The sequence below is a fragment of the Quercus robur genome, chromosome 10 (assembly GCF_932294415.1).
Source record: "Quercus robur chromosome 10, dhQueRobu3.1, whole genome shotgun sequence".
Taxonomy (NCBI): domain Eukaryota; kingdom Viridiplantae; phylum Streptophyta; class Magnoliopsida; order Fagales; family Fagaceae; genus Quercus; species Quercus robur.
The window spans coordinates 9,225,104-9,297,192 of NC_065543.1; the positions used below are offsets into that span (position 1 = coordinate 9,225,104).

General features: G+C 35.2%; 3 protein-coding genes across 6 annotated transcripts in view; 2 read left to right on the forward strand and 1 right to left on the reverse strand.

Annotated features, from left to right (window-relative positions):
* The first annotated feature begins 1,919 nt into the window (after nucleotides 1–1,919).
* Nucleotides 1,920–9,477, forward strand: LOC126702887 (zinc finger BED domain-containing protein RICESLEEPER 2-like). The gene is made up of 5 exons (XM_050401750.1): nucleotides 1,920–2,133; nucleotides 4,501–6,410; nucleotides 6,515–6,605; nucleotides 6,695–6,776; nucleotides 8,622–9,477. Exons 2-5 carry the CDS (start codon nucleotides 4,513–4,515, stop codon nucleotides 9,233–9,235), a joined length of 2,685 nt encoding a protein of 894 aa, XP_050257707.1. The 5' UTR covers nucleotides 1,920–2,133; nucleotides 4,501–4,512; the 3' UTR covers nucleotides 9,236–9,477.
* An 18,835-nt stretch (nucleotides 9,478–28,312) lies between these two features.
* On the reverse strand, nucleotides 28,313–28,792 carry LOC126703806 (uncharacterized). Its single transcript, XM_050402878.1, has one exon. It carries the CDS (start codon nucleotides 28,790–28,792, stop codon nucleotides 28,313–28,315), a length of 480 nt encoding a protein of 159 aa, XP_050258835.1.
* A 36,692-nt stretch (nucleotides 28,793–65,484) lies between these two features.
* Nucleotides 65,485–72,089, forward strand: part of LOC126701507 (uncharacterized) — a 12,281-nt gene continuing 5,676 nt past the window's right edge. For 3 of the 4 annotated variants that reach the window (XM_050399641.1, XM_050399642.1, XM_050399643.1), the window contains exons 1-7: nucleotides 65,485–66,117; nucleotides 67,601–67,699; nucleotides 68,065–68,168; nucleotides 68,953–69,758; nucleotides 69,898–70,020; nucleotides 70,148–70,236; nucleotides 70,317–70,517. In XM_050399641.1, coding sequence (XP_050255598.1) covers nucleotides 65,989–66,117; nucleotides 67,601–67,699; nucleotides 68,065–68,168; nucleotides 68,953–69,758; nucleotides 69,898–70,020; nucleotides 70,148–70,236; nucleotides 70,317–70,517 — 1,551 coding nt within the window. In that variant the 5' untranslated portion in view covers nucleotides 65,485–65,988. The remainder of the gene's footprint in view (nucleotides 66,118–67,600; nucleotides 67,700–68,064; nucleotides 68,169–68,952; nucleotides 69,759–69,897; nucleotides 70,021–70,147; nucleotides 70,237–70,316; nucleotides 70,518–72,089) is intronic. The other variant, XM_050399644.1, reaches the window with a different exon arrangement.

Consider the following 72,089-nt stretch of genomic DNA (forward strand, 5'->3'; position numbering starts at 1 on the left):
ACCCTACAATTTTAAGTAGCTTCTTTGCATAATATTTATCAAAATATATTTTGCTAATTTTATGTTTAATTTGTGATAAAACACTAAAAAACTAATTTATTTTCAAAAGAGTTAAAAATTAGTTTATTTGCCTAAAGGGTGAGACAAAAGCAAAAGAGTGAATACTTTTTGTCCTTTCCCGCAAACTCTGTTAATTGTGTTTATTATTGAATGAATATCTTTGAGTTTTCAGATTGGTTGTAGTCTTGACATTTCACGAGTATTTACTTCACAATGTTTAGATTATCTTTGTAAAAAAAAAAAAAAAAAAGTAAACTATACCCCTAAATCTGGGAGTGTTTGACTTTTTATACTTTAAATTTTAGAATTTTGATTTTACTCCTTTAAAATATATTTCGTTTGCATTAACATCCCATATATTCATATTTTCCATTAAACGCCATATAAATTTAGCTATTTAGCTCCACCAAAAGTTACTTTATCTATTTTACCTACACACATGCTACAGCAGTGGATCTATTTTAGCTTTCAACACAATAAAATAATATAAACATCACAATAAAATAATATAATTACTACAATAAAATAATCCATCTCACTATAATAAAATAATATATTCACTACACACAATTATTATAGCCACACACTCCACCAGCAACAACCTTCATGTGACAACCACAGCCCACGGCAACAACCTTCATGTGACCACCACCAACACAGCCACAACCATAACCCAACACAGCCCACGGCAAGGAAAAAAAAAAAAAAAAAATCAAACCACCACCAACACAGCCACAACCACCAACACAACCCACGGCAACCACAACCACAGCTACCAAACCACCACCAACATAGCCACCAAACCGCCATTTCAACCACAATCCACAATCACAACCAAACCCAACAAAAAAAATAAATAAAAAATTAAAAAAATCAAACACCCAAAAACCCACAAACCCAGCAATCCAAAACCCATGAACCCAAAATTCCCGCCGTCGCCGATCATGGCGTCGTTTTTCTGCCGCCTTGATCGAGCATAGAGCTTCGATGGGTCCATGGCGCGCTTGAGTTTGATGAAGGTGAGATGGGTCAGTGGCGTGGGACGGCAATTGGGCGACGATGATGAAGATCAATGATGAAGATTGGCGACGATGAAGATCCAAAATGATGAAGATCGGCGATGGCGAAGCAAAGAGTAGACGAGGGAGAGAAAAAAAAATGAGAGAGAGAGAGAGAGAGAGAGAGAAAAGAAAGAAAAAGGAAAAAAAATATTTTTTTAATAGAAGAGGAGAGAGAAATTTAATAAAATAATTTTTTTTTTTCTTTTAGATGTTATGAACAGTGCACATCTATTTATAGATGTGCACAGTAACAATGGAGCTAAATTTTTTAGATTTAGCTCCACTGCTGTAGCAAGGTTTTTGTGTTTGTGAAGCTAAATTTTAGCATTATAACATTATAACTACACTGCTGCAAATGCTCTTATACATATTTAGTTTGTTTAATAAAGTTACGTGCCACTTAATAGATGGGTTGTTGATACAACTAAAATATATAAAATCAAAATTCTAAAAAATTCAAAGTATAAAATTGGAACACCCTAAACTTTAAGGTGTAGTTTGCACTTTAGTAGAAATAAAATAAAACAAAAGTTTATATTATCTTAAGAGGAGAACTATATTTTTTATTTATTTATAGAAAATGTTAGAAAAAGGAGAACTAGTATGAGACCACAGACCACAGAGCTTTTGTGAAAGAGAGCCTTGTGAAAGAGAGACCCAGAGATTGAAGAAAAACGCTTATCCTTTTTTCTTTTTTGAAAAACACTTGGTTGGCTTAAAAGAAACCGCGTACACCGACTGGACCCACCACTCTTTCTTTTTGAAAATGAGGAAGAAGTGCAACCACCAAAAAAGAAATTTGGATTGATCATTGACGACTAGTTTAATTGTCTTATGTATGACTTATTATGTCTGCAATTATTAAAGTAAAAACTCAAACGCCCGTCTTCTGTAGAGCGGAGCGGTGGTGTTGGTGGCAGATTGGCCCGTGACTGGTGGCGGAAACGAAGTGGGAGTCCTATGGCTATGGAGATAGCTCAAACAAGTTCTTGCATTGCGTAACCAAACAAATGTATGTTTTTTTTTTTAGTTGTACCTTTATACACATTTTTACTCATTTTGCAGAGCACAAAGAGCCAAATTTTAGAGCATAAATTTTTAAAATTTTTTTTGTTGAATGTGTTGCAGTAAGTTTTGGAGTTTGAACTTCAGAGCTTTGGTTAGGTGCATATATAACAATTTTAATTTGTTTTATTTTTTAATCAGGTAACTGAATATTGAATTAGTGTGTTCTTGTACATGTATGAGACAAGCATAGGATAATAATTTTCAATTTTGTTCTTTTTGACCTTTGTTGGTTGTAGTCAAATATCAGATTGCATATATATGTTTAGTAACATAATGGGTGCTTATATTGGTGCCGTTGTGGATGCTTTGGATTTTTGTCTGGAGCTTAGCATTTATGATGTTGTGCTCCCTCCATTTTGAGAGTGAGTTTTTAGACATTTGAGGTTGATTGCCTTTCTTTCTTTTCAAGTGCATCTTGTTTGTTTGTTTGTTTGCAAACATTAACTAGAAGATTGTAGTTTTTTGTTTGTTCAGATTTTTTCTTTCCTTCCTATTTTCGGTTATGTATTTGGTTGATTTCACCAATATTACAAATTTTACTATACATTATATCTTACAAACTTGTTAACTTTTAAACAGCTAACAAAAAGAAATGAAATAATTTATTTATTATATTATCGCTGTACATGGTACCAATAAATGTATTTATTAGTATGTCAGTTTGTAACCTTTTAATAATAAAAATGATAGTAACTTTAGCATTTATTATTATTATTATTATTATTTTTTTTTTTTTTGAGGCCGGGTTGAAGACTGAGAGCTTTGCACTGTTGTTTGTTTTCTGCGCTCTTTACATCTAGCAGGCAGGTGTGGATATTTATGTCTTCTTTTTACCATTTGTAGAGTGTATGTTAAATTCTTGTCATCAATACTCTATGAGCACTTGTACTTGGAGAGAAACTATCATACTAAGAGTATATGGTAGTATACTTTTGCACTTTTAACATTGCAATTCTTTGTTGTGTTTTAATTAACCTTGATACAAGTTTAAATTTATAATTAGTTAATTATTCAACTCGGCTATAATCGGTTAATTAATTAACTCAGCTCAACGGATCTAAATTTCACACAACAATAATAATATTGCCTAGAACTCAAGGAACTAAAATACTTAGCCTACTAAACTTTTGTCTTGACTTAAATACTAAATTATTATTTTTATTAGGTTGGTAAAAAAGTGGCAATGAATTTTTTATTTTTTATTTTTCTAGAAAGTTAGTGTGTGCTAAGTTTTTTTTTTTTTTTTTTTTTAAAAAAAAACACACATACACACACACAAGTGAGTGCGTGCCAAGTTGGGCTCGTTTGGTAAGAGATTTCTAGTAATGTTGTTTGTATTTTTTGAAAATATGTGTGGGTAAAAAATGTGTGAAAATACGTGTAATGTTGTTTAAACACTGAAAATTGTTGTTTAAATATCAATAACAAACGGGCATAAGTTACCAAACTTGAACTAATAAGATCCGTGCAATAATAAAAAATTCTCTATGCTTTATTTACCCATCTGCTTCTGCCTCTGGCCTTTTAGCTTGTCCTCAATTGTTTTGGCAGGCAAATATCTATTAGTAATTTATTTTTTGGTCATTTAAAGTTTCCATCTTTTAAGCTTAGATAGTTTAATTAGTTTAAATATGACTCACCAATAAGGCTGTAAATGAAATAAGTTGTTTATGAATAGTTCAAGCTCAACTTGAGAAAAAACTTGTTTATATTCATTTGTATAGAAAACAAGCTAAACTCAAGCCATAAGTTTAGGCTCGATTATCAAACGAGCCAAGCTCAAACAAAATAATGTGTTTGTGAACAAACTCTTGAATATAAGGGCTCAATTTAACTATATATAATAATATATTTATATATATATATGCTTGTCTAAAAATGTATTTATATATATAGGCTTGAATCGGATTGTATAAATTTGTCAATAGGTTCATATGATATTAAATTATTATTTGTAGCTTATTAATGATATTTTTTTTTAGAAAAAAGCTTATAATGATATAAATAGTCTATTCATAGTCAAAATTCATAAAATTATGAAAAGGTAAAACATTTTAGTCATGATTTCACACTATATAAGAAAATAATAAATTAATCAAATAGCCCGTGAACAAGCTCGAACTTGCTTAACAAGAAAATGAGCTAAATTTGAACATATAATCTTATTTAATAATAAGCTCAAACTCAGCTCATATTTAGAAAAAAAATTAAATAAACAAACTTGAACATTTAATACTTTGCTCGGCTTTGCTTGGTTAGAGCCCTACTCAGCAAGTCACCATTGTTCTATTACTTTTGTATGTTTTGACAGGAAGTAAACAAAATGCAACGTCCAGATATCTCAGCAACCTCACCTTCAAAGATACAATATGAGGTAACTTCGGCACTCCCGACTTCTTCTAAACGAAGAAGGTTAACATCTAAGATTTGGAACGACTTCGATAGGGTTGAAGTTGATGGGGAGCACCACGCCATATGTAAACATTGTCAGAAAAACTTTTCTGGGTCAAGCAAAAGTGGGACAACACACTTGAAAAATCACTTGTCAAGATGTTCGGCTATAAAAAGAGGAGAATCGTGTAAAGAAATTATATCTCCTAGCGAAACAGGTGATTCTAAAAATCCAACTGTCATTGATGAGAATTCTGTGTTTGATGAAGAAAGGACTGGCTTGGATGTGGTAAGAATGATTATCAAGCATGGCTATCCATTGAATATGGTTGAGCATGAGTACTTCAAAGTTTTTGTGAAGAATTTGCAACCAATGTTCAAACTTCATTCACAAGATACTTTAAAGGCTGGCATTCTTCATGTCTATAGAGAAGAAAAGGAGAAACTGTGCAAACACCTTGGTATGCTCTCTTGTTGCTTCAGTTTGATACTTAATTTTTGGACATGTCATGGGAAAAAGAATAAGTATTGTTGTTTTACTTTGCAATTTATTGAAGATGGTCTGAAACTGAAGAAGAAGATTCTTGCCGTAAAAAATGTAGGATACAATTATACAGGAGAAACTCTTTTTGGGATGGTAAAAAGTCTGCTTCTGGAGTGGAACATTGACAAGAAATTGTGCTCTATAACTGTAGAAAGTTCTTCCTCAAATGATCAAATGGTTAGGACCTTAGAAAGTTGGCTTGGTAATCAAGGTTACCATCCTTTCAGAGGGAAATTATTTCACATCCGTTGCATTACACATATTATAAATCTCCTTGTTCAGGATGGATTGGATGAGATAGATGATATTCTTCATAAGATAAGGAAAGCTATCAAATACATCAGTGAAACAACAATTGGGAAAGAAAAGTTTCAAGAGGTTGTAAAGAAACTGAATTTACAAAGCAAGGACATTACTTCTCAAGGTGTTCCTATAAGGTGGGATTCCACCTTTTTCATGCTTGAGAGTGCATTGGAGTTCAGGGAAGCATTTTCTTACCTACAGAGTAGTCATTGTGACTTCCCTGTAAATTTATCTATGGAGGAATGGGATAAGGCAAAAGTCATGCACAAATGTTTGATTGTTTTCTATGATGGCATATGCAGTTTTTTAGGAAGCAAATGTCTTACTACAAATGTGTATTTTCGTAAAATTTGTGATATTCATCACAATTTAATTCAATGGCAAAAAAGTGAACATACATTTATTCGCTTGGTTGCAAAGAAAATGAGTGAGACATTTGACAAGCACTTTGACTATTGTACTTCTGTTTCGGCAATTGCAGCAGTTTTTGACCCACGGACAAAATTGGACTTTGTGCATTACTCGTTCACAGAGTTATATGGTGGGCATACTAAGAAATACTTATTGATTGATGATGCTCTTGGTCATATTTTTGATGAATATGCAAAAGGCCGTAGTAGTGAAGCATCTACTTCATATGATGATAATTATTCTGATATACTGGATAGGTGGTACAAGTCTAAAATAGATATGAATAAGGCTCATTCACAAAGGGCCGAGCTCCATCGATACTTGGAAGAGCCTATACCTGATTTTGAGGGAGAGTTTGACATATTGGGTTGGTGGCATACAAATAGTACAAAATTTCCAACTCTTTGGAGGATAGCTCGAGATATCTTGGCAATTCCAATGTCAACTTCTATATCAAATTCTGCTTTCAGTATTGAAACTATGACAATCAATCCAACCTTTAATGGTTTGGATCCTGACATCATAGAAGCCTTGGTATGTGGAGAGGACTGGTTGGACAATCCTGCAAGGATGTAAGTACGATTTTCATTCATTAAGAATTTAAGATCCTTATATATATATATATATATGCTCTCTATGCATTCCCTCACTCCCTTTTCATTCCATTTAACTTCAGCACAGCGAACAAGGACAATGACCACTCTTTTGAACCCACTCATACTTCATTTGGTTTGGCGGGGACTTTTTTAAGCTTGGAATCTCAAGAGGCACAATCTCAGTCTATCAATTTTTTGTTTTTACAATTTTGATTTCTTTTATGAAATGATGTTTGTGTTGACAATGCTTAAACCTGCAGAAACATGTTCCCTCTACTACCAATACAAAACTCATGCTTGCAAATCTTAGCTCAACGTGGAGCCCTCGGCCATTTCCGACAGGTGAATACCATTCTTAAAGTTTAAATAAAGCTATAAGGTTTAAAAATTTAAATCAAAATATTTGAAATTATAAGTTTAAAATGAATTTTAAAACGTTAAAAAAAAAGTATGATGATTTTTAAATGAATATTACCTAAAACTTTCCTAATAAAAAATAATTGGATTGTGATATTAAAACCTAATATCAATTATGAGCATTTTATTTTTCTTTCTCAATTTCTTCCATACCATCAATTTTCTTTTTAATTATAAAATAAAATTAATTAGGAAGAAAAGAGAGAGGAAAATCTCATTTATATTAATTGAAAAACAAGAAAATATTATAAAAGTATAAGTTATTCTCCATATAGGAAACCATAAAGCATATGGAATTTTCCCTCTCTCTTGTGTGCGTGCGCATCTATTTCTCTATAAAATAAATAAATTAAAAATTAAAAATTAAAAAGACAAAAATTTCAAGTTATTTTCATTTAAATGGTTAAACCTCATAGTTTGAATAATTTCACATAAACCTTATAATTCCAAATAGTTTCATTTATATCTTATAAGTTCAAATAGTTTTTATTACTCATAGTTTCATAGAGTTTTATGGATAAAGTTTAATCACAAAATTGGTTGTAACCTAAAACTATAACTTCTTTTACAAAAAGAACATTAATATATATTTTGAAAATCTAGTCTTTAGATTGTATTTTCTTTACACTCTTAATATATATGTCAAATTTTGTGCCAATCAGAAATTATTTACTATATGATCTATAAGCTTATATTTTATGATAATTTTATACTACAAAAACTTGGAATTTTAACTAATTTATAGGTGACATAGTTATTGATCTTTAATTTTTTAGAAAGTTCACAAGAATGGAGGATATAAGAAGAAAATGTAATCCAATGGTGGATTTGTTAAATTCTCCTCCAATAAAAAGATATTGAGTAAAATTGCTACCTTAGACTACGCCAATTTTATAAGTAAAATTTTGGGTATGTTTCATTTAAATCTTATACTTTCAAATGTGTCATTTAAACCTCAAAGATTGAAATAAATGTCATTTGAACCAAATAGTCACATGATTCTTAACAAGGGTTGATAGAATTTGTGATAGAAGATTAAATGAAATATTTTTTAAAACTATGATTTAGACTAAACATTTTGAAAGTTTAAAATTAAAATGAAACATACACAAAACTCTAAGGTTGAAAAAGTAATTATATCCCTTATTTATTTTTTCTTTTTTGGTCATATTGAGGTGTTTGTTCCCAAACATCAAAATGCAAGCATGTGAAACATCAAAATGCATGCATATTATAATTTTACAAATAATTGTCATGAGTTTTGTAACTTAGTAGCATTATTAATTTATTATGTATCCTCTGGTGAGTGGGGCCATCTTGCCATTTGTAAGCACCATGTGGTCTTCAATCAAACTGGACATCAACAGATTACAAATGGTGTGTTTTTGGGGAAAAAAAAAAGTAATATTAATTGTTAAAAACAGTGTTATAAGGAAAATATTTTGGCAAATAGTCATTTCTTGAAAATTGTGTTTTGAAAACACGATTTAAACATTGAAATTTTAAATAGACTAGTCTTCAAAATAATTTCCTCAAACCCTATTTGTGATGATTATATAAAAAAAATATATTAATTTTCCAAAAAATACCCTCAACAGATCTATTTGTAGCTAATTAAGGAAGTGGTGCTCAAAAGTTCTATGAGTTTGCTCACTAGGAATTTATGATTTCATCTTAGTTGTGTGAATGATGATATTAATGACTGCATCCACTCAGTAATGATTACAACTGGTTATCAATGTGCTGAGATTTCCTGTGTTTCTATTGCAGGTGTCATCACCAAGTCATCTGATCATGGTTCTAGTGGCAATGATGCTGAGGCAGTGAAGAGCTGTATTAGAACAATGGAGTTTAAGTACCATGATAAGGTTGCCAGAGAAATGGACAGGGCAGAGTATGAGGCCCAGTTGGCAGCAAAGGAGGCTCAAAATCGTCAGGATAGGGAGCAATATGCTCAGGAGAAGTTTGAGCTAGAGCAGCGAATCAAGCATTTGGAGGTTGAGTGGCAGAAGCTACTTTTTGAGGCCAACAGAGATAGACTTAGGAACGTTCTTGTTCCACCCAATTATGGGTATCCTGCGCCATCATCAGCACCATCAAGTTCTTCTCAGTTGGGAGTTTCCAATCCTCAAGGATCATGGCATGAGGGTGAGGGTTCATACCACCATTTAGACACCACTTCAGATATTTCACATTGTCCTGGCCTGTTGTATAATTCTCAAAATCAAGGTACCTCAAGTTTAGTCACGATGAACTTGGTTCGTGCGAGTGAATTCCCGAAATCTCCTTTGACTCCACCTCCTACGTCTACACCTCCGACCACTCCACCCGGACCACCCGAAATGGATCAGGATTTCTACCAGCAGTTGTTTAGCAGCCTATGATTCTCGGCTGAGCATGTTTTAACTTTTTTTTTTTTTTTTTTTTTGAATCTCTTCTGGCATGTAAATGACACTACACGTAGACGGTAATTTGTGCCTATGCATACAACTACTTTGAGATAAAATGTAAACCAAACAATCTGAGACAGAGCCAGGACTTAGAATTGGGGGGCGGTTTTGCTGCTGACTATATTCTGTAATTCCAGCCTCTAAATTTATTGTTTAGCCACAAAGGTTTTTTTTTTTTTTTTTTTTTTTTTTTTTTTTTTTTTTTAATTTAAAATATTTTAAAGGGTCGAGTTGTTTGTTTTGAGTAAAATTGGTTGATTGAGTTTAATTTTAAATTTTTTTTTTGCTATTGGTAATTTTTATTACTAGGCTAATATTAGCCCAAAAAAATTAATTTTTCTAGAATTGTATATTTTGTTTAAAATTTTAGATCTATAAGTTTTGTATAGCCTTTAAAATGAGGAAAATACAAGAGTTACAAACTTTTTTTATAAATTATTGATGTTATTAGTGATTATTGTTATGTAAAAAGGTGATATAAGTGGTAGACCAAAATGCAAACCAATAAGAATTTACTACCTTAAGGTTTGTAAAAATATTGTAAAAACATTTGTGACTATAGCATGACTCTCAAAAGAATTAATGATATTGTTAAGGGTGCAAAATCAGCCATGACTGGTGCATTACTCAGTGGTTCTTACCAAAAAACTAAGGTAATACAGAGTCAGCTATGATCTTTCATTGTTGGTCAATGGACAATAATCTTCTTGAATTTAGAATTGTTTTAGCTGATGTAACAATCTTATGTGCATTGAATTCGGGTAGAATGAGGCAAATTTTCGAAGTGCATTTTGGCAATAATGCTTTGCGTGAGCTGCTGCAGAACTGATGCAGAGTGTTGGATTGGTGTTGTTGGATACGTGATTGGTGCTTTGACTGCTTTGCACTATAAGTTATAGTGCAAAGCAATCAAAGCACTTCCAAATTCACCGAAACCAACCATGGCCACTACCACCATCACCAGCAATGCCAATCCAGTCATCTTTTGGTCATGATAACAAATTATAATTATAACAAATTATATATATTTATTTTGTTTTTTTGGTTTATATATATATATATATATGAAAAGCCAAAACTCAGAGAAAATTCAATTAAATTTCAGTTGAATTCTCAATTTTGCATCACATATCTCATAAAAAATTTTAATTTTTGTGATAAGTGAATTATTGAATGTAAAAATCAAAGAGTTCAAATCCAATTAAATTCTAAATTGGATTTCAATTAGAGTCCAATTTTGCGTTGTAGGGAATTAACACAAAATTCCCAAACCTATGAGAAACAAAATAGAAAAAACATATGCCAAAGAAAAATAATCATATGCACAAGACAGTATTTATGTGGTTCGGCAATTTGCCTATATCTACGGAGTTGCAGGGATTTCACTATTATCAGGAAAAAAATACAAAGTGCGGTCGTACAGTTATCGGGCCAAAACTCCGCTCATGGACTAAGCCTCAGAAAATCTCCCATTAAAAACCATGCAACATTATTTCGGGTAGGGTCGTCATCCGGATCAAACATAACTAGACTCCACAAAGCCCAACATGCGCCATGTGTCCATTTATTTTTTTAATTTTTGTTGGAAGTGAATTATTAAGTGCAAAAACTAAAGAGTCCAAATCTAATTAAATTATAAATCATATATACATACATACATACATATATATAGATATATATATATATATATACATGTTTGTATGTATGTATGTATGTATGTATGTATGTATAAATAATGAGAAATCATTACATATTTTAAAAATGTATGATTTAAAAAATGTACAAACTAATACCATGTATAATTTAAACTTCTTCTAAAAAATGTACAATTTGAACCATGTAATTGTGATTGTTTTTTTTAATTATACATGTGAATACACACAAAATTATACACTAGTTAATCTTATAAAAGGAGACAATACAACCTCAATTAAACCGTACAAATATATATATAATAAGCGACTTCCTTCCTAACTTATTCTATAAAAAAAAAAAAAAAAAAAAAAAAAAAAAAAAAAAAAAAGAACGATTTTTTATCAAACATAAAAACACGAGCATTTTATAAGAAAATGTTTACCTTCAAACTGGTTTGTAGAAAATTTCCTCTAATCTACTACATTACGATTGATAAAACAATCCATGTGTATATATAATCAAAAGTCAAAACTCAGAGAAAATTCAATTGGATTCTCAATTTTGTGCCACATATCTCATCAAATTTTTAATTTTTGTGATAAGTGAATTATTGAATGTAAAAATCAAAGAGTTCAAATCCAATTAGATTCTAAATCGGATTTCAATTGGAGTCCAATTTTACACAATGTGTCCATTTAAATTTTTAATTTTTGTGACAAGTGAATTTTGGGTGCAAAAACTAAAGAGTCTAAATCCAATTAAATTATAAAAATCTAAATAAATTCTAAATTATATATATAATGAGAAACCATTACATATTTTATAAATGTATGGTTTAAAAAATGTGTAAGCTAATACCGTATATAATTTGAATATCTTCTCAAAAAATGTATAATTTGAACTATGTAATTGTGATTGCTTTTAATTGTACCTATACATATGCACAAGATTACACTAATTCTTTTTATAAAAGGAAACAATACAACGTCAATTAAACCATACAAATATATATGAAATAAACAACTTCCTTTCTATCTTATTTTAAAAGGTCATGCTAACGAGTGCCCTTAGAGCACTCATTAATAATCCATTTTAGGAAAGTTTTGATACTACTTTTATGGAAAATGAAAAAAACTATCAAAATATTAATTACTTTTTTTCATTTCCTATAAAAACTTTCTTTAAATGGATTATTAATTAGTTCCCTAAGGGCACTCATTAGCATTTTCCTATTTTAAAAAGATGACTAGCACAAACATACAAGAATTTTACGCTCCGTTTATTTTGAAGTAAAATATTTTACATGTAAACATTTTCAACAAAAAAATTTCTAAGTGTTTGGATTAAGCCCAATACTAGAAAATGCAAATACAGACCAACAACCACCAACCACCACAAACCCAATCACTACAGTCATCACCAACCACCTAAATCACAACCGGAGAGAAAAAATCAACAAAAGCCAGCCACCCATCACAGCCCACTCGGCCACCACTACCCACAAACCCATCCAGCCCCCAATGCAACCCCCAAGCCATCCCAAAAACCCAGATCGTGAAGGAACAAAAAACCCACTCACTCTCAGCGATTCCAAATCAGAGATCTTAGCAACAGCGTTTTTAGATTTGAAACTAGATCCAAGCAATGAGCAATGGAGTGGCAGTGATAGTGACCTTGGGCTTCTCGCGACGACTTCTCTGACGACAAAACAAGTCAAGATTTGATGTGGTGCCACCTGAATGGAGGCAAAGAGCAGCAAAGGGTGCTGGCTGAGTGGAGCAAAGAATGGCATGCTGGTGGGTGCTGTCGCTGGTTTGGGCAAATGTGAGAGTGGATGAGTAAAGTATGAGAAAGAGGGAGAAAGAGTCGGGTGTGAGGTTGTGAGATTTAGGCTACGTTTGTTTTAGTGTAAAACACTTTCAAGAAATTATTTTACACCCTTGTGCGTGTTTGGCAGCTACGGAAAATACAGTCAACGGAAAATCATTTACGCTTTGACCGGAAAATAAGCCACTTTAAGCGTAAAATCATTTACGCTTTGATTTTACTTTCAAACCATTTTCAAAAATCACACCTGAAGAGAGAGAGCTTGAGCACACTCCTCACACGGTCCAAAACCCATCTCCAAGCTCACCTCAGCCAAGCTCCAACCGTCCCAGATCGTGCCACCCCACAATCCAAAACCCATTCCAAGCTTACCTTTAAACCTTTTTCCAGAGAAGGAAAAAAAAAAAAAAAAAAAAAAAAAAAAACCGAACCCAAAGAGAGAGAGAAAAGGGCCGATCACTATCAGAGAGAGAGAGAGAGAGAGAGCCACCCACCGTCAAAGAGAGAGATAGGCCGGTCACCTGAACTTAAGATCATCTCCATCGCTATCAAGGTCGTGCCTCTCACCGCCAATCAAGCAAAGATCGACTCAAATGCCGCACAATCTCGCCTCCACCGCGCGATCTCGCATTCGCCTTGTGATCACGCCTTCGCCTCCGCTGTGCGATCTCGCCTCTAGATCGAACCCAGTTGCCTCTCTCTCTTCCTTCTCTCAATTTGACTGGATTTGATGAGTTTTTTTTTTTTGGGGTTTTGTTTCTTCTGTGTTTCTGGACTGAGAAATGATATTATATATTTGTTTGGAAACTGAGAAAATGTGAGAAAATGTGAGCAACAAGTAGAAAATGTGTTTTCTATAGTATTTTCAAGAACACAACCAAACACTAAAAAATATTTTTCGAAGTATTTTTTAAAATACCACCAAACACCTGAAAATATTTTCTTTTTTGAAAAATATTTTCACCTGAAAATATTTTACACTTGGAAAACATTTTACATAGAATCAAACACAGCCTTATATAAAATGTTTTACACTTGTTTTTACAAGTTTTTACGCACAAAGTTTTAGTCAAAGAAAAATATTTTACAACTTTGACTATATTTTACATGCAATCAAACACTTGAAAATGAGAAAATATTTTATGGAAAATATTTTACATTGAAACCAACGGAGCGTTATAGGAAAATATTTACCTTTAAACCAGTTTGTAGGAAATTTCCTCTAACCTACTACATTATGATTGATACAACAATCCACGTGTATCTATAATCACATGATATTAGTCATATGATTTGATAGTTTTTAGACCTCTTAAAAACAATTGATTTAATCTAGGTAATTAGCCAAGTTGTTACTTAGTCCAATTTAACAAGTCTAGGTTATCACAATAACAAAGATCAAATCATGCAAAGCAGCGGAAAATAAAAAAAAAAAGATATGATCACCCAAGAAACCAAACCGGTAAAAACCTGGGGAGGATTTGACCTAGCTATCCTCAAGGTAAACTTGAATCTAAAATCTTAAAAGAATCGAAATTCATACAATAAGACTTATAAGCCCCCACACTCGACTTCTTATTGCTACCCACCAGTAGAACTTACTGACACGACCACGTACAAGCTCCGAATCCACGGACTCCTTCTTTCTTGGATTCACCACCAGATACAAGCACACCCGCTTGTGTTTTCTTTAAGTTTCAATGGTAGCAACTGAGTTGATCATCAAGGTGTAGATAAATCTTCTCCTTGAAAACCCTAAGTTTGTTTAAAGGAAAGCTCCTCTACTTAGGACAAATAAGAAACCCTAAAAACGTTTTAAAACAACTAAGGCTGAGTTGGAAAATTCTGCCGAAAAACATTCTACCCGAGCTTCGATCGATCGAGCCTAAGCTTTGATCGATCGAACCAGGCCAAAATGCATTAATCTTTTCTGCATTAAGCTCGATTTCAACTTTACATAAATGCACAACTTTGAGTAAGACTAAAACACTTCTAAACAAATTGTTTTGATCATGGTTTGCCAACAATACAAATTAGAGTTCTAAATACATAAAATCCTAAGTCTTTAGAACCTAACAAACTCCCCCTTTGGCAATCCATGACAAAACACAACTAGAAACTCAAAGTTTACAAAATAAAAAGCCCTTTACAAAAATAATGCTCATAAAACAAATTCAATCCTAACTACTATCCATCAGTTGCAAGTGTAGATAGCAGTTCAATTGAATCAACCTGTATATTTCCTGAAACACTAAACAAAATGCATAACCGCATGTGTGGAAACAATACAAGTAAACAAATTAAATTCTTGATTTCAAACAACACACAATAAAGACATATATCAATGAATAACTCATAAATATAAATCAATAAACAATTTGAAACAAGAAACATATAAAGTACCAACAAAAAAATACTCCCCCTAACATGAATATCTCATCAAAAACATGGCAAGAGCTAAAAAGGTAAAATACAATGTGAAGCACCGAGATACAATCTAAACTCCACAAGCTCCAACCAAAGAAAAAAAACTCTCCCCCTGGAAACAAAAACTCTACAAAGTACTCCCCCTTTTTGTGATGGAATGCCAAAGGGCAAACAAAATCCATCATTAAAAGGGAGGTGGTCTAAACTGCGCCAACTCCGCACGCAAGGCACAGATCTCATTGAGCACGTCTACCAAAATCTGTCCATGAGCCGCCTGATCGGTCAAGACATGACCCAACGTACGTCAAATGTCTGAATCATCCGAAGTAATCGGTGGAGGAACATCAGCATCAGCAGCAGCACCTGATGTCTCAGCAGCATCAGCACCTGTAGAAGAGGGAGGAGGGGGAACAACACTAGATGACGCACCTCTAGGACGTGAAGGAGCAACTCTCAAGTGAGCAGCCCTCTGTCTAAGAAAAGTGGCACCTATGGGAGCAACAACATGCACAGGCTCACCAGACGGGAAACCATCTAAACCTAAAAAGAGCAAAATCCTATGAATGAAAATAGGATGAATAAGCGCATGCCCTACGACAGAACTCCTATGAACCTCATTCAAAGAGCGAAGGAACAAATGAGGAAAATTGATAGACGTTCCAGAAACGAACGCATACAAAAACACACATCGCTCTAGAGGGATGGTGTGGAAATGAGAAATAGGCCACAACGAATGACACTCTATCCTAAAGAAAAGACAGGCAGTCTTGGTAAGCTCAGCGGACGTGATCCGAGGATCAGAACCCCATTGGATAGATGACCCAGTGATGTAAGACATGACAACATCTAAAGAGGGTGACTCATCATAGGGATAGTTAGGCTCCCGAACAACCGAAACCCCAAGAGCCTCAGCCACTACCCGAGGGGTAATGGTGAACTCATCACCTCGTATCTAACTCCTAACAAGGGTGTTGGGATCATAGATGTGACAAGAGAGGTTCAAGAAGAACTCTCTAATCAAGGCGGTCGGGGGTGGATGATTTATCTTTAAGAGAGGCAACTAACCTCTAGACTCAAAGTTAGCCCTAATGGCCAGATCAATCTCATCTAACACTACAGCTCGCTCAGCCCATATCTTATGCTTACTGTTCAAAGTATCAAAGGCCTCTCTGCACTTATCATTCCTAAACACCTCACTCCTAGAGGGAGACTCAGAGGAAGTGGAAAGGGTCCTATGGGCTCTAGTTTTCCTAAGCATGGTGCTAGGATAAGGACCAAAACATAGAGCAAAGGAACAAAAACACAAAAGATAAAACCAAGGACAAACTACAAGTTAGCACAAAAAAAATATAGAACAAAAATCTATATGATGCATGAACAATTTAAATGGTATGATGCATGTCCTAATGCAGTGCAATTAAGTCCAAAAGAGTTCAAATTCACAAAATTGGCTTGAACATAGAGGTATTAACACAAAAACCCCAAAATTTGGAAAACCACTTGATCAATTTGAAAGATATTGACGAATTGATCATCATACATGACAGAGTTCAAAAATTAATGACCAAATACATTGATTGAACAAGCCACTTTCATCAATTTAACCCAATTTGACAAAATCCCCAATTCAGATCAATTTCAAACCCTAGAATTTCCAATTTTTCAAAAACCATAAAATTGATCAAATTAACCAACAAGGATCATTAATATAACAATATAGAGACAAAACCCAATGATCAATTTCAGAAAATATGGCTTGAAACATCAAAAACCCCAATCATGAATAGTTCCGAAAATACCCAATGCAATGCATGAAAAATGTATGAAAACATGAAATAAAATGCAAAAGGAAGGGCAAAAAGGACTTACCAGTCTTGGAAGACAAAAACCTTGCAAAAATTTCGGAAGAAAATGACAAAAAATCCTTGGTGGAGCCTTAGCTAAGTCGAAGAGAGAGGAAAGTTTGAAAAACTTTTGAAAAAGTCCAATCTGACATTAAAAAAAAACATGATTCACGAGTTTCGATCGATCGAAAAACAACCTCGATCGATCGAAACAGACAGAGACTTTAACAAACCAATTTTAAAAGAGTTCGATCGATCGAAAAACAGTTTCGATCGATCGAAACAGACAGAGGCTCTCTCTAACAAATTTAAAAAATTTTGATTGATCGAAAAATAGAATGGATCGATTGAAATGGGCAGAGGCTCACTAAATTTAAGAAAAAAAAACACAGTTTTTTGAAGAAAATTCAAAACCAACTCAAAGCATTGAAATTTAAGAACAAAATGCATGAGTATGGGATGATGTGATTTTCAAAACAAGAATTTTAAGCCCAAATTTCCCAAAAATAAAATTTCTTGCATTCTCCATAAATTTTCAAGCAACAAATTAATTTTGCACAAAATTCAAAGTATTTGCAAAACATAGTTGGTTAGACCATAAACACACACAATAACATGTACAAAGTTTAGCAAAGAGTAACTCGTGTAGTGTGTGCAACTAACAAAAACTTGAGATACATGTGAAGTGATATATGAATAGCAATCAATCACAAAGTCTACAAAACTATCACAAAGAATTTAAAAGAGACTATCACCTAAAGAGTTACATCATATAACTCCCACATCTCCTAGATTATAAGCTTGCAATCATGTAAGTTTCTTGAATTTATGCCCCATAATATATATACCAATTTTAAGTCATGTGAGTACACATCAATTTTAAGTATTAAGTAATTTAAACCAAGGCTTCACCTTATGTTCTTTTTGTGCATGTGCTACACTTTTTCGAGCACAAAATCTTATGATATGCACTAAAGTGTTCATGATTGGCTAGTGAACAGTGGTGAGATGATTATTTATGTCTTTCTCTAAAAGTTCAAGTCCAACATTCAAAATCATGTAACTTTAAGATTAAGACAAAGTAATCAAAAACCATAAACATTTTTCCCGCACAACATGCACTACAAAACTTCAACTAGTAAAGTGCAATAAGTAAGCTCATCAAAGCTAAACAAGGTACAAACGACATATTATGTGAAAATAAATTAACCAACCTTGTTTTTCAAAAACCAAGAAGAATAGTACAAAACACAATTTGCTTCCTTTTTCTTTCCTTTTTTTTTTTTAATTAAAAAAAACACCTAGAATGAAATGCATGAATGTTATGCAATGCAAATCCTAGAAAACAAAAAACAAAACAAAACCAAAGAACAATGGTCACAAAGGGTAGAGCAATGAAGCACAAGGACCAAAAAGACCAAGACAGATCAGAGACACAGAATCACACCAATTACTTGACGAAGAGTCTCAAACTTACTTCTATCAAGAGGTTTGGTGAAAATGTCGGCATTCTGACATTCAGTAGGAATATACTCAAGACACACAATCTTTCTTTCAACAAGATCTCTAATGAAGTGATACCTAATCTCTATGTACTTAGTTTTAGAATGTTAAATAGGGTTCTTAAATACGTCAATAGCACTAGAGTTATCACAGTAAACCACCATGGTATCTTGGGATATCCCATAATTAGTTAAAACCTTTTTCATCCAAAGAAGTTGTGAGCAACAACTTCCAGCAGTAATATATTCTGCATTGGCAGTAGACAAGGACACAGAATTTTGCTTTTTACTCATCCAAGCAACAAGATTAGCTCCAACATAAAAACACCCACCAGTGGTACTTTTTCTATCATCAGCATTACCAGCCCAATCAGAATCAGAGAAACCAGTAAGAGACAGATTAGACTCTTTACTATAAAATAATCCATAATCATAAGTTTCAGCAACATATTTAATTATTCTTTTGACAGCATTTAAGTGTGAAACTTTAGGATTAGATTGAAATCTAGAACAGACACCAACACTAAATGCAATATCAAGCTGACTAGCAGTCAAATATAAAAGACATCCAATCATACTTCTATATAATGTAACATCAATAGACTCACTTGACGAATCATTTGTTAATTTTGCATTGGCGGCCATTGGTGTTTTGGCATAAGCAGCATTGTCCAGTCCAAATCTCTTGAATAGATTCTTTGCATATTTTACTTGGTTGATGTAGATCCCTGAGTCCATTTGCTTCACCTGTAATCCTAAGAAATAAGTTAGTTCACCAATCATACTCATTTCAAACATCGTCTTCATTTCATCTGCAAAAGAATGAGCCAGAAAGTCATTAGTAGCACCAAAAACAATATCATCAACATAAATTTGAGCTACAACAAAACTATTCTTATCCTTTATTATGAAAAGAGTAGTGTCTGCAAATCCCCTTTTGAAGCCATGCTAAGTGAGATATGCAGTCAATCTATCATACCAAGCCCGTGGAGCTTGTTTCAAACCATACATAGCTCTCTTCAATTTATACACATCATCCGGTCTGTGAGGGTCAACAAAGCCTTTAGGTTGTTCAACATATACTTCTTCTTGCAGCATTCCATTGAAGAAAGCACTTTTGACATCCATTTGATATAGCTTGAAGTTCAGATGACTAGCTATAGCCAACAGTATCCTAATGGATTCCAATCTTGCTACCGGAGTAAATGTCTCATCAAAGTCAATCCCTTCCACTTGTGTGTAGCCTTGAGCAACAAATCTTGATTTATTTTTGATAACAATGCTATGTTCATCTGACTTGTTCTTAAAGATCCATTTAGTTCCAATTATATATACACCCTTTGGTCTAGGAACTAATTCCCACACATCATTCCGAACAAATTGATGAAGTTCTTCATGCATAAAGTTTACCCAATCAGTATCTTGAAGTGCTTCATCTACCTTTTTCGGTTCAAATTGGGACAGATAGCATGAGTGTTTAATTACACTTAAGGCTTTTGACCTTAATCTCATGTTATCATTCAGACTTCCTAATATATTTGAGGAGGGATGATTAAGCCTTACTCTAGAGGAAGGACCTTTAACTAGAGATGTGGATGTACCTTTCTGTTCTGATGAAGGACTAAACTCATGTCGAACCTGTTGAATCTCATGAATCGGAGTGGATGGTTCAGGACTTGATGGCACAGAAATTGCATCATTCAACACCATTAGCTCCTCATCACTATGTTTCCCAACATAATCAACAGGAAGTGAGTCATTAACCTCCATAGGCTTATCTTAAACTGAAGTAGTACTTTTTGAATGTGGTTCTGGACAAACTTCATCATTGATCACAACATTTGATGATTCCATGACAGTTTGGTTTCTCAGATTATACACTCTATATGCTCTACTAGTAGAGGAGTACCCTAGAAAATATCCCTTGTCACTCTTTGCATCAAATTTCTCTAGGTTCTCTCTATCACGTAAAATGTAACAATCACTACCAAATATCCTGAAATACTTAACGATCGGCTTCTTTCCTCTCCAGAGTTCATAAGGAGTCTTCTTGGAATCAGGTTCGGTTGAGTGTATGGCAAACAGTGTTAACTGCTTTTCCCCAGAAGGATTTTGGCAATTTTTTATTGTGTAGCATGACACATGTCATCTCCTAAACAACCCTATTTTTCCGTTCAACTATTCCATTTTGTTGTGGTGTCTTGGGTGAAGAGAACTCTTGATGTGTGCCTTGTTCATTGCAGAAGGTAGCCAGCTTGGTATTCTCAAATTCTCTTCCATGGTCACTTCTGATCCTGGCTATCACAGTATCTTTTTCAACCTGCAATTTCTTACACAGATGTATCATCTTCTTAGGAGCCTCAGCTTTATCTTTTAAAAGCACAACCCAAGTATATCTGGTAAAGTTATCCACAATCACTAGAATATACTTCTTTCCTCCTAAACTCTGAACTCAAGCAGGACCCATAAGATCAATGTGCAGTAACTCCAGAAGTCTTGAAGTTTGAACACTAGCCACAGACAGATGTTTAGACTTTATCTGTTTACCTATCTGACATGGTCCACATATGCACTTATCTATCTTCTCAAACTTAGGTAAACCAACAACAGCATTACATTTGGAAATCTTTTCTAATTACTTATGACTTGCATGCCCCAACCGTTGATACCACAAATCAACTTGATTAATCTTTGCACTAAAACACTTGTTGCTTATGCTTGGCGTCAATCCATAACAGTTGTCTGTTGTCCTTACACCAACACACATACAGTCACCTCCTCTATCAAGTATCTCACATTCATACTTAGTGAAGAGAACATTCAGTCTATTGTCGCAAATCTGACTGATGCTGAGTAAATTTGCCTTCAGTCCATCAACATACCAAACATCTTCAAAGACTGGTAACCCTGGAATGTCCACAGTTCCAATGCCTCTGATGACAGATTTGCTTCCATCTCCAAAAGTAACTGTCCCAATCTTTCCTTCAAAGAGGGTCTTAAATAATCCTTTGTTTCCTATCATATGCCTGGAACAACCACTATCCAAATACCAAAAATAAGAATCACGTGCCTTTAAGGCGGTTAAGGCAGTATAATACAAATAATTATTACCACATATGATAAGACCAAGGCGTCCAAGGAAAGATTTAACAAACTCAACAAGTGACAAATACACAGAGTAAGCAAGTTGATGAATAAGCAAAAATAATTTCCAAGAATCCATAACAAAGAGGTCAAAGATCAGCTTAGTGATCAAAAGATCAACAACAAAAGAGCAACCCGTTTTGATACCACTTGATAGTTTTTAAACCCCTTAAAAACAATTGATTTAACCTAGGTAATTAGCCAAGTTATTACTTAGTCCAATTTAACAAGTCTAGGTTATCACAATAATAAAGATCAAATCATGCAAAGCAGCAGAAAATAAATAACACAAGATATGATCACCCAGGAAACCAAACAGGTAAAAACCTGGGGAGCATTTAACTTAGCTATCCTTAAGGTAAACTTGAATCCACTATCTTAAAAGAATCGAAATTCATACAATAAGACTTACAAGCCCCCACGCTCGACTTTTTATTGCTACCCACCAATAGAACTTACTGACATGACCACGTGCAAACTCCGAATCCACGGACTCCTTCTTTCTTGAATTCACCACCAAATACAAGCACATCCGCTTGTGTTTTCTTTAAGCTTCAATGGCACCAACTGAGTTGATCATCAAGGTGTAGATAAATCTTCTCCTTAAAAACCCTAAGTTTGTGTAAAGGAAAGCTCCTCTAGATCTCACAAGAGATTTACACAAACCGCAATATGAGCAACATTAAAACGTGGCTAAGGTTTTCCTTTTATACTTAAGACAAATAAGAAACCCTAAAAACGTTTTAAAACAACTAGGGCTGAGTTGGAAAATTCTGCAGAAAAACATTCTGCCCGAGCTTCGATCGATCGAGCCTAAGCTTCGACTGATCGAGCCAGGCCGAAATGCATTAATCTTTTCTGCATTAAGCTCGATTCCAACTTTACATAAATACACAACTTTGAGCAAGACTAAAACACTTTTAAACACATTGTTTTGATCATGATTTGCTAACAATACAAATTAGAGTTCTAAATACATAAAAACCTAAGTCTTTAGAACCTAACATGATTTATTTAAATAATACACATAGATGGTTTTAATAAGTTTACAAGTAATGAATTGGAGAAGATTTCTCCAAATTAAATTGAAGGAAATATTCGTCTTACTAGATAATAATAGTGTTACTATAAATGCTTTGGAATCTCCCAACAACAACATATAACTGTATCAGATCTTAACTAAAAGAAGCTAAATACAAACAAAACAAAATGGTAAACAATGAGACATCAAAAATAGTTTAAGTGAAAAACGCAATTGTTATTGCAAGGAAGAACACAGTGGTCACAAAGAAAATGCAACTTTCTCTATTACTCGAGATGGGACAGTAAACTTGGATCTGATAAATTTGGCCACAAATAGAGCAGAGAAAGTGAGTACCACATCAAGAGAAAGCAAATGGAAAAATGCAGTTGGGACGATGTTTTCACAGACTAGAGTCTAATTCCTAGGGCTAATGTGAAGCAAAACCCCATGAATATGTCTTGTCATTTTAGGTTTCGCTGTTTTATGTTTTGCTGAGCAACATCTGAAGTCACGGGTGCTGATTCCGAGTTTGTGATTTGTGAAGGTTGTGGCTGTGTTGGTGGTGACTGTGATGATCTAGGTAGAAGTTGGGACATAGACATAACCAGCTTAACACATTTTGGGGCATAAGGCAGTGTGTTTTTTTTTTTTTTTTTTAATTTATTTTATGTGAAGAATTGTTAGTTTCTCCCAATATTCCAATGGTGGTTCTTATGAACACTTCTTTGCAAAACCATCAATTTGATATTTGTGTTTTTAATAATTTTAGTCTCAATTGAATTGATTTCTTTATACTAATACTATGATGATCATGCCAAAATCATGAAACAAGTTAAATGCATTTCATGCAAAATACTATCATATTGCTATGAGGCTTTTTCATATGTGTAGAGTATTTTAAGTGTCCATTTGGGATGCATTTATAAGTCATTATTGCTTATTTTTCCTATTATTTACAGGTCTTACGTGAGTCACCTACTTATTTTATTTAACTCTTATTTTTTATCTACAAGACTTTGAGCAAAAGGTTTTCAGCATAAAGCTAATTAAAACAAAAAACAAAAAACAACTTGTCAACTATAAATGATGTCATTTCTATCAAATATACCTCAATTCAATTTCAAGTAGATTGATTTTTATAAACCTTGCTCAAATTCGTAGTCCACAATAATAGAGTTCAATTTTGGACCTACTCAACACATTTTGGAGTCCAAGGCCACAATTTTTAGTGGAACTTCTCTTATTTTAAATATTAATGAATAATACCTATGTTTTGATTTTTTTTTATTTCATTTAAAAACCTACTTCTAGCTTTTTGAGATGCAAGATTACTACTAATTATGTTTTTGTTTAATTTCCAATAAAATTTCCTTTTTTATTGGTAAAATCACTTAATTCACTTAATCTTTCTTGTAACATATTCTATCTTAAATAGGATTTTATGAATTCTAATTTTGGATAACTTCTTTTTGCATACGAAAAAGTAAGATGTATTACATTCATTAGAAAAATAATCTAGTATTTTAACATAACTTAATATGTTAATTGGACTGTTTTCATCTATTATAAAATTTATTTTAAATTCTAAAAATAAGTCTAAATAATCAGTATCATAATAAATATATGATCATTGTCTCTATTGGACTTCAGGTATTGAACAATGGATTTCAATAATAAATTTGTTTGGAAAGCTATTAATTCTAATAAAAAGAGAAAGGAAGAGTAGAATTTAAAAAAAAATTGAACATAGACTACCGTAAACATGGTAAAAGGTATTACTAGAATACACAGCATTTAAAAAGAATATAACATTGAAGGTAGAAGTCTACCAGCTGAAGAGTGTGTAGGTAAGCTTTCATGGCGTCTTGATCGGTCATTCCATCGTCAAAAAAAATTGCAAATATAGAGAAGACTTTTGGAACGGTCAAGTCTAATATTGCTTCAAGCAAATTTAAAGGACTTGCAGGGTCAAACAAAGTTGGTGGGCATATTTATAGCGTTTGGATTGTTTTGATGTCACTAATGAATTCTTCTTACAACGAATTAGAGTGTTGTTGAATGAAGCTTGACACAGATCTTATCAAATTAGGAAAAGTGATCTATTGTAAAGAACTTGAGGGTATGATCATTTGCATGTAGGTGAAGTGGCAATTTTTTAGCACTTTCATGTGCATGTGACCAATCTGGATGCAAAAATTCTTAGGAATCTGATTTGCTTTTTTCTATATTATTCATATATGGCAAGGAGACACTTGGCGTAGACAGACATTCCTGTAAATGACGCGGAGAGCATGAATTTCTAGCTGTTTTTTTTTTTTTTTTTTTTTTTTTTTTTTGGATAAAAGACAAAAATTCTACTCTAACTTAAATATACATGTATGTGAAACTCGTTTCTAGAGACTTAAACCCCAGCGCTTGTCCTCCACACCCCACAAGCAGAGGCGGAGTTGGGGGGGGGGGGGGGTCAAGGACTTTCTGAATTTTTCATCAGAGGTAGGACAAATTCACAATTCAAACAAAGAATATACTGACTACCTTCCCTGAAATTTTAGAATTTGAACTTTGCAAAATTTAAAATTTAGTTTTATCACAAAAGGGAAAAAATAAAAAATATAAAAAATAAACCTTAAATTTTTTATAATTGATCCCTAAAACTTTTGAACCAGTCCATAATTAGTATAAAAACAACATACCCAAAAAAGAATGCAAAATAACAAGGCCCTAATAACCCAAAAAAAAAAGTATATACAAGTCCCTAATAGTAATACCTAGTATAAAAGAAAAAATGAAAAAGAAAAGGAAAAGGAAAAGTAAAAATCCAAATGTCTCTCATGGTTGCTATGCACACCAGCCCCAATCGCGCCACCAGTAGCCACGTTGCCTCCGTGCCTCGAGTAGCAGTAGCCACAGCCATAGCCACAGCCACAAACAATGGAACAAGGTCGTTCACAAATGTATGTCTCTCTATTTGCTGTACTCTACAACTTTACCAGTTTAAGTTTGCAATAGTAGTGTTAATGGTTTTTCATTTGCGTGCATTGTGATTTGTGTTGCATTGTGATATGTGCTAAACGAAAGGATTGGATTTGTGCTACAGTGTGAATGGCTTGAGGATTTGTGTCATGTGATATTTTAAGTTTAAATCTATGGTATACGTTTGGATTTGTGCTGATAGTGCTATGTGAGTTATAGATTTAATTGTGTTGATTTTTATTTTTATTTTTCTTAGGCTAAATTAATAGTGTGGAACTGTAGATATAAAATTGGTACTTCTTTCCTCACTCAAAAAAATAATAATAATAATAATGTTTCTTTCCTAAATGTATATACTTGTTAATAATAGACTATTTGAAAAATTAACCTCAAAATCAATTATAAAAAATTGCAATACCATAAAAGAATGTATGAAACAGCTTTGTTAGGTCAAATTTAATTTATCAGTCAATATACTTTCTTTCGAATAAATTATTTGTTTGTATTTAAGAATTTTTTTTTATATATTTAGTTTGGTCCCTCTTGAAAAAAGTTTCTAGCTCCACCACTACCCACAAGTACTTATACTTTAGGAGTGACTATCATGCCAAAGGTATGCGATAGTAGTTTCTAGATATTGAGTATTGAAGCTAAGAGCAGCCAAGAACTTTGGAATAACACTATTTATATATCCATGAAAATTGAAGAAACTACGAGTATAAAGGCATGCAAACACCTAAAAGTATAATTCACAACAATTTTTTTGTGAAGTATAGGAGTATATATTAAGAGGGAAAATGAGGGGAAGGGTTCAGTCCATTTCCATTCTTGGGAGAAAAGATCAAGAATAAATAGGGATGAAAATAGACTCATTCCAAGACCAAAAAGAGGGTCAACAGGCTATATCATGAATGAGAGTTTGACTCTGACCACCTTTAAGTGAAAAAATAATAATAATTAAAAAAAAAAAAAAATCCCAACAAGAGAATGAACAAAGATAAGGCTTGGTCTTGGAAAAACATTTAATCGCCGAAGACGAGAAATCATGGATCACATCAAGAAAGGTTTATGAGTTACTTTAATAAATACAAATTTAGAAGCTATTATCAATAGTCAGGTTGATTGCTAAAAGTTAAACCTGAGTTTCACCCCTCAAGGAATTCGAAGGGGGCAAGAAATTCTAGAATGAGCAAGTAACAAATTTCCAAGATCATTTCTATAAAACGGTTGTCAGAACATCCTTATTCACCTTGTGCTACTTTTTCAAACACAACGGTAATCAAGTTAGTTATGTTTTATGCAAGCATGATATATGGGATTCATAGACATGTACATATACTCAGCCATCAAACTGCATTGAGTAACATTGGTTTGTTTCTTGGCAACCTAAGAAATCAAATTGGAACCAAAGAAGACTACATAACTAGTCATGGATCTATGAGTAGTGAATGGGCAACTAGCTCAACCAGCATCGGAGGAAGCATAGGGGTCAAGATGAGTATTATCTTCGAGTAGATGAAGCCTGAAGTCTTGAGTGCCTTGAACACATCAAAGAATGGGTTTAAATTGTTGCATGTGTTGGACCGAAGGAGCATGCATATATATGTTGGTATCCAGTATTGACAAATTAAGCCAAGTCTGCTCTTGTGATGGTTAGGTATTGAAGAACGCCAACTTTGCTTCATTAAACAAAGACAAGAATTAATGTTAAGTTGATTAAAATGAGACTCGGCTATCATAGGTGTTGAGATTAGATTATTGGTGGAAAATATATGTGCACGGTGGCTGAGGATGTCACAAGCATATTTAGCATGACTATGATGCTTGCCTGTGGAAGATTAACTAATTCCAATGCGAAGAAAAAAATGTAGGTTTTCCAGGCCTTTAATGGCAAATCCAATGTTAATGTGATTGATGAAGGAGCTCAACAATGAGAGTTACTTCTCCGCAAATGGATCTACGCATTCAACACCACTATTCAACTATTCGACCATTGTCATAAAAGGAGTTCATAGATTAGATCCCATGAATGAGAGATAGAACTTAGTGCTAGAATGTCACGAGTCTTATAGCTCAACTAATACTAATACATTCTAGTATTTTCAATGAAAATGTCAAAAGTTCAAATCTCCTTTCCCACTTTGAATTAAAAATTAAAAATTTAAAACAAAAATTATAAAAAAAAAAAAAAAAAAAAAAAAACTTGGTGTTGGAACAAATTAGGTATTTATAAAAAAATTTTCCTTATTTTAGGAGAGAGATCATTAGGTTAGTTAACTATTTTCAGCTTTGACAAGAGTTTTATAACTCAATTAGCATCTTATGCTATTTCCAATAGAGATATCCAGAATTTAAATCATCATTTCCCATTGTTGTAACTAATTATCAATAATTATTAAAAAAAAGTCAATTTAATTCTTGAGAGGGGAATTAAATATAAATTTTGTAAATTTACGCTGCAAATTATATGTACACAAAAGATAAAATAAAACTATCAAAGGTTAGAAGGGCCATGCCGCCTTTGTCTCGTGTTTTTATTAATTCTCTCATTGCATAGATAAACTATTCTAGCATCACAGAAAACATAATAGCCTTTCAATTCTCCTTTTCTAGAATGGAAAATTGCCATCATGTTTCAGTTCTCATATGTTACATGAAATCTCTTGTATCTCCTGTTGATCTCTCGCTTACTAGTTGATCCAATTCTTGTGAAATGCATTCCTTCTCCTATAGGAAGAGTAACAGATTTAACTCCAAAATTCTTTCCCTCAACAACTTCAGCAAATGATATCCCATCTTTCCTATGGTGAAAATTATTCACAACCATTGTAGACCCAATTGGGTTAAGGTTTATGGTCTTGAATATTTTCAAGTAATCTTGAAATTTGCAATCAATAACTGCAAAATCAATATTTTTGTACTGCTTGATCACTTCGCAAGGATTTCCATAGATAAATTTGATCACGTTTTCGAGGCTATTTTTCATAAACAACCCTTTGCTTTTTTCTATAAGATCTTCATGACCAATACAAATAAGTAGTCCACCAGTTTGCTTTGCAACAACAGCTAGAGATATTGTTAATGGAGTTACGCCATCTGAGGTGATTTGCACCATTAATCCAGCTCACTTTCCAGCTGCCAAAGCTGATACAAACTCGATATATTTGGGTTCAATCAGTCTTGAGCCTCCAAGATTACAATCTTGAATGTTGGGGATCTTACACTGGAGAATCAAAATCATATACAATTTAATCAGCTATAGTTGAAACCAAATTACTCAATAGGGTTCATAAATACAGGAAGCAAAATTAATGCAATGCTTTTCACCAAAATAAAATATAAGAGAAGCTTCCCCGGCCCTCCTCCCCCCCTAAATTAATTAGCTTGATATAACAACTTTTTTGGGCTTAATGCTACAAGTGTCAAATTTTGTTATTAAAAAAAAATATATATATATATATATATCAATTAATAGTGTCAAATTTCTAAATTGGTTACTTTATTCCCAAATGCACTAAATATATTTCTCTTTCAAAAATTTTCACAACTATTTACATAATCTTATGGTACATAATAAAATTAATATCAATGATAGAGCTAATAAAAGTGAAAGTAATTGTTGAAAAATATAAATATCTCTAACATTATTCTTTGGAAATAAGCCTAAAATTTTGAAATAGATATGTATTCAGAAAAGATAATTGAAGGTAGAAATTTACCAGCTGAATAGTGTGTAGGTTATAAGCTTTCATGGCGTCTTGAGGAAACCATTCCATTGTCAAAGAAAATTGCAAATATAGAGAAGACTTTTGGAATGGTCAAGTCTAAGATTACTTCAAGCAAATTTAAAGGACTTGGAGGGTCAAATAAAGCTGGTGGGAATATTTATAGCATTCGGATTGTTTTGATGCCATTATTGAATTCTTCTTACAACCAATTAGAGTGTTGTTGAAGCCTGACACAGATCTCATCACATTAGGACAAGTGGTCTATTGTAAAGAACTTTGAGAGTATGATCATTTGCATGTAGGTGAAGTCGTGGCAGCGTTTTGAGCACTTTCATGTGATCAATATTCTGACTGCTATAACTCTAAGGAATGTGATTTGCTTGTTTCATGCACGTTAATTATTCAGATATGGGAGGAGAGAGACACTTGGCGTTGCCAGACATTCCTGTAAATGACACGTGGAGAGCATGAGTATAAAGACATGCATGCAAGAACTTGAGAATAAGATTAACATATATATCCAAGAAAAATTGCAGAAATTGCACGTGTAAAGGCATGCAGACACGTAAAAGTGTTTGATGTAAAACTTAACCCAGCACCAAGCTATAAAAAAGGCCCCCCAACAGGCAATGAAAGAAGGAAATAAGGAAAATAGATATGTCATTGTTGTGCATGTCAAATTTAATTACATGCATCTCCATTACTTTCAGCATATCAGAGGTAAAGATAGTTAATGGCTTTTCAGATTGTTGAATGGATTCAATAGGAAATTGAAAATTTTCCTTACAACATGCAACTGAACTCTTTAATGGCTCCGAACAATTAAATTCAGCCAAATTGTTTAAATAGTTGAAATTACTTCAACAAAATACCTTTAAAAAGTGCAATTAAAGAGTTAAAACTTGACAACAAAAAATAATTGACCATTTTCACAAGTGAGATTGCATGTTAATTTAAGTAGTCAAATTAAAGCTGATGGCCTTTCTGTGCTCTCAAAAATACATCTAAAAATGCCATTCACAATTTTTTTTAACATTGTTTCTATCAAAAAATGGTAAATACAGGCAAATAAATAAAATTTTAAAATCAATATTACGACAATTTTTTTTTTTTTTTTGGAGAAACCAGAGAAGGCACAATTAATGCTGATCTGTGGGAAAAGAAAATTCGTTTTTATGTGAATGTTCTATGAGAACTAGAGAAGGCATCATATGAAAAAAAAAAAAAAGATTTTCTCAAAAAAAAAAAATACTAACTAGGTATTTTAAATTATTTGAACAAGAGAGTCTTATAAAAATAAATAAATAAAAGAGTATTCTGGCCATGCTTTTTATTCTTTGTACTTAAGGATTAGTATTATTGATGAGTTGATTTACTTATTAGTATAATTTTGTTGGTTCAGTTTTTGTAAGAAGTGAAAATTTACTTGAAAAATATTGTTATATTGACAATTAGAATGACACTTGGAATAAGATTGCACACTACAAAAAAAGGGGTCTATAGCCGTGTTTAAAAAACGCGGCTATAAGGTAGAGCCGCGTTTCCTATAGCCACGTTTGTAAATGCAGCCTAAACAGTGCAGCAATAGGCCTATAGCCGCGTTTTTGTAACTGCGCCTAAAGGTCGGCCCTATAGCCGCGTTTCTTAACCGCGGCTATAGGCTGAGACCTATAGTCGCATTTTTAAAAAATGCGGCTATAGACCAAATTTAAGATAGGTTTTTCAAAAAAAAAAAAAATGGTTTTTTTTTTCCCCAGAAAATTCAAAATTCAAAAATAAAAAATTCAAAATCAAACACAAATCCCAAAAATTCAAAATCAAACACAAACCCAAAAAATTTAAAATCAAACACAAACCAAGAAAATTAAAAATAAAACACAACATACTCACGATACAAACGCACCCAGAAAATTCAAAATCAAACACAACGTGCTCCAAAATATAACAACACAAACCCATGAATCTCCTCTCATTCGACAAAACCAACCCAAATCTAACACTAATTCCATTCAGGAAAACAAAAGTACAAGCTCAGAAACACAAAAGAACACAAACCTGTGAAGAAGGAAAAAAAAAAAAAAAGAGTTACCTAGATGTGAAGAAGGAAGCAAAAAAAAAAAAAAAAAAAAAAAAAAAAAGGGAGAAGAAAGAGTTAGCTAGATGTGAAGAAGGAAAAAAAAAAAAGGAAAGAAAGAAAAACCTGAAGAATGAAGAAAGGGAAAAGAAAGAAAAGATGAGTATGTGGAGGTAGGTGGGAAAGGGGCGTACGTTGGAAGCTTCAGGAATTTCTCTTTTTTTTTTAGTGTTACCTATAGCCACATTTTTCAAAAGCAAAAACACAGCGACAGGTTAGCTATAGCCGCGTTTTTAATAAACGCGGCTATAGGTCACCCTTAAAAAAATTTATAAGGCAGGACAAATAGCCACGTTTTTAGAAAACACGGCTATAGCTTGAGGCTTTAGCCGTGTTTCCGCTATAGCCGCATTTTTTATAGTGTTGAAGTTCAATTAAAATTCAATTTGGCAGGGAAAAATTCAAAGGTGAATTTGGGTTGGCAGTGGGAAAAATATCAAAATATGGCAGCACCATTGGCTCCCTATTAAACATCCACCTTTAGTCACTTCTCCAATCATTGAGTCCATGGAGGATGCCACGGTTGATTGTCTAATAGATGAGAACACAGGAAAATGGGATGCTGAAATGTTGGAAGGAATTCTTGTACCAACTGAAGCTAAAATTGCAAAAAAGATCCCTCTAGCCCGAAGCCCAACTAAAGACTCTCTATTCTGGCCTTTCACGACAAATGAGCAGTATAATTGTAAATCAAGATATTGGTTTCTTAAGGATTTGGAGGCGAAGTCTGAGGAGGATACATAACCGGACTTGGATAGAAATTTCTGGAAATGCATTTGGTCCTTGGAAGGTACAAACAAGTATAAAAACATGGTATGGAGAGCCAGGGGCATAGCCAAGAATAATTACTAGGGGGGGGGGGGGGGCAAGTTGTAGTAGAGATGTACGAAAATATAATTCAACCAATTTTCATGTGATTCAAACCACGAAAATTGAAAACTACAACAATAATTTTTCGGTCCTTTGTATGGATACTCTATGTTTCTAGGTTGATATGGACCTGCTATGAGATAAGTAGGTCGAATTTCATCTTATTCATTGATAGGGAATTCATATATTTATTTACGTGATCTTGGATCATGGTCTATCTTTTTAGATTGAATTCTTGAACATTTGGATGGACACTCATCAGACATTGAAGCATCAACATTTGTTTCTACAGATTACCTAAGTTTTGAATGACACAACTTTTTTCTTAAAAAATGCATTAATTGTTTGTCATTTGCACATTATTTAGCACCTAATTTCAATCCCCCAAAAAAAAAAATCAATTCAAAAAATGATAAACTAACTTGGAAGAGAGATATAATAAATTATCATATAAATTTCATTCTTACACAGTCTCATGGCCGTCACTCAACCCGGACCCACTCAAGAGACAAACAACACAAAAGCCAAAAAGGCTGAGTCATAGAGTCAATGGGTCAAGAATAAAGAATCCAATAACAATAAACACAAAAAGATAAAGTCAAATAAATATAAATTGCTTTACTAGCAAAAGATATCACATACACATACTTGATATTTATATTATGCTATTTAGTATTTATTTCAGTTCTAGAGAAAAAGAGAGAGAACTGAGATGAGAATGATTGAATGAGATACCTTGAGGAATTGATACCTTGAGGAATTGAGGTGAAGGCTTTAGGATTTGAGGTTGAGCAATGAAGGCTAGGTGAGGTTAGTGGCTAGTGGAGCTACAGCATCACAGCGAGCCAAAGAGGCGTGACCGCATGACGTGAGGACTGGGAATTCTGGCAGCATGAACTAAGGCCGTCAAGCAAAGCGTAGAGGCATGACTGCATGAAGACTAGGAATTTAGGCAGAAGTGTGAGGTGATTTTTGTTTGATTAGGATTAAGGATTTCCAATTTGGGGTTGGGCTGGGTTGGAAGTGCCTTTAGTTTAGAGGAGAAGAATTTTGTATGATTAAGGATTTTGGGCTGGCCGGCTGGGTTGAATGTGGATAAATTTTTTTGTTTTATTTGAAGTTGTATTGGACTGGTTGTTGAAAATAATTTAGGGGGGCCGGATTTAATTCTTGGAAGGGCCCATGTCTTTTTTTTTATATGCTCTAAGGGAAAATTTTAAAATTTTGGGGGGGCCATGGCCCCCCAAGGAGCAAAGTAGCTCCACCCCTATGGAGAGCATGCAGAAACTCTCTCCCAACAAAACTAAACCTGACCCAAAAAACAATCATAAACAACCCAACATGTGACCGATGCTCTTCAAACTTTGAGGATTCGTTGCATGCTCTATGGGGTTGTTCGAGTTTGGATGAGGTTTGGGATGGAGACAGATGGAGCTTTTAGACAAGGGAGGTGTTTACGGACTTCAAGCATTTATGCAGATGGATAATGGAGACTGAGAAATCACCTGAGCTCTTTGCTATCCAAGTATGACAGATATGGCACCAAAGAAACTAGTAACGTCTGCAGCAACCTTGCTGCCTTACAAAGGACTTGAAACAAGCTGCACAAGAGCACTGGGATGAGATCAGAACTGCCAAACCCGATCAAACCTCAGCCAATACCAAAATGGACAGCACCACCACCGAATATATATAAAATAAATTATGATGGAGTGATCTCATATGCAGACAACAAGGCAGGGGTTATGGTAATTCGGGACTACAATGGAGAGGTAATTGCATCCTTATTTAGCAATTGGAGCAAGCATACCAGCTTGCGGAAGTGGAGGCAATTACTGCATGCAAAGTAGTGGAGTTTGGTAGCGAGATTGGAGTGGACTATGCTATTGTGGAGGGTGATTTAGAAGTGATTGTAGAGGCCTTGAGGAACAAGGATAATGGGTTACTTTCTTTTGTACCTCTAATAAATGATGTCTCTTTATTTTTCGGTTTGTATTCAGAATTGTCATACATTCACATAAGGAGAAATGGCAACAAAGTTGCTCATAGTTTAGCTAGATTAGCTTTGATCACACAAGATTATACCATGTGGATGGAGGATGTTCTATTTCGCACCTTACCTTTTGTTCAAGCTAATTTGGCCGCGCTTTAATTTTTTTATTGAACTTTCCTTTGGTTAATTTCTGCGCGCTTTTATATATTAATTACAATATACACTTTAACCATAAAATAGTGTCAAGGTTGATACGTGGAAAGGCCAAGTAAAAGAAAAGAAAAGAAAAAAGTGAAAAAAGAGCCCAAATACCCCTTAAGTTCAACAAATGTGATACAATAAGGAGAGTCAAACCTAAAATTCTAATACTCAATGAGTAGAGGCTAATGGTGCATCACAAAGATAATCCCAAAATTGTTAAACAAAAAAAAGGTTGGAGAACATAAATAACACATTAAATCTGAACCGTTTTGTACATTGAGTAGGATTGAAAATTTAGGATAGGTGGAAAGGGAGAGAAATGGACTCTACTATGTTGTCATGTTCACACCAAGCCCTTAATGTTCTATTGTTCTAGTTGCTGAGAAAGTTTGAGTTTGATAAGTATGGTGGTTGAAGGAGTAATGAAGAGTTCTAGGCAGTTATCAAGAGGGTTTTTTTTTTTTTTTTTCTTTTAATGAAAGATCTAATGAAAATGTTTTATAGCAATTGAATGTGCTAAGGTTGGAACTTGATGGCTATGGTTTCTCTAGCTGAATTTGAAGCCAGCTGGTCCTCCAAAGAGAAAGAGAAAAGGAAGTACAAATTGAATGACAAACTTCTTATTATTCATTCTTTACAACAATCTTCTCATTTATACAATTGCCTCATGCTACCCGTGGCTGTTACAACAGAGCTAATCATAATTTCCTAACTAACTCCTAACTAACTGACCTGCCACCTTGTCATAACCACCCTACCTTTGATTCACTGCTCTCATTGCCTTGCATACAACAATTACAACCCAACACTATACAGTACTGACCTACTAATACAACTTGCACAATTGCATTACAAATATCCCACAAATATCCCAAAAAAGTACCCTCCCCTTAAAGCACCTTGCCCACAAGGCGAAGGAACTGTTGTTGAAGCTTGTACAAGTCTTCCCAGGTAGCATCATCAATACTCTCTCCTTGCCATTGCACTAGGACTTGAGTGATAGTCCTACTTCTCAAATTCTGAGTTTTGGACTGCAAAACAGCTATTGGTTCAAGACTAAGGTTGCCAACTGCATCTACTGAAGGTAAGGAAGGAACAGCAACCACATGCCTGTCCAATTTCTCCCTTAGGCAGGAAACATGAAAGGTAGGATGGATTTTAGACTCTGGTGGTAGAGCCAACCTATATGATACCTTACCAATCCTTTGTAAAATCTGGAAAGGCCCATAGTATCTAGGTGACAGCTTGCCCAAATGCTTTTGCTTCAAAGATTTCTGCTTGTAAGGCATCAATCTGAGATAAATCCAATCTCCTTCAGCAAATTCCCGCTCAGTTCTATGCTTATCAACATTTACTTTCATCCTTTCTTGAGCTGTTACCAAATTCTACTTCAACAAGGCCAGCAACTATTGTCTAGTCCTCAATTGCACATCCACACTATTAACCTTAGTGGTGCCTAGGATGTAATCCAACAACTTGGGAGGAGGATAGCCAAATAAAGTTTCAAAAGGAGTCAATTTGGTAGAGGTATGAAAATTGGTATTGAACCAAAATTCAGCCAATGGCAACCATTCCACCTAGGTCTGAGGTTTATCAGCTGCATAGGCTTTTAAGTAATGTTCTAAATTCTTGTTAACCACCTCAGTCTGCCCATCAAATTGAGGGTGATAAGATGGGGACATAGCCAGCTGAACCCTTTGTAATCTCATTAACTCTTGCCAAAAATGAGAGGTAAAAACAGAATCCCTATCACTTACAATTGAAGCTGGCATCCCATGCAATTTAAACACATGTTATAAATAAAGGTTAAGCTACCTTGACAACTGTATAAGGATGAGACAATGGTATAAAATGGACAAACTTGGTAAGCCTGTCCACTACAACCAGAACCACATCTTTAGAATGAGACTTAGGAAGGCCTTCAACAAAGCCCATGCTCACATCAAGCCAAGGTTTGTCAGGAATGGGTAAAGGTTGCAACAATCCAGCAACATGACAAGTCTCAGACTTAAGTCTTTGGCATATATCACATTCCCTCACATGCCTCTTCACATCAATTCTCAAACCAAGCTAATAAAAGTCCCTTTGCACCCTATTTAAAGTTTTAAGGAACCCTGAATGTCCTCCTAAGAGACTGTCATGAATCTGCTGCAAAACAACAACCTTCAAAGCATCACATGACCCCAGATAGAGCTTACCTTTATACAACAACAACCCATTCTGCACAGAATACCCTTTTGGAACCTCCCTTCCCAACTGAAAAGCTTGGAATATATCCTACACCCATTGATCAGAACCATAACTGGCCTTAAGGTCAGTCAACCATGCTGGAGAAGGGAAAGATACCATGCATAACACCCCTTCATGAACTTCTGAAACTCCATCTGAACTACAATCATCAAAATTAGTTTTCCTTGACAATGCATCAGCTACTAAGTTGTGTTTGCCCTTCTTGTACTCAACAACAAAAACATACCCAAGCAATTTAGCAAACCATTTTTGCTAAGCTAGTGTGCCAATTTTCTGCTCCAAAAGGTACTTCAAACTCTGTTGATCAGTCTTGACAATGAAGGGTCTTCCCACCAGATAAGCCCTCCATCTCTTGACAGCAATGACTAAAGCAAGCAGCTATTTCTCATATGTTGACAAGGTCAGATTTTTCCCTTTAAGAGCCTAACTGTGGTAAGCTATTGGCTTGCCATGTTGCATTAACACTACACCAATTCCCCTTCTAGAGGCATCACACTCCACCACAAAAGGTTGGTCAAAATTTGGCAAAATTAACACAAGAGAGTTAACCATAGCATGCTTCAATTGATGAAAAGCTAACTTAACCTCCTTAGACCAATAAAAAGAGTCTTTTTTTTAATAGGGCTATCAAAGGTGTTGCAATTTGACCATACCCTTTGACAAAATTTCTATTATACCTAGTAAGCCCTAAAAAACCCCTTAGAGATTTAATATCCTTAGGAATTGGCCATTGTTGCATTGCAGCAACTTTCTTAGGATCAGTATGAACCCCCTTAGCAGTTATAACATGCCCCAAATATTCTACCTTCTTGCAAGCAAACATGCATTTTGACCTTTTAGCATATAACCGGTTCATAGCTAAAGTCTCTGGAACCTTTTTTAGATGGATTACATGCTCAGCTAGGGACTTGCTATAAACTAGTATATCATTGAAAAATACCAATACAAACTGTCTAAGGAAGGGCTTGAATACATGGTTCATCAATGATTGAAAGGTTAAAGGAGCATTGGTTAAACCAAAGGGCATTACCAAGAATTCATAATGGCCCTCATGTGTTCTAAAAGCTGTTTTAGGTATATCTTCTTCCCTCATTCTGATTTGGTGGTATCTAGACCTCAAGTCCAACTTGGAGAAAATCACAGCCCCATCCAATTCATCCAACAACTCATCAATGAAAAGAATGGGAAATTTGTCCTTGACAATGATGTTGTAAAGGGCTCTATAGTCAATACACATCGTCCATGAACCATTAGCTTTTCTGACCAACAAAACAGGAGATGCAAAGGGGCTGCTGTTGTTCCTAATTAACCCTATAGACAGAAAGTGTAAGGTTGAATTTATTCAACCATCTAATTGGCTTTATTCCGTGCCAAATTTGCTTGTATTTCAGTATTTAGTAACCCTGTATTTAGGTGGGCTTGTTGTAAGGGTAGTGAGTGAGATAGAGTGAAGTTTGCTCAAGAGTGTGCAAGAAAACAGAGACTCGCGGCTTGGCCTCGCGGGTGACTCGCGGTTGCAAGCCGCCAGACGCAGCACACGTGCCAAGCATGCCAGAAGGTGAACAGTCATGCTAGCTGGAGCACTACAGGACAAAACAGGACAACTAGTCATACGGTTATCTCGCGACTGGATCTCGCGACTCAGTCAAGTCGCGAGGACAAGCCGCTAGCCAGCCCTGTTTTGAAAAACCTGATGTTTCACATTCCTCCCTCACCCTAGTATATATACCCCTTATACCCACAAAAGAAAGAGAGCTTCTAGAGAGAATTTTAAGAGAGAAACCCTAAAGAAAAACAAGATTGATTCACCCACAATCTATACATTAGAGTCTCTTCAAATTCCTCAACTCTCTTCCTCTCCATTGTCAAATCCTTGAGAGGCATTTTACCAAACTTTGTTCTCACCATATTCATCACTATGAGAGGGCTGTTTGGATTTCTGGGAAGCAGTTAGGAAGGAACCAATCTACATTGGTTGATACTATGGTCTAGTAGCGGAATCCGGGAAGCTAGAAAAGAAAAAGGTTCGGTGTAACCTCGTTGGAGCAAGAACCTTGGAGGGCTTAGGTGCACTGGGTAGATTAGGCTTGGAGGGTCTATTGCTGTCCATGTATCCCAACTACATTTTCTAGTGGATTGTTTACCGCTTGAAGGGCGGCGAGAGGTTTTACGCCGAGGGCTTCGGTTTCCTCTTCGATAACACATAGCGTGTTGTCTTTGTGTTTGCATCTTCTTTCCCTTTTATCTTTGCCTTTTATTATCAAATGTGGGTTGTGATTTTAATTTGGCTTAGATAGTTTTTCCAATTCCATATTATAGCTTATGTTAATTTTCCGCACACTAGTTGTTTGACATAATGCTTGAATTTGTTAAGTTGTAATTTGGGGGTCTAAACGTTTAAGGGTGTTTATACACATATTTGAACTTTCAATTGGTATCAGAGCAGGTACACTTCTAGTGGTTTCATTACCATTGTGTGATCCTTGACTCCCTTTTGAGATGGATCAATCTCAATCCCTAAATGCACCTCCATATTTTGATGGTAGTAATTATGCTTTTTGGAAGGTTCGCATGAGAGCATTTCTTTACTTAATTGATGAATCTGTTTGGGATGCTGTTGAGATTGGTTGGACCAGACCTGAGGCAACCAAATCCACATGGGATAAGGCAGCACTCGCTGCATCTAATGCTAACAGTAAAGTACTCAATGCTATTTTCTGTGGTGTGTCTCCAGATGAATTTCACAGGATCTCCCACATTACCGTTGCCAAAGAAGCATGGGAGATATTGGAAACCACCTAAGAAGGCACGAAGAAAGTGAAAGACACCAAGTTGCAAACACTGACCACTCGGTTTGAGGAGCTCAAAATGAGTGAGGATGAGTCCTTTGACTCTTTCTATGGGAAGCTAAATGAGGTGGTTGTCAGCAAGTTCAATTTGGGAGAGAAAACAGAGGACTCTAAAATTGTAAGGAAGATCCTTTGATCTTTGCCGGAAAGTTTTCATGCTAAAGTGACTGCGATTGAAGAGAGCGAGGACCTTGATGACATCAAAGTCCAGGAGCTGGTTGGTTCTCTTCAGACTTATGAGATGTCGCTGCCCAATCAACGGAAGAGTAAATCTCTTGCTCTTAAGACCATTAATGAGAAGGTGGAAGATCATAACTCATCGGGAGAAGATGTGGTTGACAAAGATGTTGCATACCTTGTTAAAAATTTCAGAAAATTCTTGAAATTCAAAAATAATGGCAAATTTGGTGATAAAGGAAAATTCCAAAGTTCAGGAAGGGAGAAAAGGGAATTCAAAAAGAAAGATGGAAAAGAATCCCAACCTACACAAGGTGTCACTTGTTTCGAATGTAACGGGCATGGACACTTTAAGAAAGAATGTCCAAATTATTTGAAATCGAAAGGCAAAGTGTATGCCACAACATTGAGTGACTCGGATTCATCCGACTCAGAATCTAAAGAAAGCTGTGATGGAGAGGGGAACTACTCAGCTTTTATGACTATTGCTCATGTTGAGTCTTCAGACGAGTTGAATCTACTTGTACGAGACCTTGGAGAACATAGTGATGAAGAATCACTAGGAATTGTTGAAGAATCAGATGCTAAAGAAGATGAAAGCACAGCCAATCTTCAAGAGAATTATAACTCACTCCTGGAGAAGTCGGGTGAGTACACAAGGGTGGCCAAGGCTGCTGTGAGAAAAATGAAGAAGGCAGAGGAGGACTATAAAAGTCTTCTAATCCGATATAGGGAGGCCAAATGTGAGATAAAGACACTGAATGGTGAACTGTCAAAAGCTTACACAAAAGTGAGATTTCTTAAGCAAGAGGTTGTGCAAGCAAATGCTAAAATAGAGAGGGTCACCACCAAGAAGCTAGATGATGTTATTTCATCTCAAAAGAGTTTTTCAGACAAATCCGGATTGGGATATACCGGAGGAAGTAGCTCATTTGGAACTATCACTAAAGAAGTGAAGTTTGTAAAGGCTAAAGATCCAGTTGAAGTTGACCTTACTACTGAGAAGCTCAAGATGGAGGAGAAGAAGAATGTGGAGAACCAACGGTTGTTGAATCCCCGCAATCAGTATGTGGGCAGGTCTGAATCTCGTGCCAAGTCTCATCCACGACCACAAAGAGGTCCTAGATCAACTTATGTGTGTCATCATTGCGGACTTCAAGGGCATACTCGACCAAATTGCCAAAAGTTGAGAGCAAAGAATAGTGCAACTCCTCAAAGGTCACGAGGACCTAGAAATGATAGAAGAAATTGGGCAGGTGAACAATCTAGAGATCAAAATGGTGATGCCGGAATGATGAACGTGATGAAGATGATTGGTGCATTCACCAACTGCTTGGAAAGCTTCTCACGAAGGTTTGAAAGCCCTAACTTCCGTACCCAATCCTATAAGGAAATCACCCCAAACGCAAGTGACGTGTGGGTGAAAAAGGGTACTCATGCATAAGCATTACAACATGTCCATGCATTAATACTTCCTATGCTTTGCGACGATATTTGTTTGTTTGCTTGTTGTTTTTGCTGATGGTTGTTTGCTTGTCTACTTGTGCATACTTTGATTTTGTTTTTTTTTTTTTGTTTTTGATCAATCTTTTTCTTCTTGTGTCAAAAATCTAAAAATCACATAAAAATTAGAAAATCAAAAAGTTTGATTGACATTGTTGAGCTTTTGTCTCAAAACCTGTTTTGTCTTGTACCTTTGTGCTAATGGCTTTGTGCATTATCGAGCATTGCTTGTTTCTTTGCACTCATATCACTGTGGGAGAAATCTTGAAATCTATGTGATTGTTGTAAATAGATCTTCAAACTTGTCATGAATGATTAGTGAATGGTTATGATGATCTTGAGACATGCATAGACTTGTGTCTATATATCTTCCCACTCTTTATTTTTGTTTTTGCTAAAAAGAGCTCACTAAATGTAAATCTCCAAATGAAAAGAGATATTGAGCTGCAAAAGCCTGTCGCACATTCTAGTATTCGACTAGGAAAAAGGGTAAGCGACTTTATATTAAAGTGAATGTTTATTCAAAAAGCCAAAGGCTAGTTCTTTAAAGTGAAATATCAAATATCACTCTTACAATGAGAGGTAATTGTCTCAAAGGATCAAAAAGATCAAATGTTTTGATTAAAAGTGGAGTCAAATGTAAAGCTCCAAGATATGTTATCAAGTTTTGTGGGAGGTCATATATACATATTTCTATAATTGAGATAGATCACATGATCTAGTACTAATTGTGTATGCCTTGGTTGAATTTATCATTGAAGCTTCACATTAGACTAAGGACTATCTCATTGTTGATATCCACACACAACACACAAGTTTATGTTCAATAAATGCCATAATCATTTGTGTGATTGTACTTGATAAAATGTGTTTTCACATGCTCAATCTTTGTTAATTCAAGCATAAAAATATTTTTGAGTATTTTAGGTGTTTTTGGAAAGTATTTTGTTTAAAAAATCTGAAAATTTCAAAAATCCATTTTTGCCCTGTTTTGGCGACTCAATCGCAGGTAAGTCAAGTCGCAAGCCTCAGTCGTGTGTTCGCGGGTCATATTTGGCGACTTGTTCGTGAGTGGAAGGTCCAGTCACGAGGGTTACTCAGAGATTTTCGCGACTCAGCTCGCGACTCCCTCGCGGGTAGACCTTCTAGTAGCGAAAAACACTTAGAAAAATTTTTCAAACTTTTGTCTTTGAGTGTTTTAGCGGCTTGAACTGGCGTCTTTGTGGCGACTCACTTCAGTTGCGAAAAACGCGTGTTTGGCAAAATAGGGGCAGTTTTTAAATCTTTTTCAGTTTTTCCCTCGAACTTCTATGACTATTCATCTTCTCACTCAACTGTCTCCTTCTCAAACACTCCGTGTACCCATTTTCAAACTCCATTGTTGCTCCATTTCTTCTCAAAATCATCAAGAAAAGGTATGGGTCTCGTTTTCCTCATCTCATTTTCCCTGCTTAATGAATGTTTTTCTTGCCATTTGGATAGATACTGTGCTCGAAACATTCCACTCTTTGTTTTATGGGTTTGGCTAGTTGTGTTTGTTGTTGATTTCATCCGTTTTCATGTTGATTGGTTACAATGTGTTTAATCTTTGGTCTGATATTTACCTGTTGTTGATTCTCAAACTCTTTTGTTACATGGGTTTGGTATTTTTGTGACTTGCTCCTTTCACTTGTTTGTGTGTTATAGTTGGCCTACGGCATTGGTTTACTGTGTTTTTATGATAACATAACGTGTGGATGATGGCATCTTGAAAGTATTCCTTTAAAACAACTTCTTTTTCTGAATGTTGTGTCTCACAGCCATGTGCTCTAGTTTGGGTGCTCGATCCTTCATTTTGAAATTTTATGTGGTCTGTTTTATGCTATCCGTTCTTAATGTTCGAATGCTGTCTTTGTATGCATATCATGGTCATGGTAGACTGTCTAATTGACAGTTATTTTAGAATTTGTGTCTCTCTATGCTCTATTATTCTTTTACCATTTTGCTGCACCTGTCGTATTGTGCATTTTAGTATTGTTGGTGGTTTCTTTGGGTTTGAACTGTCTTAAGTTAGCATTTGTGTATTAATTTCTCTGGTTTTCACTCTTATTTGCATCGAATCATGTTGATATTTATCTTGTGTGGTGCTGTTTTTGGTTCTTTGCTATGGGCCTATTCTCTTGCAGATGTCTCGTCGGTCTTCTAAGGGTAAAGACATTGTTGCTGACGATCCAGCAACCCTAGTTGCTAAAAGGACTCGACTCTCATCACAGTCATCTCAAGACTCCAATGAGGAGAGGTTTAGAACCCCGCTTACCTCACACATCTACTTAAACATCTTTGACAAGTCAACTCCTATAGTGGAACGGGTGGTGGAGTTTAACACCTTAGGGACCACTTTTATCCCTCGAATCTTTGAACAACGAGATTGGGCAAACTTGTTTGGGAACATTGTAGATCCAATGGATGAACTGGTTAAAGAATGCTTCTCCAATGCAAGTGATCTTGGAGCTGAACTTATTTTTTGGGTTAGAGGAAAAGAGTTTGGCATTTCCCCAAACTCCATCGCAGATGTTCTCGGCATCACTAGACCTCAGAATGTGGATCTAACTCCGTACGATGATCGAACTTCAGAGATTCAAGACATTCTACAAATCCTAGGATCCGATCATGAAGTATCCAATACAGGAACATCCATCAGCACCGCAAAGTTTGCACCAGAGCTGACCACACTGAAGTTAATCATGTTCACCAATCTCTACCCACTGTCCAACACTACATTCATAAATCTTGGGAGAGCTCTATTCCTTTGTGATCTTATTACAGGAGCTCCCATTGATATATGTGCTCACATCTTTTACACCATGAGGAAGACCGCGGTTCGAACTGCAACTCGAGGAATTATTCCATTTTGTAGTCTCATCATGAAGCTCATTCTTCGTGAAGGCATTGTTCCTTCCACAGATGGAAAAATGTTGACCCGTCAGCGTTCTATTTCCATGTACACTCTTCAAGCTAGCAGAAGTCACTCCTCTAAAACACCAAAGAGTGCACACATCTCTCTGGTTACTCCATCTGCCCCTGAGTCAGAGACACCTGCACATACCACACCTACTTCGCATGCTATTCCTGAAGTTCCACAAGCTAGCATTTCGTATGCACAAACTGATCCTCAAACTGATAGAGTGGGTAGTTTACTTGAAAATATTCAGAAACGCATTGATGAGATGGTGACACTTCTCTACTCCACAAACAACCATGTTCAAATGCGTTTCGAGACTATGGAGAATCAGCTAGACGCTATTCAACAAAAGTTGGACGACAGCCTTTAGCTATTCATGCCAAAAAGGGGGAGAACATTCAGTAAGGGGGAGAAAACTCAAAGGGAAGTGTGCATAGTGATAGGGGGAGTACACACATACTCTTGTTTTAAGTCTTAACCTTTAAACTTATAGGTTTATATTTTTTTGTGTTTATATGAGTTGATACACTGTGGTTTTGGTGTATTTTTGTTTCTAACTCATAACTTACAATCTTGGTTTAATCTTTTATATATATATATAGTTGATGTTTTTCAAGTTATATTGTTTTTGTACCCATGTTGCTTTTGTAAGCTTTTAGGGTTATGTTTTATGCATAGTTTGTAGGCTTTATGGTTTGTACCATGCTTTATGCAGCCTTTTATGCTTTGTTTAAATTAGTACTTCTATTTAAACGTCTTGCATTTTGATTTATATACTGTTACTCTTGTGCCCTTGTAGGATTGTTCCTAGATGCATATACTTAGTGTATTATGCATTGGTTGAGTGTTTGGCATGCAAAAGACTTGCATTGAGTTTGTTAGCTTGTATGTCCTAGTGTTCATTCCAAGTGTGAATGAACATTGTGGTCACTACCTTGTAGTGATTACTTGGTTGATCAAGCCATGGTTTGTTTCTTAACTCCATCTTTGCTTGATCTCATATTGCCTGTTTCATATGCATTTCACGATTTTCTGCTTACAATGATCATGGTGTATTGTTGTGTTTCAGGAGTCTTATTTTCATATGATTCAAGTGCTTCACAACTTCTAGAGTTAGGTGTGAGTGAGTTTTGCTCAACTGTTCCCAACTCACATGTTAAGTCTAGAGTCTGTTTTAGGGTTTTGTCACGGAATAGCTAAAGGGGGAGATTGTAAGGTTGAATTTATTCAACCATCTAATTGGCTTTATTCCGTGCCAAATTTGCTTGTATTTCAGCATTTAGTAACCCTGTATTTAGGTGGGCTTGTTGTAAGGGTAGTGAGTGAGATAGAGTGAAGTTTGCTCAAGAGTGTGCAAGAAAACAGAGACTCGCGGCTTGGCCTCGCAGGTGACTCGCGGCTGCAAGCCGCCAGACGCAGCACACATGCCAAGCATGCCAAAAGGTGAACATTCATGCTAGCTGGAGCACTACAGGACAAAACAGGACAACTGGCCATACGGTTATCTCACAACTGGATCTCGCGACTCAGTCAAGTCACGAGGACAAGCCGCGAGCCAGCCCTGTTTTGAAAAACCTGACGTTTCACATTCCTCCCTCACCCTAGTATATATACCCCTTATACCCACAAAAGAAAGAGAGCTTCCAGAGAGAATTTTAAGAGAGAAACCCTAAAGAAAAACAAGATTGATTCACCCACAATCTATACATTAGAGTCTCTTCAAATTCCTCAACTCTCTTCCTCTCCATTGTCAAATCCTTGAGAGGCATTTTACCAAACCTTGTTCTCACCATATTCATCACTATGAGAGGGCTGTTTGGATTTCTGGGAAGCAGTTAGGAAGGAACCAATCTACATTGGTTGATGCTATGGTCTAGTAGTGGAATCCGAGAAGCTAGAAAAGAAAAAGGTTCGGCGTAACCTCGTTGGAGCAAGAAGCTTGGAAGGCTTAAGTGCACTAGGTAGATTAGGCTTGGAGGGTCTATTGCTGTCCATGTATCCCAACTACATTTTCTAGTGGATTGTTTACCGCTTGGAGGACGGCGGAGAGGTTTTACACCGAGAGCTTCGGTTTCCTCTTCGATAACACATCGCGTGTTGTCTTTGTGTTTGCATCTTCCTTCCCTTTTATCTTTGCCTTTTATTATCTGCTGTGGGTTGTGATTTTAATTTGGTTTAGATAATTTTTCCAATTCCATATTATAGCTTATGTTAATTTTCCGCACACTAGTTGTTTGACATAATGCTTGAATTGATTAAGTTGTAATTTGGGGGTCTAAACGTTCAAGGATGTTTATACACATATTTGAACTTTCAGAAAGTCCTTCACAATTTTCTTAATCTCATTTTTTTGGTAGAAAGGATACCTATAGGGTCTTTGGCACACAAGTTCAGCTCCTTCTTTAAGAACAATTGGATGTTCATGACCCCTCAAAAGAGGTAATCCTATAGAAGTCTCAAAAACAGCCTTGAACTCTTGCAATAAGAATTCCACCTCAGTAAGAAGTTTCACTTATGATGCACTTGCCTCCACACTAGCAATCTATAGTAGCAGTCCCTTCCTCATTGGCACATTAAAGAACTTCTTACAATCCATAATAGAAGACCCTAAGGAAGGAGCTAACCCTTGCAGCAATACTTTTTGATCCTCATAGCAGAAGCACATAATTAGCGGTTTAAAGTTCCATTGAATCTCACCTAAGGTGCTTAACCATTGAGTTCCTAACATTGCATCACAACCTCCCAATGCTAAAACATGGAATTGAATGCAAAACTCCACTCCTTGAATACACACTAACACACTACTACAAAATCCTTGAGTCTTAACCACAAAACCATTGGCAACCTTAACCTCCAAAACCTTAGACACATCCACCCTTAACTGCAACCCAGAAACTAAAGAAGCATCTACAAAGTCATGGGTACTACTAGTGTCTATTAGGATTACCAACACATTTCCATTAACCTTACCCCAACCCTTATAGTACCAAGTGTACAAGTTCCTGTGAGTGCATATAGTGTGATTTCCACCTCTTCTTCCTGTCTATCTGCATTACTAATAGCCTCAGACTCCACTTCTTCCTCTAACTCAGTGATCTGTATCCCAAACTACACCCCACCAGCTAATTCAATTCCTTCCAATAAGAACAATTTAGCATTCTTACACTTGTGCCCAACCCCCCACTTCTCATCACAATCATAACAAAGACCCCTTTTTCTTCTTTCATCCGTCTGAGCAGGGGTTAATCTCTTAATTGGCATCTTAGGTTTAGATTCTAGTATTATATTATTCTTAGGTAAGCCCAAGATAGAACTCTTACCTGTTTCTTGTTGGAATATGGAACTCTTCTTGCAACTGAACACATATTCCTCTTGAATATTCATAAGCAGTTGATCCAAACCTCACATGTAAGGCCTACACTAAAGAATCCCAATCAGTAAATACACTAGCCTCCTCAGCTTCTTGGAACCAAATTAAGGCCTCCAATTCCATATGAAACAAAGCATGAAGCAATAAACAACTTCTCTACAATTGGAGTTTGATAATAGCCAAGATACTGATTGGCTTTATAGACCCAACTTGCAGGATCATCCCCTGAGAAACGTGGGAAATCCAATTTCACAGGTCGTGCTAGTGACAAGTTTGAAGAACTCTGGTTCATTGATACAGTTCTTTGAGGTGAATGTGAATTGCTATCTTGGGAATTCAATTTTTGTAGAATGGCATTTAGGTTTTGATTCATTTCATTCAAGGTCCTTGTATGGATTCCTTGAATCTTTTGAATCTCTTGAATATCTTTATTGTGATGGTTTGAAGTGGTACGCAGAGAAGCAATAGCTTCATTCACCATGTCCAAGGAAGCAGCACACGTTTCAGTCATGATAGCATAGGAACAAGGCTCTAATACCAAATGTTAAGGTTGGAACTTGATGGCTATGGTTTCTCTAGCTATATTCGAGGCTAGCTGGTCCTCCAAAGAGAAAGAGAGAAGAACAAAAAGGGAAACAGAGAAAAGGAAGTGCAAATTGAATGACAAACTTCTTATTATTCATTCTTTATAACTATCTTCTCCTTTATACAATTGCCTCATGCTACCCGTGGCTGTTACAACAAAGCTAATCCCAATTTCCTAACTAACTGACCTGCCACCCTGTCATAACCACCCTGCCCTTGACTCACTGCTCTCACTGCCTTGCATACAACAATTACAACACCAACAATTACAACCCAACACCATATAGTACTAACCTACTAATACAACTTGCACAATTGCATTACAAATATCCCACAAATATCCCTAACAGAATGATAAGTGAAACTATTGACTCCCATGTTAAACAAATGGTAGGTTTTGGATTTGTTTTAGCTGAGATAATGAAAGGAACTGTTTTAGTCATGGTTAAGGACAAATATTGACTAAACCTGATTGATTGCACTTTCTAAGTTAATTCAACCCTAGGGAAGGTACTTAATGTGACAAACCTAGTAGAAATCAACTAATGAAACAACAACATGTTTGTGTGGGCTAAAATGGGTTCAGCAGCAACTTCAGCAATATAGAGCAAGACAGACAAACTTCCATTTGTATGAAAGTGACTAGCGTATAACTTTTTCATATATCCTTAGATTTTGCAAATGCCCTATCTCAATTAACAAAATCTACGTTTTGGGACTATGAAAAAATCTAAATAGACCCAATCGTACTTTCCATACAACACTCCCTTAAATCTTCGTTGGGCCATGTAAAAGAATCAGACTTGTAGGATTTTCGCAAAAATAAGCAATCAACAAAAGGAATGTGACCTAACCTCATCAACTTTGCACCCGTATGCCCATATTAGCTTCTATCCACAATTTTTTTTGGCACACACATCCCATTCTTGTACAACTAGATTTACATTTGCCTTATTTTAGCTACAAGATTGATAATTGCTGATGCCTTTAGTTCTTCTAAAACATCATGTATGTCCTTAGTTGGACTGGGTTTATGCAGCCTCACATTTGCCCGCCCCAGCCCACACAATAACCCAATTGTTTTCTTTTATTTTATTTTTATGGGAAATAACCCAATGGTTTTTTTTTTTTTAATGGAAATAACCCAATTGTTGGGACAAAGCATTTCAACTTTTCCCTATATATATATATATATATATTTTTTTTTTTTCTTTTTTTTTTTTTTCTGGATAAGGCATTCAAAGTTTCAAACTTCTTTTTTTTTTTTTTTTTTTTTAAATGTATTGTATCATTTTTTTCACTTCTGTTCTCTCTCCCCACCTTTTTTTTTTCCTTCCTGTTAATCTTTTGTTCACTATTGGCCATTGGGCAGCACCCAACTTGCGTTGATTCCTTGGTTGAGCCTGGGAAAAAAAATAAATAAAGAAGGTTGGCCTGCCATTTAAGTGCTTGTTGGTAAATATAATCATGGTTTTTCTTGAACGATGATGAGGTCAAACATTTTCAACCACTAAGCCTTTTTATGACATTTGAAATAAAATAGACAAGATCAAAGTCATCATTTACTTAGTCAAAAAATTTAGAATTCTGGTGAATTTCTTTTTATATTGATCTTATTCTACTTAAACTTTCATGAGCTATTTTGGGTCAAATGCTCACTTATTCAAATGGTCAAGTAATTATCTTGTCCTTATGATAGTTCATAATAGCCACTTTAGTATAATAACTAAATGTAAATATATAAGGAACAACTATATAGAAATGTTGTCAAGAGACTTTTGTTCACCAACCCTTTTCAATATTTCCAACTTAAATATTAAGGGTTCAAATCTCTCTCTTCCTCTCTTATTATTTTAATGCATAGCTACGGATTTAATAATAATAATAATAATGATATAAAAATACAATTAATTATGGTGTATATATAGATACGTGCAATCAAAACATTATGATTAACATTTTCTAGCTTTATCTAAGAAGTCTGCCCAGCAAAAGAGCAATAGTAATCTCTCTCTCTCTCTCTCTCTCTCTCTCTCTCTCTCTCTCTCTCTCTCTCTCTCTCTCTCTCTCTCTCTCTCTCTCTCTCTCTCTCTCTCTCTCTCTCTCTCTCTCTCTCTCTCTCTATATATATATATATATATATGTAAAGCTCAGTGAAAGTTCAATTATAATTTATAAATAGAATCCAATTTTGTGTCATATGTCTAAATTTATTTGGGGATCACACTAAAATTATTTATTTAAGTTTGTGCTATGTGTCCACTTAATTTTTTAATTTTTGTGTCAAATGTGTTAATGAATGCAAAATACTAAGAATCTAATATTAATGAACTATAAAATAAATAATAAATAAATAAACTAGTCACATATACTCAATAAAAATTACCATACAACAAAAATCACTATACATTCTATTTAAATAAAAATTAGAAAAAAAGATCATAAGTAGTATTAAATTTATGTAAGAATTTTAATATATGACTAATAACGTTTACTTTAAAAAAAATTTGACTCATTATTTATATTTTTATGATAAAAGTTGTGTTTAATTTTAAATGTATCTATATGTATGCATGTGTTACATGCTATTTTTTTAAAATAATTTGATTAATTATTTATATTTTTATAATAAAAATTGTGTTTAATTTTAAATACATTTATGCGTTTGCATGAATTACGTGCTATTGTGTGTGTATGTGTGTATATAAAGTTTAGAGAAAATTCAAGGCGAAAATACCATTTTAGTCCCTACATTTTGGGGTTACGGTTAATTTGGTCCCTACATTTTAGTAGCAGTGAATTTAGTCCTTATTATTTTTAATTTGCAGTCAATTTAGTCCCTACCGTTAACTCACTAACAAAAAATGCTTACGTAGCAAACGGTCTGCCTTGTTGGCACACATGTAGTTAACATAATAATATAAAATCAATTAATTAACTACTATAAAAGCCACATCAGCATTTAAATAATGAAAGAAATCCATGTCTGACAACAAAATTCTGAGATGATTAATTAAAAGAAAAAAAATAAAGAAAATGAAATTTTGAAAGAATCTTCACTTTCTTTTATTTTCTTTAGAATTCTTTCACTTTCTTATTTTCCAAACACAATATACCCAGCAACACCCAACCACAAGGATGCCACCTCTGCTATATCGATCTGCCCATCTTTCCTAGTGGTTGTTTCATCTCCTTGGGAGTGTTCCAAGGGTGTATTCGGGTATTCCAAAATTCTATATTCCAGTGCCCTCGCTATTGCAGACTTCCACCTTGCTATTGTCCTTATTGCACCGGCGATGATATTAATTTTATGTTTGGGAACTTGGGGATTACGCTAATGCAGGCACATGGTCACTGAAACACAAAGTTTACTTCAGGGACATACTTCCAGAATATCCTACTTTCAAAATGAAAGGGGTGGAGCTCCCATGGCCTGTGAAATTCGTAGCCTTCCACCCCAAGGATGGCAATATTGTCTTCTTATAGATACTTGAAAATTGCATTGTCTCGTGCAACATTAAGACGAGGGTGATCTGTTCCTTGCCTGGTATTGTGTCTATGGATGTGAAATCTGTAAAAAAAAAAAAAAAAAAAAACCAGTTTGTAGTGTATATGTCCTAATTCATTCTAGAGTGCTTATTTAGTGCTGATGTCGGTATTGGGATTTTTTTTTTGGCTAAACACTCGGTATTGGGATTTGATTTCATATTGTGGTATTGCTGGGTGTTCGGTGTTGCTGGGTATATTGTGTTTGGAAAATAAGAAAGTGCTAGAATTCTAAAGAAAATAAAAGAAAGTGAAGATTCTTTCAAAAATTCATTTTCTTTATTTTTTTTCTTTTAATTAATCATTTCAAAATTTTTTTGTTTGACATGGATTTCTTTCATTATTAAAATGCTGATGTGGCTTTTATAATAGTTAATTAATTGATCTTATATTATTATGTTAACCACATATGCGCCAATAAGATAAACCGTTTGCCATGTAAGCATTTTCCGTTAGTGAGTTAATGGTAGGGACTAAATTGACTGCAATTAAAAATAACAGGGACCAAATTGATTGCTACTTAAATATAGGGATTGTGGGGTCAAAGAATTTGTGACCCCAGCCCATTTCATGTTAAGGCCCAAGACCTGCGCCGAGGAGATACAGGGCCGAGGATGCATCATGAGAGTCATGAACGGCCTAAGGAAATGGCCAAAGACGAGCTCCTGCTCGGCATGCCATAAATGCCCCTAAAAGGAAAAGTGATCACAGTGCGGGAACAGCACAAATAAAAGGTTGCCAAAACTGCAATAAAGCATTCTGTGCATGACAGAGCCATGCCCTTAAACTTTCACAACCACCCCCAACCACTCTGGGTATAGGCTAATGGGACAAGTATCAGTCTTGGAAAAGTCGATCCTACACGTGGACAAAGGATAAGGAACACAGGTTAATATAAAAAGAGGGACAAGCAATCCGGAAGAAGAGGTTGGGAAAAATGACCGAAAATCAGAGTCTCCTAGCCCGCCTCCAGGAGAAAGACTCCTAGAGCGAACACGATTTAATTATATATGAACATCACGAAAAAAAACCACCGTCTGATGACCTAGGCCTAGCCTTTCAAACCCACGCTCTATAAATGATATTGTTTAGGCCTTGTTACGTGCGAACTCAACATTATCTTGGGGTCGTTACGAATTGTGTCCTTACAATTGGCGTCGTCTGTGGGGAGGCTTGTGTCTTGGCACAGACGGAGGGTTGATACAATCCTTCACATCATTTCCAGCAGCCGGATGTAGTGTTCAAGCGTAAAGTTCCACTAGGGGCTATGTTTCTTCACTAGGGGCTGCGCTTCGTAGCGTCAGCAGCATGGATGGTTCTAGGGGCTTGGCCAAGGAGCTAACCCCCCAAAACCAAGGTCCCACGCCACAGTCGAGGGGTTAATTCCCCCAACTACTTAAATATCAAGTTTTGGACAGAACCAAGGTATTGCATGGTTCTCGGACTCAAACCTATGGGAAAACCAACTACTTAGAAATCAAGTTTTGGATAGAACCAAGGTATTGCATGGTCCTCGGACTCAAACCTATGGGGAAACCAACTACTTAAATATCAAGTTTTGGACAGAACCAAGGTATTGCATGGTTCTCGGACTCAAACCTATGGGGAAACCAACTACTTAAATATCAAGTTTTGGACAGAACCAAAGTATTGCATGGTCCTCGGACTCAAACCTATGGGGAAACCAACTACTTAAATATCAAGTTTTGGACAGAACCAAGGTATTGCATGGTCCTCAGACTCAAACCTATGGGGAAACCAACTACTTAAATATCAAGTTTTGGACAGAACCAGGGTATTGCATGGTCCTCGGACTCAAACCTATGAGGAAACCAACTACTTAAATATCAAGTTTTGGACAGAACCAAGGTATTGCATGGTCCTCGGACTCAAACCTATGGGGAAACCAACTACTTAGAAATCAAGTTTTGGACAGAACCAAGGTATTGCATGGTCCTCAGACTCAAACCTATGAGGAAACCAACTACTTAAATATCAAGTTTTTGACAGAACCAAGGTATTGCATGGTCCTCGAACTCAAACCTATGGGGAAACCAACTACTTAAATATCAAGTTTTGGACAAAACCAAGGTATTGCATGGTCCTCGGACTCAAACCTATGGGGAAACTAACTACTTAGAAATCAAATTTTGGACAGAACCAAGGTATTGCATGGTCCTCGGACTCAAACCTATGGGGAAACCAACTACTTAAATATCAAGTTTTGGACAGAACCAAGGTATTGCATGGTCCTCGGACTCAAACCTAGGGCAAAGTCAGCTACTTAAGAAAAATTCTAAGTCACTCAATCCTCGGACCAAATACCAGAAAATGTTAAGGCTATGAAAGCTATTAGGAAGATGGCGAAACGCCTTATTGCTCAGCGACCTGCAGGGGCTGTTCAGTTTTTGGGTTATATATCCTCGAATGATTACTTCCTACACGGCATCGAGCATTCGGCCATCATCTCGTTCAAGTTTGGGGTATACAACCCATTTTCAGGTCGGTCTTATTATACGCAATATCCCCAATAAGTTCATAATAACATCTTTTTTCTTGGTAAGTGATTTCGGCCCTAAGTATTGTTTTCTCAGGTCGGCGTTATTATGCTAGACAGCTCTGATAAGCTCGTCATAACATCTTTTTCTTTTCTTCTTAGTAAGGATTTCTGCCCTAAGTATCATTTGTTCAAATTGGCATTATTATGTCGGATAGTTTCAATAAGCACAGAGCAAGGTCTTTTTATTAACTGGGATTTCGACCCTAAGCATCGTTCATAGTATAAAAATAAAAAAGAAGTCACAGGGTAGTACGTCTATTCACGGCATAACCATTTCAAAAAGAAGAGATAGAGTATACGAAATAAAGTAATGATGATTTTTATTAATATAAAGAGGTATTACAGCATACAATGAAGGGCTTAAACAAGCCTATATAGAAAACGAGTTACAAAAACAATAAAAAACAAAAAAACAAAAAAACAAAAAAAAAAACAAAACAAAACAAAACAAACAAACAGCTAGAAATCTTTTTAAGCTCTGCTCCCAAGTCTTTCCGAATTCTGCCCTAGTAGCGCCCATATTGAGAGGAGGACCTTCCTTGGTGGGAGAGGAGAAGAAGAGGAAGAAGGAAAAGCACCAGGATGGATTTGGTGATGGGAAAGAAGAAGAAGGGGAGGCAAAAGGAGGCACCAATGAAGGAAGAGAGGAAGAAGCAGGGATACTTTGTCCTTGCGTCAGTCCTAACTCCTAACACGCTGGTGCCATGTTAGCTATACTCATAAGAGAGCGGCTGGTACTGATAATGGGTGACCCTAGCTCAGTCGCACCAAAAGTTTGACACGACGAGCCCCTGCTTCGGATTTTGGCTGAAGGAAGGATGAGAAGTATCTTGAGTCTCTGCCATCCCTGCCCTGACCGAGCCATTTTGAGCTTCTGAAGAACATGGCATTTCTAGGAAGAGTATGGTCCCTTCATTCCCGCTCCTATCTCGAACGTATCGCAATTCAAGGTGTAAACTAGCGGATAAAGGAAACTCTGGGGGAGGTTAAGGGTTTCAGACTTTAAAAGGATTAAAAGGTCTCTGTGTAAGAGAAGTAACCTCTTGCCTTTCTTCTTATATGAAGGGCAAAATGGGAGGCATTCAATTTATCCAAATTTCCAAGAAAATCTGTAAACGAGAATATACCCACTCCACTTCCCCACGCCGTCAATAATCGTCGAAATTAAATGATCTTGTAAAGGGAAGTCATTAAAGGCGCGTTTTGGATAATGAAACGGCAGGAACGCAACGTGAATGAATTCAAAGGAATGTCTCGTAGTCCGGTGTGCTTCCTCGATAGATGAAGAGACACCCACATTGATGAAGGGCAGATCTAAGCAGACCGCAATAAAGGCGTGGCATCACCCAAAACCCTCTTCTCCGATCAAGAGGTCGGACAGCAGGATTTTGAGAGGCTATTGTGGGGCCAGAGAGTTTGTGACCCCGGCCCATTTCATGTTAAGGCCCAAGACCTGCGCCGAGGAGATACAGGGCCGAGGACGCATCATGAGAGTCATGAATGGCCTAAGGAAATGGCCGAGGACGAGCTCCTGCTCGGCATGCCATAAATGCCCCTAAAAGGAAAAGTGATCACAGTGCGGGAACAGCATAAATAAAAGGCTGCCAAAACTGTAATAAAGCATTCTGCGCATGACAGAGCCATGCCCTTAAACTTTCACAATCACCCCCAACCACTCTGGGTATGGGCTGATGGGACAAGTATCAGTCTTGGAAAAGTCGATCCTACACGTGGACAAAGGATAAGGAACACAGGCTAATATAAAAAGAGGGACAAGCAATCCGGGAGAAGAGGCTGGGAAAAATGGCCGAAAACCAGAGCCTCCCAGCCCGCCTCCAGGAGAAAGACTCTTAGAACGAACACGATTTAATTATGTATGAACACCACGAAAAAAAACCACCGTCTGATGACCTAGGCCTAGTCTTTCAAACCCACGCTCTATAAATGATATTGTTTGGGCCTTGTTACGTGCGAACCCAACATTATCTTGGGGTCGTTGCGAATTGTGTCCTTACAGGGACCAAATTGACCGTAACCCCAAAATGTAGGGACTAAAATGGTGTTTTAGCCAAAATTCAATTAGAATTTGAAATTAGAATCAAATTTTATGTCATGTTTCTAAATTTACGTGGGGATCACACTGTAATTATCTACTTAAATCTGTGCTATTTGTCCATTTAAATTTTTTAATCTTTATGCCAAGTGAGTTAAAGAGTGCAAAAAAATACTAAGAATTTAATATTTTTAATGAACTAAGAAAAAAAAAAACCAATCACATATACTCAATAAAAATCGCCACACGTTCTATCTTAATAAAAATTAGGAAAAAAATGATATAAGAACTAACCTATCATAGATCTAAGAACTAACTTATGGATTATTCATCATTACAACACACATTTGATAAAAGGAAATTTAGAAAAGTGGAGTAGAGATTATTATTTGTCTATTTGAGAACAACTTATCTTTTCTTTTTTTTCTTTTTTTATTTTTTCTGAAAATTAAAGTGTACTAAAGTATGCCTCTACTTTGAAAAATGTGAGAAAAAGTGAAAAAAGTGGAAAAATATGAAGTTTTAAAAAAATGTGTACATAAAAGTTAAAAGTTAAAAATTAAAGCTAAAGTTAATGTTAAACTCACCCTATATATCATGACTCATAATATATTGATAAATACATACATTCGGCAGCATAGTAATAAGCAAACTAAGAGCAAATATCACTAAGCTTAAGGGAGATTTAATAATTTTTCTCTAATGATAATGTTGTTGAGATAATCTAAGAACATTATTTATTTTATTCTTGAATTATTATTATACTTATTTTTAAGTTTCTTTTTTTTTTTAAATAATAACTTACATTGTTTCCAAAGTTTTAGTTAATTTAATGAATTAATCAAAATCAGGTATCACAAAAATGGTATTACTGGCTAGTATTTTATATTCATTTTTTTGATAAAATTGATCGAAGTTGTAGACCAAGATGTACAAGAAAGTTTGTAGATTTGTTACCAAAAAAAGTTAATATAATTTTATCATGTGTTATATTTTTATTAATTTCAATTATTGACGATTGTCCTCTTTTATATATATTTTTTATTACTATACATTGTTACACTTTCGTTGTTTTCCAATTTTCCACTAATATTTTTAATATAATTATCTTAAATTATTTATTTCAAGTTCAAATGCTACATTTATCTCCCCCACTTCCACCCCCCCCCCCCCAAAAAAAAAAAATCAAATCAAATGCACCATCCGTTGATTTCTTTCACTTTTAGAAATTGTATTTGTAAGGGCACGATTTTTAACGATCCATGAACGACGCTGAGCTCGCATGTAAAGGGCCCCAACAATATGATTTGTAGAGAGTGGGCCTGAAGGGCATGACCTTAGGCACAGGTGAGCGGTGTAGTCGTAGTTCCTACGGGAATTTATGTATGGACAGATTTGGCTTGATTAGCTAAGCCATCCATAAGTATGGGATGTAAAATCTTTTCTTCACTGGTCCCCCCCTCTTGCTTTGTTTTCTTTTCCTTTTATACTAGTGTTCCTTTCCCCTTTTGTGTCCACGTGTTAGTTTTACTTTTTGGGGTGCAGGCCTGTCCAGTCAACCCATACCTAGAGTGGTTGGGGGTTGCTGGAAAAGCCTAAGGGCATGGTTTTGGATATGGGCTTGTCAGATGCAGAATTCTGTATTACTGTGTTGGCGGTATTTTTCCCTTGCCCTGTCCCTGTACCGAGTTTGCCCTTTTCTCCAGGTGTTTCGGGAGGTGCTGAGCATAAGATCGTCCTCGGCCATGTTCTCATGCCCTTCCTGGGCTTTCATTAGGCGTCCTCGGAAATTGCTCTCCTCGGCTTAAGCCTTGGGCCCAAACGTAGAGTGGGCTTGGGCCACAAATTATCAGGCCCCACAATAGCCCCTCCAAATCCTGCTGCCCGACTTTAGTTGGGGAGGAGGGTTTTGATTATGTTGGGTCCACATCATGACTCGTTCAGATTCTGTACTTCATCGATGTCTGTGCTTTTCCATTTGCATAGAAGATGCACCGAATTATAAGAGGCGTTCCTTTAACTTCCAGTCACGCGGTGTTCTTTGATGCTACAGTGCTCGAGGCGCGCCTTCACGAGGATCTTTTAATTTTATGGTTGCAGACGGCGTTGGAGACTGAGCCAAGCCCTTCTTGTCCGTAGCGTTCCTTGGAACTCTGCGTAAATTAAATATCACCTTCTTCCCCTTTAAATAAGTGGGATAGGAGGTTATTCTCCTTACATACAAACCCTTCGGTTTTCTTCACAACCATAATCCTTCAGTCCACAATCATAGTATCCATATCTAGTGCTTCCCACCCTTAGTGCGATATGCTTAAGGCACGTGTAAGGGTGAAGGGACTACACCCGCCACAGAGGCACCGGGTCTCGCGGAGACTCAAAGTGTTGTGGTCTGGACAGGGTAGACACAGACTCAAGATGATCTTCCATCTTGGTAAGGTGGGGATGGTATCTCCACTGCTTTTAGCCAAAATCCGAAGCAGGTACTGGTCGTGTCAGATTCTTGATGCGTCAGAAGTAAGGTTTTCCGCCATCAGCGCCGTCTGCTCTATCGCAGGCGTGGTTATACGGAGGCTCCTCAACTTCTGGCTCCCTGCACCTTTTCTTCAATGGTGCTAGCCTGAAGTCAGGTTCCCTGCACCTTTTCTTCAATGGTGCAGGCCCGAAGTTGGGCTCTTTGGCTGCCTGAGTTATAGGCGCGTAAAAGTGTTGAGGAATGGTTTCCTTAAACAACATCTTGGAACAGCAGCCTACCTCTCCTCTGCGCTTTTTCTTCGGCTTTCTCTTCATTCCCTTGTATCTTTTCTTTTCGTTTAGGTAGTTAGTTTTTAGTGTAAGCTTATTCAAGCTTTTCATTGTACGCTGTACTATTTCTTTGCCTTAATAAAAGATGAATTTATTTCTTTCTAAATACTTTTCCTTTCGGCAGCGATTACTTTGTGAACGGGTGCGCTATATATGTATTTTCCTTTAGTGATGCTCAGAGCAGGAAACCTTGAAACAGAACCTTACCAATCTGAATCTATCAACATTATCAAGTACAATAACGATAATTGCCAGTAAATTAAACTCATGAAACTAACTGAGATAACGGCTTAATGCTCCGTAATGCATGCGAGGCGACCATTCGAGAACGATAAATACTGAATATACTCTCCGAGGGAGCTGCCGAGCAATGAGGGGTTTTGGCCGTGTTTTGATAACGCCCAACCCTATAACAGTTGCACCAATTTCCTTGGTAGCGAGGATCCGAGGGTAGGCTGGGGATTTCAGTCGAACTAGGAACTAACCCAACTATCAATGGGTAACTCTCATCTGGGGTAGTTTTTCGTCTAGGTAGTTGGTTTCCCCAGAGGCTTGAGTCCGAGGACCATACAAGGCCTCGATTCTGTCTAAAACTTGTAGTTTTTTTTTTTGAAGTAGTTGGTTCCCCCAGAGGCTTGAGTCCGAGGACCATACAAGGCCTTGGTTCTATCCAAAACTTATAGTTTTTCTTTGAAGTAGTTGGTTTCCCCAGAGGCTTGAGTCCGAGGACCATACAAGGCCTTGGTTCTGTCCAAAACTTGTAGTTTTTCTTTGAAGTAGTTGGTTTTCCCAGAGGCTTGAGTCCGAGGACCATACAAGACCTTGGTTCTGTCCAAAACTTGTAGTTTTTCTTCATCTATGGGGCCTTGGCTTTAGGGGAGTTAGCTCCTCGGTCGAGCCCCTAGAACCATCTGCGCGGCTAACGCTATAAAGCGTAGACCCTAGTCAAGAATCTTAGCCCCTAATGGAACTTTACTCTAGAACACCATAACCAGCTGTTAGAAACGATAAGGGAACTGTCTCGAACTCTCGCCTATGCTAGGACGCAAGCCCTTTCCCACAGACGGCGCCAATTGTAAGGGCATGATTTTTAACGACCCATGAACGACGCTGAGCTCGCATGTAAAGGGCCCCAACAATATGATTTGTAGAGAGTGGGCCTGAAGGGCATGACCTTGGGCACAGGTGAGCGGTGTAGTCGTAGTTCCTACTGGAATTTATGTATGGACGGATTTGGCTTGATTAGCTAAGCCATCCATAAGTATGGGATGTAAGATCTTTTCTTCACTGGTCCCCCCCCCCCCTCTTGCTTTGTTTTCTTTTCCTTTTATACTAGTGTTCCTTTCCCCTTTTGTGTCCACATGTTAGTTTTACTTTTTGGGGTGCAGGCCTGTCCAGTCAACCCATACCTAGAGTGGTTGGGGGTTGCTGGAAAAGCCTAAGGGCATGGTTTTGGGTATGGGCTTGTCAGATGCAAAATTCTGTATTACTGTGTTGGCGGTATTTTTCCCTTGCCCTGTCCCTGTACCGAGTTTGCTCTTTTCTCCAGGTGTTTCGGGAGGTGCTAAGCATAAGATCGTCCTCGGCCATGTCCTCATGCCCTTCCTGGGCTTTCATTAGGCGTCCTCGGAAATTACTCTCCTCGGCCTAAGCCTTGGGCCCAAACGTAGAGTGGGCTTGGGCCACAAATTATCAGGCCCCACAGTATTGATCCCTTTCTATAAACTATAAAGTGATAGACAATTTTAGGAATGTTGCAAATTATAGTGAACTTTTACTGTGTCTTTAACTTTTTTCTTCTATAAAATAAGTGTTTGGAATTTTGGATAAGCTTAAATTTTAAATTGAGATAAAAATGACTTTAACCAAATATAAGCTGTTTTTAACAAAAATTAAGCCTACTGTAAATTTGTAATATATGTCTTTTATTTTGAATTAGACACTTTTTTTTTTAACAAAAATAATTAGACAGTAATTTACCTTAAATAAAATAAAAAATTATACAAAAATTAATTTTAAAATACCACAATTTAGAAAAAGAAACTAACAAAATATTTTGTTTAGCGTAAAAGAAAGGAGTTTGTTAACATTTTTTAGATCTATCATGCATTTTTTAGAGAGGTGCTACCTCCACAACATTTTTACAATATTTTCATAACAAATTATTTTTTAAAACTTTTGTTATTTATTTACATATTTGTTAAATGTAAACCTAAAATTTTTTAATTTTTTGTAAGAGAGAATGAGATTATGTCTGTTAATCTCCCTTGATTTTATTGATTTATTTTATGATCAACTTTCCTCTTTTATGTTTTTTTATTTACATTTAATTTACAATTTCGTTGTTTTCATTTTTTTCTCTTATAAAATTTATACAATTGTCTTAAAATCATTTATTGCATTGATTTCTTTTATTTATAAAAATTGTTTGTGTTTTTTTATTTATTTATTTTTTATTTTTTATATTGAACTTGTCTAATATAGATCATTATCAATTTCATGTCGTATAACTGTACATACATGGTATATGACGTGTATTTACTGACCATAATTGCCATCACAATCTCACAATAATATGGCTGGCTTTTCCTTTTGTACAGGGCTCAGAATAAGTAATGTTACGATATTTTTTGTAATTAAGAAAAGATAATTCTCTTTTTTTCTCTATAAATGGCAGTCAATTATTCTCATTTTTTTTTTAATAGTATTCTCACACAAAATTACAATTGACCACTTTCCGGATTTGCAATATTATACCACTTTTCCACTTTTTCTCTCTTTGGTTTGAACCATGCAATTTTATTTTATTTTATTTTTGTTAAAAAAGAGTTAAAATACCAATTTATCATAAATCTAAAATATTACACATCAATTATTTTGAGATACGAACATCTTTGGGATTCAAATCCTTTAGATTTCCTAGGGTACTTTACCAATAGATTTCCTTAAATCCTAATTTTTTTTTTTTTTTTTAATGATTTAAGAGTCTAGATTTGGTCATGTCAACATTCCACTAACAATACTCTTAAAATAATATAATAATGTTGCAAACAAAACAATTAAGATTATTGTTAGTGGATTGCAGATATGACAAAATTTAGACTATTAAATCATTAAAGAATGGTTAAGATTTAAAGAAATCTATTTGGTAGAGTGTCCTAGAAAATCTAAAGGATCCGAATTCACATCTTTAATATTTTTATTTGACGTAAAAAATGAAACTGGGAAGTACACAAGTTTTTAAATGCTATTTTGCATTTAAAAGTGCAAGGGCAATTGAATTTACATTTAATAGCCATTGTACTAATTGTTTTTATTATTTTTTTTTTTTTATATACAAAATATGATAGAATTTTAACTTCTTCCATGATGATTGGTCTTTAATATTAGACTAAGACACTTATTGGTTTTTGGTGTAAGCAGATTTTTAGCCATAGATTTCGACAACAAAAAATTTTACTAGTTGAGTTAATTGTTAATAATTAAGAAAAATATATTATATTCAAGCTAACATAGAGAGCAAATCCAATTAGATTGAAGTATAATTTTGTGCTATGTGTTTAATGTTGATGCAGGTATTTACCAGTTACCACTCATCGCAAAAATCAAAGCATCCAATTTTATTACACTTTGTTTGGGAATTCATAAAAGAATGTAATAAAATGGAAAGAGTAAAACATAAATAAATGGATTGAATATAGTGAATTTAAGTAATAAAAATGAGTGAAATGAAATTAAGTAACCTTATTTAGAAGTTTTAAACTATGGGAATAGAATTGAACGGAAGGTAATTAGTAATCTTGTTTAGGAGTAACATAGAAATAAATTAATAAAATTATTTAATTATAGTATTACTATTGGGCTCCTGTTTTAAAATAAAGGGCTAAATATATAAGAGTATATATTTTGGGAGTTTTAATGAAAATTTCATTAAACTTTAAACCTTATTCCATTCCTTTTAGTTCCTTATAATTTTGGAAGAATGAAAATTTGAGGTTTTGAGAGAATAAAGAGGAATGAGTGTTTCCACTTATCCATTCCATTCACTCCCACTTAAATTTCTAAGTGAATGTGTGACTTTCTATTAAAATTCCAAAACAAGAGAAATGGGTGAATATTCTTAACTTATTCTTTTCATTTATTTATTTATTTTTTTTTTTTGAGAAACCTTTTCATTTATTTCTATTTCATTCCTTCCCTTCTCCTAAACAACTTGTTAATAAATACAAAGGTAAGCTTTCCCTCTACATAGATAACATTAGCAAAAACTCAAAGAGCCAATTCTATTTAAATCATATTTGAAACAATTTTCAATCCATTTAAAATTAATCTAGATTTTCTTTAAAAAAGAAAAACTTATTATTAGTTCAAAAAAAAATTTCAATGAAAAATTTAGTCATGATCTTCATATCTTATTTGAAAAATATAAGCATGAAATAATTTTATTTCATCACAATAACAAAAATAAGTTAAGTAATGAACATTATTTTTGATAGTTCATCAAGAATTAGTAATTAAAATAAAATGATCATTAATAGCATTAAACTTAGGTAGAAATTTTAATATGCATTTAATAATGTTTATTTTTTGTCCCAATTTTTTAATATGCATTTAATTAAACTTAAATCATCAATAAGTTCATTTTTCATCCATAAACTATTGAAAAGTTCATCTATTATCTCTAAACTATTGAAAATGTTTTATTTTTTTCCTTAAACTATAAAAAAAAAAAAAAAAAATTTGTTTTCATCCCTGAACTATTGAAAAAAGTTTTTTTTTTTTTTTTTTTTTTTCATTCATATTTTGTTCATAAACTATTGAAAAACTATTTACAAAGTTTAGGGATGATTTTTTATTTATTTATTTTTAAGTTTAGGGATGAAAAACAAACTTTTGGTCAAGTTTAGGGACCAAAATAATATTTTACCCTTAAAAATACATCTATGCATATACATGTGTTACAACCTAGTATTATATATAAATAAATATGCATTTTCTTTTTCAATTTTTTTTTTTTTTTTTTAAATAAGCATGCTCTCAAATCACAATCAATTGATTCTATTTTTTTTTTTTTTTTTTTCGGGGAAAAAAAAGTCTCAAGCCAATTGGAATATTTAAGTTTTTCCCCCCATTTCCCGAAAGCCACTTCTCGTTGTTTAGTTTAGAAGTTTTAGTATTTATTAATAAAAATTATACAAAAATTTTCTAAAGCATTTTGTTCCTTGCGAGGAAGGAAATAACATATAAAATGGGGACAAAAAAGTTGAAAAAAATATTAAATACTAAATTTTTTTTTTTTGGAAATTTTTTTTATAAATATTTTTAATACATCAAGGGTGAGTGCTATATGATAGTATATTATGATAACAAGAGATTATTCTTTTATTTGAATCAAGGTGACAAGGTGGAAATGTAGTTCTTTCTTAAAAAAAAAAAAAAAAAAAAGGTGGAAATGTAGTTTAATTTTTTAACACTTTGAGAGAGGTCAAAGTATTTTTAAATCCAAATATGTTTTTTTTTTTTTTTTTTTAAAGAAAGATTAAGAGTATACTATACCTCTTAAAAAAAAAATAAAGAGCATTCTATACAAATCCTGATCGAGATTTCAAAAACTATTGGAAGCTTATAATATATAAAGTTTTAAATAACGCTTCGCTCACTTAGGGTTTCTATATTTTCACCATTTATCTCTCTTCTGTTATCATCTAATAGTATGTGTTATATGTTAACCTACCTATCATATCTATAAAAAAAAAAATGTTATTACTTTGATTAGAACTAATTTTGATTTTTTTTTCTTCACATCATTCTGTGGAATTAATGGAGTCTTCTCTATTTGTTGAAAATAAGAGGAAAATCCATTTTTTATTGTTAAAAAAATAAAAAAGACTTGGAGGGTGCTAGTATTATTTATTCAATATATTTTATCCTATATTTTCTCATGTAACAAAAAAGAAGAAAAATATAATTTAGCAAGTGTTTCTAGAAACAAAAACAAAGAACCAAAAAAAAAAAAAAAAAGGAAAAGAGATTGAGACCAAAATTAGTTTATTCTGGAATAAAAGAGATAATTTTTTTTTTCTAGAAAACACTTTATCATATATATATATATATATTTTTTTTTTCTTTTCTTGTGTAATAAGAAAAACTTTATCTTTCAAAATCTATTTTTATTTTTCATATTTTTAGCAAGTGTTTCTAGAAACAAAAAAAAAACAGAAACTAAAAAAAAAAAAAGAAAGAAAGAAAGAGGAGAGAGAGAGTAAAACAAATAGCAGGCGAAAGGAAACGGTCTCTCTCCTCTGTATGTGTAAATGCTGAATGGTGAGGAAGGAAGAAGCAGCTCCTCTTATTATTACCATTATTCCTCTTCTTCTCACACCTACCTACCTCTCTCTCAAATTTCTCTCTCAGAGATCTCTCTTAGTTAGGTAAAAATCTCTCTCTCTCTCTCTCGATATTTCTTTATATGAATTTGCGGTTCCCTCATCGACGATCCGATCAACCTCCGATCATTCGATTCCGCCATTTCCACCTTCATTTCTCCGATTTCTGAATTCTCAATCCAAATTCAATAGAAACATTCTTTTGTGTTTTGGTTTCACTGATTCGTCGCTGTTTCCATTTCTTTTTGTATCATCCAATTGCGTAGTAGTTGGTGAAGGTTTTAAAGAGAGAGAGAGAGAGAGAGAGAGTTAGGGTTTAGGGGAAGGGGGGGGGGGGGGAGGTGTGGTGTGTGCGCGTGTGTGATGTCTTGGGGTGAGGGAGAGGAAGAGAGGCAATGGAGTTGTGGAAAACCCGGTTCGGTGAATTTGCAGAAAATGAGTTCAATCGTCGAGCCTTGTCTATCTCAATCTCCCATAAAGGTTGTTATCGCCGTAAGATTCTCTTTCAAACCACTTTCATTTTTTTAGAAAATTTTCAATTTTTGTTTTTGTTGTTTTGCTTTCTCTTTTGTGCATTGTCGAATTTACTTAACTATGCTCATAGTAGTGTCGATTATTGAATCAATTGTGTAGTGGTGAATAGTTGTGTGCTTTGTTAGATTGACTCGATTTTAGAAGCAGAGTTGTGGTAGGAATTAGTTGATAATTGATAGCATAGTATAAAGAACATTTTTTTTTTTTTGGCAGGCTTGATTGGTGATGTGAATTATTAACTGCGCAAATTGCTATGTACAATGATGCTATAGCGACTGTTTTTATTTTATTTTAAGAACATAGGGATCTTTCTAAAGAAGAGTTCTTTTTGATAGGTAAGATATCATTAAAAAATACTACGACATGGAAAAAACATGAGGTAGCCACAAAAATACAAAAGAGAATCTAAAAAATATCGGGAGTGATTCACTAGATGTGAGTCCCCAAACTCGTGACCAATCAAACAAAGTCCCTATAAAAGACTCAAGAATTTGCTCCCTCGAGCATTCCATATCCTCTAAAGTAGGCTTGCTTCTCTCCCTCCAAATATATCACATCAATCACAATGGTGTCCAATTCCAAATATCAGAGGAATGCTTCCCCAACCAATTCCCCCATCCGAGCAAAAGATCCTTCACTCTCTTAGGAATCACCCATGCAACCCTAAAAGATTTAAAAACAAAATTCCATAACCAGTGAGCCTCCCCACAATGAAGCAAAAGGTGGTCCATTGATTCCCCATCGCATCTGCACATGCAACACCAATCCACTAAATAAAAGCCTCTCTAAAGAAGAGTACGGGAAAATAACACAACCTGCCAAAACCTGTTGCTAGGTAATCTAGAAGCGTTTGCCTTTGACGGGCTAAGCATTTTATGCTCATGGGATGCTATAGCGAATTATTAGGAGTATCTACTTTTTTTATTTTTTTGGTTGTGGTTGCTTTGTGTGCATTATAGAATTGACCATGTTTATAGTAATTTTGATTTTTTAATGGCTAGTTGTGCATTATTGGATGAACTATGCTTATAGTACTGTTGATTTTTAGTAGCAAGTTGTGGTTGGAATCAGAGAAGAAAATGATAGCATAGTGTAAAGGAACTTAAGTCAAAGACTATTGATTGAAACATAAGTGGTAAGACCAGCTTGAATGGTTTGTGTGATTAATTAACTGCACAACTTAACTTTGTAATGCTGTGAAGCCAAATAGGCTAACCTCCTTATTCCCCCTCTTCCACTGCCACCCCCACCCCCACCCAAAAAAGGTGAAAAAATGTTGAAGAAATTGAGTAGCAGAAAATCCAATTAGAAAAAAAGCACTTCATAAGATTTCTGCTTTATTGAAAAGTAGAAAGAAATTAACATTTCAAATGGAAATACAATTTTCCTTGTGGTTTCAAATGGAAATAATTATGAGACTCTATCATTCTTAATGGTGCAGGTAAACAGAATGCTTAAGCCAGAAAAGTGGCAGGCAACTTTTGATAGTGATGGAAAGGTTTATGGATTCCAAAAGGCACTCAAGTTAATTTGTTTGGGGGTATGTTGTTTCATCATTAGCTTATTTCCATTGTTTGTAGTGTGTTTTTTTGAGAGGAAATTGTTCATATTATGTTTTAATTGTAATTTCTTTTGGGTTACTCCTTTCAGAATTGTATGCATTTTTTTATTTCTTATTGTAAATAGGAACTAGCAATGGGGCATAGTGCTGGATTACAGGGCATCAGTAGGTTCAAAGGCTAGGATCTATTTTTAATTACCATCCTCAATGGACTTAATTCTGACTGAGTTTCAGTGTCTTTAGAATTAAATGTCAGTTTGTATTTTTCTCTACTAAGGATGGTCTAATTGAAGAAGTTTTTAGTTACTCATAATTCTAACCCATCTTCGTTTGCTGCATGATAGGGTGTGGATCCATCTATAAGGCCAGAAGTTTGGGAATTTCTACTTGGTTGTTATGCACCAAGCAGCACTGCTGAGTATCGAAGGCAACTGCGGACAGCCCGGAGGTCTAAGCTCTCTTTCTTTTAATTTCTATGCTGATAAGTTTTCATTTTAACTGCCTTCCCCTTTGGCAACCATGCTTCATATAAAAATAATTGATTATTCTGGGCAAATTAAATATATTCATGCTTAAATTCTTATAGTACTCCACCTTCAAGTCAATGAGCTCTAGCTGAAATGGCAACTCCTTTTCTTGTAAAAGCAAGGTGGAGGATGAGATTGTGGGTTCAAGACCCACTGGGTGTGCGTTACCAATAAAAAAAAATGGTACTCCACCTTCAGGCATGCGGATCAGTTTGATCTCCTGAAATCTTTGAATTATCTGCATTTTCCATCTTGCAGTTTAGTCTTATTTTGTTATGCTTCTATCTCAAACTTTTGATGCCTAGAATTTTATTGTTGCAAGAATTATTCATCAGTAGTTCAAATCATTTTTTTTTTAATCTTTGGTCCTTCCCCATTGGATGGTGTGGTCTGTTTGTCAAGAAAGTCCCTTTGATAATTATCAACTAGGTAACTTAGTTGTTGCGCTTGTTCTCTTCACATCACTGTCAATATGAAATATGCATTGGGGCTGAATTGTAAATTTAATCCGTTGGTTTCCTTCCCCCCCACCCCCTTCCCTCCTCAAATACTTGTTTACAATCAATTGTATTGGAAGGTGTTTGATATGTTTAATAAAGTGTTAAGCTTGTTAGTTGAGGTCTTTGTGGGTGTTTCAATTATTGCCATACCCTGTAAAAATTTAGACTTCAATTATTTACAGTTTTATGATACTGTTTCATGCAGGGAACGTTACAGGGACCTGATTAAGCAATGCCAAATGATGCATTCAAGCATAGGAACTGGTTCGCTTGCCTATGTTGTGGGTTCCAAAGTTATGGACATGAGGACTTCTTCGAAAGATGAAGCAAGGAGGGAAGCTAAAGAGGAAAGTAGAAAAGCTTCTACTGATAATACTAACAATTTAGAAAATCACTGCAATTGGAATAATAATTGTACAGATACATCATATGAATGCCAAAGGGAAAGCTCTAGTAATTCAGCTGACAATGTCAGCGTGAGGGGAAGCACAGATAGTGGAGCATATGACTCGTCTTTTTATATACCTACCTCTGGTCCATGCAACTGCAGTTCCCCAAAAATAGGGGGAGAAGCAGATGGATCACAGTATGTACCTGAAGATTGTTTTGATTTTCCTCATTTACCTGTCACTGATTTGTTTGAAAAGAGTGGTGAAAATACAAAATCATGCGAATTGCATGACAATACACTTTCTACAGAACATAAACTGAGATTTGAAGATGGCAGAATGCACAGTTTTCAAATTAATAACAATGTAGATCTAATTATAGAATCAAATGGCTCACCATCCGGAAATGTCTCGCTTCTCAATGACTCTGAAATTGAAATGGTCTGTCCTGATGCCCATGAATCAATAGTGGTGTCCAATAATCTGCTGAACAAAACAGAAATGATAAATCGATTGAGAATATCAGATGTACCAGAAACAGCAATGATAAATTCAACATCTCAGCGTGGGCAAGCCGGTGAAGACAGGGTATCCGAATGGCTTTGGACTCTGCACCGAATAGGTAACTCATGCAATTCACCCCCCCCCCCCCCCCCCTTCAACTTTAAGAGAAGGCTGTTTAGTTCTGTTTATGTCATAGTAAGATTTATTCTTCTTCTTTAGCTACACGTCTGAGCTGAAAAAACTCTGCTTTTCTACAGTTGTTGATGTCGTAAGAACAGATAGTCATCTTGAATTCTATGAAGATACAAGAAACTTAGCTAGGATGTCAGATATCCTAGCTGTTTATGCATGGGTTGATCCTGCAACTGGTTATTGTCAAGGTTGTGGCCTTTTCTGTGTAGTTTATATGATCATTGTTTATGTAAGAGCTAATTTATGTCTTTTAGTATCCAATGTTATTTTAAGCATGGAGTATTTATTTATTTTTTCCTTGAAACCTGGTTTTAGGTATGAGTGACCTGCTGTCTCCTTTTGTTGTTCTCTTTGAGGATAATGCTGATGCTTTTTGGTGCTTTGAGATGCTTTTAAGGAGAATGGTATTACTAAATTTGGAAAAGATGTTGAGGTAGATTATTTTACTTTCTTTCACTGACATATGCTTTTCACATCTCTCCAGCGTGAAAATTTTCAGATGGAAGGTCCAACTGGAGTGATGAAGCAGTTGCAATCATTGTGGCATATCTTAGAACTCACAGATAGGGAAATGTTTGCGCACCTGACCCATATAGGTGCCGAAAGCCTACATTTTGCGTTCCGAATGCTGCTGGTACTCTTTCGTCGGGAATTATCTTTTAATGAGGCTCTTTCTATGTGGGAGGTATGTACTCTTTAGTTGTTCTCTCTGACTAGATGCAGTAAGAAAAAGTGTAAATTTATGGTAGTTGTCATATCATAATAAATCTAGGAAACAGCCAATGAGCTCTAGCTCAAATGGCACTTCCCTCGAAAGAATAGGATGGAAGGTTAGGTTGTGGGTTCAATGCCCATTGTTTGTGTCACTTGCCAATAACTAAATGAATATATATATATATTAGGAAAAGTGAAATAGGAGTATTGTTATTAACAGTTGTGTTGAGCACAGCATCTGGCAGATTGATGCAAAATCTGATTACAGTGTAGACAACTTGTGGCACTGGTTAGGTGCATCGTGAAATTCTGTCTTTTGCTCGTTACATACCATGTGGTGGTAGGGAAGTTTGTTTGATGTAGGCCAGCCCTTAAATTCAAAGTTCTGGTGCTCTATGATCAGTGTGTGAGCTTAAGGTTTTGTTGTAGACTTTATTACAGTTAAGTACTGGGGTTTAATTGTAAGGTTAAAGTTACTTTTAGTAGCACGATTGTCACCCTTATATTGTCACTTTATTTTTTGGTTAGGACTTATAGGAGAAGTGTCAACAATTTTAAAAATTATAAAAACAAACTACCAGCTTCTTAATGAAAGAAATATTAAAAAAAACACCCATTAAAATCTAGAATAGCTTAGGATGGTCTCCAATCAGGCATCATATCAAATTTATCAAGATATCTTTGGTTTTTAAGCTTGCTTTTTCTTGGACATAGACTTTTAGAGTCATTATATGAACTAAAACTTATACATAATAATATTAACTTGCAGTGAGTGAATGTATATGGAAAAAGGTATGTGATCTTGTGTCCTAGTTATGTCCATTTATCATGTAAATATGTTTGATGGTTTTAGAAGAATACTGGCCAATGACAGTAGTTGATCTATTGACTATTTGGAGAGGTGTGTTTGGACGTCACTAGAATAGGGTAGTGTGGCCACTACTCCACATTGCATTATGTGGACCGTATGGAGAGAGAGGAATCTCTGGATTTTTGAGAATGATGAGAAATTTGTGCAGATATTATTTTGAGAACTACGTTTGAATATTGTTCGTTGATTGGGGGGTGTCTTGTACTTCTATTATTGATTTCTTGAACCTCATGAGTGTTCACTTGTAATTCTTTAAGCACGCTTGCATTCGAGCGATCTTTCTTTCTAATAAATTATTCTCTTACTTATTAAAAAAGAAGAAGAAGAAGAGAAGAATACTGTCGAATGAGCTCTAGCTCAACTAGCACCTCCTCCTCTTGCGAATGCTAGGTGGAGGGTTCATAACCCATTGGGTGCATAACTTACCTATAAAGGAAGAAGAATAATGGTGTTACCAATATTTAGATTGTAGTTGTAAGGCTATCTACTTTTTATTTTTTATTTTAATTAAGTTTTGAATGTCCTATGAATTGAACACATTATAATGAGCCAAGCTCAAACATAGTAATTTTTTCATGAACAGGCTTGTGACTTGTGAGTATAAGGCTCAATATATAAATATATATATAAAGTACAATTATATTGACTTGATATTGGATTCTGTAAAATTTG

Bases quoted from the DNA above. Each gene is read 5' to 3' on its own strand.
- LOC126702887 (XM_050401750.1), top strand. From the start codon at position 4,513: ATGCAACGTCCAGATATCTCAGCAACCTCACCTTCAAAGATACAATAT. The intron at 6,411-6,514 runs GTAAGTACGATT...ATTTAACTTCAG, and splicing joins TTGGACAATCCTGCAAGGAT to CACAGCGAACAAGGACAATG. The intron at 6,606-6,694 runs GCACAATCTCAG...TTAAACCTGCAG, and splicing joins TAAGCTTGGAATCTCAAGAG to AAACATGTTCCCTCTACTAC.
- LOC126703806 (XM_050402878.1), bottom strand. From the start codon at position 28,792: ATGGTGCAAATCACCTCAGATGGCGTAACTCCATTAACAATATCTCTA.